General features: G+C 40.3%; 1 protein-coding gene across 1 annotated transcript; it reads right to left on the bottom strand.

Annotated features, from left to right (window-relative positions):
* Positions 1-30,321: 30,321 nt before the first annotated feature.
* Positions 30,322-55,507, bottom strand: LOC138066596 (hormonally up-regulated neu tumor-associated kinase homolog). The gene is made up of 9 exons (XM_068936472.1): positions 55,081-55,507; positions 53,813-54,105; positions 49,034-49,089; positions 46,630-46,768; positions 42,953-43,080; positions 40,638-40,773; positions 39,132-39,309; positions 32,863-33,082; positions 30,322-30,398 (listed from the first exon to the last, which is right to left on the bottom strand). The coding sequence occupies exons 1-9, from the start codon at positions 55,330-55,332 to the stop codon at positions 30,322-30,324; spliced, it is 1,479 nt and encodes a 492-aa protein (XP_068792573.1). The 5' UTR covers positions 55,333-55,507.
* Between the last annotated feature and the right edge of the window lie 16,582 nt (positions 55,508-72,089).

The raw sequence follows: 72,089 nt of genomic DNA, 5'->3' as shown, positions 1-72,089 counted from the left end.
TTAATGCTTTTGTCTTGATCAACAGCCTGCGTCCACAGGCCGTTTAAAAGTGTGTGCATAACTTGTATTAGTTATGGTATTGCTTGGACAGCACAAGCTTGAGATAAATAAAATGTGGGCAGTTTTACAGATTAAAAACATGTGATTTGAAACAAACATGCTTTTAAGAAAAGGAAACATTTGGAACTTGTTAGCTTTGTGAGCACTTCTTTCAAATAGATGTGATTCTAGTGATCTTCAGAATCTCTTCAAGGAAAAGAAAGACTTTATCTTCCTTGAGCCCCAAAACAGAATGATTAGCAAGTATTAGTATGTAATTTATTGGGAAACAAGTGATCTCATGGTTTAAATGGCTCTGTCAGTATAGCAAGAATTATGAAGATGCAAATCACAGAGAACGAAAGAAATTTGGTCCCACATCATTTTATTATTGATTGTTTTCAGTAGTATATTTACTCTAGTGTCCTCTCTATCGATGTACAGTAACATCTGTTTGTCAGAGAAGTCTAATTTTAAATAATTGTCTTGACAAGGCAAAAGAAGATCAAGTAGCTTGCTCAAGGTCACACAGAGAGTGAGATTTAGTCTGTATTTGCAAAGAAGTATTGCCTGGATCCCAACCTTTTATTTAGCCAATAGAGTTCATATTCTCCTTAATAACTAGAACTTGTTCCATATAGCACATGATTAAAGTGCTCGTGGCAACAGCTTTAAGACTTACTGTTATTTGAATTGGAACCTAAAGCATTTCTACTCAGAGAGCCAATTAAAGGTATTAGATAAAAAAGTCAACAAAGTCTGATTTTGTAATATATAGCTCTAATCATGTGGAAAAACTAAGCTTGCACATGGTAGTGCAGCTGCTGGTGGCATAATAACTTATAAGCAATACTTTAGTCTAGCTATTTAAAAACTTTTTTACCTTAATTTTATACACCCAGGAACAGAAGAATAAATATTATTGTATTATATATTTATTTAACACACTGAGCTGTTTTTCAAAAACACATGTGATCCTTCTCACCTCTTCCTGTTATTCTACCTGAAGAAGGATATTTCACTTTGAGTTCTTTTTTTAATTTAAAAAAGCTCTCTAAAAGGAATTTTTGGAAATAAATAAAAAAATAAGTTTGTTTTTAATCTGGAATCTGTAACTATGGGAATATTAGCAATTTGTGTCTTTTTATAAAAAATAAGGTGCATGACACCAGAGAATCTAAAATTTGTAGGCTATTCATTCTGGTTAAAAGTCATTTGTCCAAGTCACTGCAGTGGATTTCTTACAGGTCCAGCAGGTTGATACAGACATAAATACCTGGATTCAAGTCATGAAAATATAACGACGACCTTAGCAGTTCAGACCAAGGGTACCTGTTACCCGTTGCCCTATCTCCAGCAGGGGCCGTAGACAGATGTTAGGAATGAGGAAGAGCAGGGCAAGTCTGTGTTGATGCTCCTCCCATAGCCTCTGTGCTCTCCCAGTTCCAGCTGCTGTAAGCTCAGGAGATTTCCTGGATCTGTAGTAGTTTGTCTATTCAATCATCTTTGGTGGATCTCTCCACTAAGTACATATTGTATCTTCTGTTGTAATGAAGGACCCTTTCCTCATCTGCTACATTCCTTGTCAAGGAGTTGCATGAACTTACAACCTACTACTACCCTCTCTTGTTTGCTTTGAATGTGACTCTTATGTGGTCCACTTGATGGCTCCTAGTTCTTAGTAACAGAAGAGAGCATGACTCGTTGAGCCTTTCCTCATGCTACTCAAAAATTATTGACTTCTTACTTCCTACTGTTCCCTCACCTAAGTTTTCACCTTCCCTGTAAACCTCTGCAATGATTCCTAGTTTTCTTCAGGATGCAGTTTAAAGAGTTATTTACAGACTTTGTCAGAGAGACCACTTACTGCTTTCTGGTTTGCACTGTCTCAAAATCCAACTTTCCACACACCTAAGGTCTGTCTAGAGTCATTTTCAACTGAAAATCCTGGAACACTCTTGAGTTTGCTGCCCTTGTACTAATCTATATGATAGATTGATAGAACAAAGACGCACTTTGAACTATATTTGTTTAGCTATTTTCCCTGTTCTTGCTTCCTTGTTTTTAATGTCCTTAATTTGATCTTATTTTCAGTCTCCTTAATTAAAAGCTAGTATGCTGTGACTATAAAATCTTGGGTTCTCAGATATTATAGTGACAGGACCAAATAAAGTGAAATAAAATCCAAATGAAAACAGCGCTGGTACCTTGCTGTAGTACTTTGCATCAGAACAAGTCCTGCTCCCTACAAGACAGCAGATATTCTGAAAAAATAGAGTGCAGTGGAAATGCTAGTTAAAAAAAGTCTTTTACAATCATAAAGCTTGTGTTGCATAAATGAGTTACTTATCTCAGACTCAGAAAATTAAAAATAACATTTAAGGGATTTTTTTAATTTTAAGGGCAGTGTTAGCAACCGTCCATAATGCAACAGTGACATATTCTCGAAAACATTCGGTTTCATTATATCTCAGGCGGTGGTGAAATATTTGGCATATGGCTGAATAAGCTGGCAAAAACAAGCTCTAATTGTCCTTGAGCATTCATTGCTGCATTTGTACCTGATTGCCCAGTTTGCTGATGCATTACCCTAGAAGTGCACACAGATAGCGTCAATACAAGAGGGAGCATGCAAGAGAAGATGAGCGATAGAGGCTACTTACTTCAGCGTTGACACTGAAGAAATCCATGTGTAAATATGACTTTAGGATTGCAGAATATGTTTTAAAAGCAGGTTGCCTGCCCCACTTTATCCACATCTACACTTAAATGCTAAAAAATAGATCTGCAAGTACTGGGAAAACTATGTAAGACTCTTACATCAGAAAAGAAGAGGAAATAAATGTATAGTATTAAGTAAGTAGTGCTAGGGAAAGTGATTGGCTCAGCTAGTAAAAAGCAAGATGACTCTCGTCCACAACTCTCCTGAGAAAGTCAGCTGGCCAGAAGGAAAATTTGTTGTACTTTTGGTAACAAATAGTACTGCCGTTCTTAAGCATTCCAAAATCATGGATCAGACCCCAGAAATCACAAGATTAAAAATCACTAGGAAGACTTCAGAACAATTAAGCGGCCTCTCTTAGTGAGTTGACTAGTGCTATTACTGAAATTAACCTGAGGCTGGCCAGACAAGAAGAGACTGCAAAGATTTTATTGATTAACCTTTTGCAGGGAACACACATCTCATTTTTCCTGGTAAAACAGAACAGACCGCAAAGAGCAAAATGTGGTGATTTAGAAAACGCTCAAAGGAGAAGCACTGACAGGATTTATGGCATTCCCGAAAATGCAGAAAATAACAAAAATGTGGGAATGTTGACTCTGTCACTTACATAATCCTTGCATTTTGGTAGTGTCATATAAAAAGTTTATATAGCAAAAGCACAAAAATCCAAAGATCCAGCTAAGATATGCAATTTTCTTTTTCCAGAATTATCAAACTCAGCAATAATTTTGTACTGACAGCCTGGAAGAACAATGAAGGGCTGTGTAAGAACAAAATTATCTATTTTGTTGACAATTACTACCCTGAAGTTCAGAAAATTTGGAGGCACGTTGGAACTAAGCAAAACCAGGGATAAGGTCCTTCATTTCGTAACTGTCACAACTAAGATGAGTATTATTATATAAGAACAAAAGCTCTCAGAGAAGCATTGCCAAAACTTGACACTTCAGACATTGTGATCCTTAAAGAGAGGCAGCAGAAGGTTTAAACATTTGATCCACAGTAATTAGACCAACTCCTAGCTTTAAAGCAACCTCAATCGGATTTTACAAAGAGCAGGAGGCCTGAGATATATCAGGGCTGCAGAAAGGGCAAGGCAAAGAGAAAGAATGAAATACAAAGTCCAGATACTCTACTTTATCTGAGGGGCAAAAAAGGACACCTAGGGGAGCAAGTGTGAAGACACCTTTTTCCTAGGACGTAGTGTTCCTGCATCCAAGCTTAAGGATGCTTGTGATTATGCATTATCTGGCGGTGGATTCAAGGGGCCAATAAAGCAGCTGGGGATCAGCACAGAGAAATACTATCTCCTGTGGAAGCATAAGAAGAAGAGGTGATTCTGACGCTAAATTCTCATTTTCTAGTGAGCATAAAAGCATTTTGCTATAACAGTATCACTTCCTTGCAGGCTGGGTATGTCAGGCTTAAGAACAAAACCTTCAGGCCGTCAAAAAAGGCTACCGGCTTTATGAACACCATATTCTGCATATTGTGCTACCACAGTAGGTTTAATAGCTGGGGGAGGGATGATGTTATGGATACCAAAAAGGAAAATAAATGACATGATGAAGTTATTAAAAAAGTAAGATTGTACACTGTGTAAAACATGCAAGGAGTTACTGCTAGAAGTAGGGGCAAACAGGCTAATCCAGTTCAACTCCAATTATTTCAGACTTGTCTTCTTCCTCTTCTTTTCATTCTTATTCCGAAAAAAAAGGAGACCTTAGTAAAAATTACAGAATATATTACAACATTCTGAACCGTTTCATTTTTCGTTCATATTATTTTTACTACAAAGTGTGTTTTAAAGGCTGTTAATGTCAAGTGGATTTAATAGGAAATGTTATCAATTAATATTTGCAAGAATTAAAAAATACCTTTGTGCTTGTTATGGGTCTAAAAATTTTACTCTGAAGTGTTGAATTAAAAAGTAAAAAAAAATTCTTATCAAAAAATTAAACTGTAGATTCTTGGAATAATAGCAATAGCCCAAAGTAAATTGGGGTAGTCTCAGGCAGATTTTTGTCAGCTCTTTAACCTTACTGGTGAAAGAACTGAATACATTGTGGTAATGGGTGAGCTGAGGGCTGTTGATGTATTACTGACTCAGTAATTAATATGTCATTCAGACTTCTATGTTGGGGAAATTTGCAGGAGAATCCTTCCAAGTGATATATTTCCTGAGTTCAGTTCCAGAAATGAATATCAGTAATTGATTGTGATTGATAAAAGAATGAAAAGAACTGGAGGAATTTAGGGCCTGTATTTGGCTAAGACATTATATGTCGAGGAAAGATGTACTAAATTGAGAATTGATTAGTTAATTAGAAAACAAAAAAATCTGAATGCCAGCCTACTGACATAGTGATGCGTATACTTGCTCTAACTTAAAGCTATTGCTTTTTCAGCTTGGACTTTTATATCTCTGCCTCTGTCTATCCATTAATATTGCTGGAAAGGAAAACCGCACTTTCAGCATTTCAGCATTTCAAACTTTCAATAGAAGTTGCTTTAAAACCCTCTACGACTGACAGATAATACTATCCGTACTTTTGACCAGAAATGATGACTAAAGAGTGCCAATGAATTTTACCATAAAATCTCTTTTTGGATAGCAATTGATATTTAGTTGTTTTTGAAGGGGCGTGGCGTGGTGTGTCCTTCACTCGTTAAGGACTGTGGCTCAAATTTTATCACTTAACTAAATTTTGCCATGTAAGAATTGGGAGTCTATCCTAAAACAGTTGTCTAATCTCCTTTTACACTTGACAGAGGAAAAATGGACAGTTCCAAAGGCTGATTTATCCCATCCGAAAGCAGGCGTTAAAATTTCTGTTACCCTCACCAAATACCTACCTCTCTCTCAATTAGAGAAGAATCCTACACATACCACCTTTAGCTGGTTGCCTCACTTGTACACAGCTGATGTTAGATGAGATGAACCACATTCTGGATGCTGGTGGATAAAATTCCCCTCAAGGGATGTATAGTAGGGCATCTGTGTGCCCCATTCAGAGGAACGATATTTGAATTATGGCTGGGAGACTCTTAAGTGTCCACCAAGCAAGTGATGCTCAGAGAACATTATGGGAAGGCAACTCTTTGGCCATAAAGACAAGACATGACTTTGGCTGTAAAAAGTAGCAGTTGTAGCTCTCATTCTGCTAATCTCTCTGAAGGGAGACACATTTTCTGCCAAATGAACTAGAGTTCACGGACAACTGGTTTAAATGATTTGTTGATCCTCGTCAAGACAGGTCAGGATGGCTTTTTATCCAGAAAAAAAATGTAATAATAGCTATGTTCTTTATTGCATTGTCTGCTAGATACATTTCTATTGTTATATCAGTAAGTTAAGCCTGGAACCAAGGAGTTGCCTCTTTTTCCCTCCAGTTTCCTCTTTCTTACCACCTTTAACTCCAGAGGAAGGTTCATACCTACTCATTAGTAATCCCCACACACCATGTCTCTTTCAAGTGAGATGACAGTTATGCTTTTTTATCTTCTTTACATTGGTTTCCTTTTAGTGATAATGACTATACAGATCTGTAAAAGATCTGTGATTCGCATACGAACAATTTACAGGACTAAACATCACAAATCAGCTACAGTATTAGTTGCTGATTAACCTCTCAACGGGCGGACTCCTAAAACGCAGGTGCCAGGAAAGAAAGAAATGAATAAGGTTTAGGCAGCAGGTTGTGAGCTAAATCTTCTGAAAATCCTAAGCCATGCTGTAATTAGTTACAGTGGTATGAGCACCAAATTAGCTATGCATTGAGCTCAAGACACAGCCAAGTAGCCATGGGGACTTTAGGACTGAATAGATTCTGCTTTGTTCAACTATAGCAAGTACAAGCAACACATCTGCTGATGGTTAAAGAACCCTCAGTATGACTAGAAGACAATATATTGTAAATTGTACGAGCAAATTATTGTTGGCTTTGTTCAGTCACTATGACAGTAATGGTGTGTAAAATATGAAGATATAGCCAAGGTCAGGATGGATGTTGTCTCACTAAGATACTGAGAATAACTTTTGTGTCGTTTTGTCCAAAGAGAAATTCACGTTTGCTGTGTTGCTTAGTGTGGCCCAGTTTAGGCCTCTGAGGACAGAGCAGAACGCCGTGCCTGGTTTAACTCCCAGCTGATTTATCTGAACATAAGAATAGATACAAGTAACCCTGTATAGATAGCTGTGCTACGTGGAGTATTTACCCTGTTCTATAAATCTTGTCATAATAGTGCAAAAGGTACAGAGGCGTTCTGCTTCTGTGAATTTAACAGATGACATATATAACTTATTGGTGCTAAGAATTGCTTGTATCTGAACTGTCAGGAAGATGAGATCACTCTTCTTTTTTACTTAAGCTGACCTTTTTCTGTAGAAAATATTTTAACCATAATTTCCATTGCAGTCCTGCTTTAGGCATTACATACATGCACAAAAAAGAACATTTTAAAAACAGAACATTTTCATCCCGTCTCCAAAGTTGAAAACACTACATATCCTTGGACACATCAGGTAGAAAAGTAAATAAAGACGAGAGAACGAGGTAAGCTATGAACTGGTTGTGGATAGTGTAATAAATAATAGTCTTAGCACCCCAACTGAGAATTATCAAGCATACTTGACCTAACTTGTGCCATAAATTATTGACAGTACTGTGGAAGATATGCTCAGTTGCTTTTAATTTCACTGCCATAGCCTAACAATCGTTTCAGTTTATTTTCAGTCGTAGTATGTTTCATAACACATCCAAGGAAATCAGAGAAGAAGGGTGAAAGCTGAAACAACCTGATCACATAAATATGTTTTCATTCTGAAGCTATTATTTTTGGAAATCTAGGGAACTTTCTGGGTGCCATAGTCACCCTTCATAGGACTTGCCTGAAGTCAATGGAGTTACATTAGATGGGGATTAATTTGGCAGTAGGTTTATGCAGGGGCTCTCATTACAGGCTATCGTTAGCCTCCTCCACGAGAAGGGGCACAGGAATAATAAAAAAAAGTCAAATAATTTAATAGAACTATGGTCCATAGAAAGAGCAGTTACTGTGATAGATATGTTCAGGGTGGGCTCTTCTAGTCTTGGGAAGAACTCAGTTCTGAGAGGCATTACCAGCTAGTGAAAAACCACTTGTAAAGAGGGTTGGGATACTTTGGGGTAGGAGATATTAAGGCACTTTGAATTACTAATTGCTGATCTTGTATTTGAATTCTGGAATGGTGATTTAAAACAATCTGCAGCTTACCTATACCTGCACTAACCAAAATATCTTTGGAGCAGCTTTGTCAGCACTTAGTACACAAAGGCTAAACAGGGCCCTGAAAAACACAGGCTTCACAATACCATGATAGGAGGAATCACTACCTGATTTGTCCAGGTAGTCTTACAATAATTCCTTTTCCAGGTTGAGCGGCTTACTGTGTTGAAATTCTGCATTCTAGTTTAGCAGTGCATATTTTTGAGAAACAGAGCGATAAACGCCAAGCGCGTTTGTTCTCCGCCTTTATTTCTTGAATTAGACTTATTGTCTGAGGCCAGACACCAAAGAACAAGGAGTGTTGCAATACTGGAGAGCTGACTGGCTTAACAAAATGTCATGTTACTGTTTTCTGTACACGTGGATGAGGCTGAGTTCTTTCTTCACATCATCTGGCTCACTGACTTTCCTTGGTCTGGAATTCTCCTTCATAGCTGGCCTTCTAGCGGTCTAGCTCTTTCGTGCGTGTCCCTGAAGTGTCTGAGTCCCTGGATGTCTGCTGCCTATGTTGGAATCTCTTAGAGGTGGCTAGAAATCCTGCAGGACCCCCAAGATATATGTTGTCTCCCACCCTCTTTTCTAGGCTCAGAGCCTCTCAGAAAGACAGGTGACTTTGTAGCTAAGTAAATGAGCGTTACTTGGGGGAGACCAGAGGCGGACTCTAATCCAGCCTTTTAGGACTGTTTAAGCTATTTTGCCCAAAGTTAAAATCTGAAATGGGTGGGGTATGAAATGCTGTTTGTAGCGTTTTCTGTTGACTTCCCAGTACGGTCCCCATTGTGAATCTAACCTTCACGTACCTAATTGCCCTATGCATAGTATGGAGAGCATCAGTGACTGTTTAGGGCTGTGGATTTGAGACGGATGACCCCTGTACCTTACAAATCTGTATCATCATTTGCCTGAGTCCCTTTGCAGGTTAAGCCCTGGGTCTCTTATTAAAATTCTGAGATAAGAAGTGGTAAGGAAGGTAATCAGTCTCCGGGCCTCAGAAAGAGGTGTATTCCTGGTCGTGGTCCCAGCTACTCTTCAGAAATGGAAGATGCCCTTCTCTTTACCTTTCAAGCTCTTAAAGTTTGCCTGCCCTGTGAGCAGCACCTGACCTTGCTTTTCTTTGATTCAAATGCTCTCAGTAGCCAGCTGGTTCTTCCGTCCCAATGACTGAGTCAAAGTGCATGCTAGGGCTGCATATGATGTACTGGATGGTATCTCAAGAAGTAGTAAATAAAGGCTTGTGTATTCAAGGGAAATGAAATACAAGATAATAAAATTCATTGATTTTCACTTAAGAAAATAAGTATGGTGAGATTTATTTGAAGACTAGATTTTTGTCTGTGTTTATGTTTTAAAAAAGTGCATGGATGCCAGAGTTCCAGGTATTTTTTTAGGATAAGTTCGTGAATTCTTCAGATGCGACTTTGAAGCTTTTCCCAAGCTTTTGAAAGTATAAGTAATAAAATTGGGTGGGTTCAGTGCCTCGGATGGAATCTCCTAGAACTAAAATCCATCTACCAAGGTGTTTCATATTTTCTAAAAGCCAAAATCATGCAAACTGCAGCCCAAACTATGAGGTGCTTGTTAAGTGTAGGCAGAAAACAGTGTCAAATGTTCTTTAGGCTGCCTTTCATAATCACTTATTGGCTCCACTCCTGCAGGACCTCCTTCAAGGAGGTCTTGGCCATGTTCTAAAATAATACATTTATCCATAGGCAGCAAAGAGTACAGCTGCAGCTTGCTGTTTGTGTGAGATTTAAATACCAACGGAAAGGTCTTTTAACTTCCCTGAATTCCTCATTAAAATACTGGTGTGATTTTCTGCAGACACCTCAGATGAGTGTAGCAGTTCAACAAAGAAGTGCTGGAAGAGATTGGCATTGTAGGTTTCTCTATGAAATGTGGCAAACTTAGGAATAAACTGGCATCCCCTCAAAAAGAAAAGGTTGGAGAAGGAGAAGTATTTTCATCTCTAGCCACTGTGGTAGGGATTCTGTGGAGGGGGCTCTCCAGCAAGTAGCTGGCTATGAGAAGCTCAAGGAAAGACTATGTCCTCAAAAGACTGCACATCTTTGTGGAAGTTGTTATCTTAAAAATATTTGTTTATATTGCAATCTCTTCTTTAGTTTGACTTTTCTCTTTTTAATACACAATAGCTAGTCTGCTGTTCTGTCTATTCAGCTCTGTGGGACCTCAGAGAAGACAGAATAGGAAGGTCAGGCTTGGATATCTGTATGTATGCTTATGAACAGGTTTATTTATCCAAGGAATAATGAAAACCAAGCCTGAAACTACAGCCAGCCAAAGTCATATTGGAAATAAGACACAAGTTTTAACAGGGAAAAGATTAGCCTTTGGAAAATATTATTAAGGGGAATGTTAGAGTCTCCATCTCTGGACATCTTTAAATCAGACCAGACCCCAGACACCAGAACTGTATAGTGTATTTCATTATTGGACTCATCAGCACCAGGTGCAGATGTCTTAACCAACCATAACTTACTGGACTCAACACAAGAGCAGGAGTAACTGAATGAAATTTAAAGACCCAGGAAGTCAGACTACATGATCTAATTCTAATACGTTGTCCTAGCCTTTTAAATAAGAGAAACTTTGTAAGAAAAATGAGAGTCCTGAAGTTCAGCCTAACCTGAGATCGACAAGCTAAACTCTATTACATCTGCTTGTTTTTACTAGATATGTAATGACATAGTCAAAAATTTCAGTAAATGGTTTTATTTAAAGTCTCCTGAGGTGTGAGCTTTAGAAAACAGTTTCTCAAGGCTAGCATATACCTGTTTTATAGACATTTTCTAAGGCAAATATAGAGTGAATTTTGTCATATTTTTAATCTCTTCTGCTAGACAATAAAAGATTTTCTACCTGTTCCTTGTGAAGTGATAGTGTGTTAACTAAGTAGCTGAGGCCTGAATCTGCTGTCCTTGGATGTATAGTGTAGTACTTTGTGACACTACAGTTGCACTGAAATAGATGAGATTGTGTGATGAATATTAATTATGATGAAGGTTCCAGAGTCAGACTCACGTGTTACTCATATATGACCTGAAATATTTTACATTTGAAAGATATTGTCTGTTCTCAGAAGCCTAAAATCACAATATCTGACTTTACCCTTCTTACAATGATTATTCCAAGACAAGCCCCAAGGTGACTCCAAATGGACCAGCATTTCATGTAGTATGAGTGACAGCTGGATCAGCTGGACAGTGAGTTGGAATGCTACCCTCAGCTGAAGTAGCTGCAGAAAATAACACCAACATTTTAATGAGGAATTCAGGGAAGTTAAAAGACCTTTGCATTGGTGTTTAAATCTCTCACAAGTCAGCCCTGCTACCAGAGAAGATAATTATGGAGACAGGAAAAAGAGACATATGTGTTGAAAGCAGCTGAAATTGGAAAGCAACTCTTTCCTACCTTCTCTTACAGAAGGTAGGAATTTCACCTCCTATCTTAGAGGTGAAATTTAAAAGCGGGCTTGTTTTTATTTATTGGTATGTCTTGTCTCTGCCACTTCATTATTTCCACAGTGCTAGTACGTAAAACATTGAAGTATCTTCAACCGTTTTCTTCTGTTCATGTTGATGACGTTATTCAGAATCATAACGGTCAGGATCTATAGCATTCTGGTAATGTTTTGAAAATGGTTGCTGCAGACAATATTGCATGAGCTGATGACGGCTTCATATCTGAAAATTTTTATTAGGAACATTGTTGTGCTTTTAATGTAAAACTCACAGTCTCCATGTATACCTGCACAAATTTGTTCAGCTGTAATTTTTTTTTTTTTAGTGATTCTCATCTGGTGTTCTACTGATCTTGGAAAGACCATTAGAGTTATGTGACTTAATACAGATTTTAGAGTCAACATGACCACTTTGTTGTAGAGTTAGGAAAGGGAAGTGAATTGTGGCTGAGACGCAGTGATTTGTGGCTGTGGACCAGTGGCTGCTGAGCCTGAAGCGTTCTTGCTGCTAATGAAATGTTTTCCTGTGGAGGAGAGAGTTAAAAACCAGCATTGGTTACCTGTTTCAGAAAACAAATGAAAGTATTGCATGTGGAAAATTGTCACTGTACAGCAAATAACTGAAAGGGGAGACACCTGCAAGATTTTATTCAGAGTTTTGCTGGCCTTCATATATTGTTCTTTTCCAAAAAAAGTTAGGTCTTGTTGGAAAACTGTGGTGAAACACCTACTCAGAGGAGGTATCGGTGTGGTTTTTGGTAGATGCACCAGTCAGAAAGCAAGAAGTATTATACCACATAGCCAAGGACACTACTGCAGAAGGTTTTGGAAGACAAACTTTGTAACCAAGCTGTAATATTTAAAGGCACTGTGGTAAGAGTTTAAGTGTAGGTGTAGAGTTGAAGGAGTAGGACTTAAAGTGTTGCGTGTGATTGAATTTTTGCTGGCATAATTATGTTCCATCTTCTCATTCAGATTCAGTAGCATAAAGCATTCATCACATTGTAGTCTAAAATACTGTAGAGAGCTTCTGTGTGCTGCTAAGCATTTATCACAGGTTGTCCTAGAGGCTGAGTGCATTTCAGTGGTGGATGAAGAGGTCCCTGTGTACGTTGGCCATGTGTCAGTTTAAGTTTGTAAAACGCTTTGCAATCCTCTGGGGCAAAAGGCCGTATAATGTAAGGCCATTATCATGCTTGCTAAGAAAGCTGGGTTTGCTGCCAAAAATGACAAAATTTCCTTTAAGCTTTGAAAGCCTATAGCTAGAATCTGTATTAAAACAATGCAAGAACAAAGGAAAATGGAACTTACCGGTAATTTCAGTGCTGTCTTGGCACCGTCTGTTCCTGATGTGGGCAATGTTGATCCTATTCCCTTTCACCTTCTTCCTCTGGGTTCTCCAAAGTCCATGGCTATAATCATGGGGTGGACTTGGCAGCTGAGTGTAGGACCTGGAATGTGTTTTTCCACCAGCCGTGTCTGGATTTGTGGCTGACTTCTTTGGCTGACGCCACTGCTGGCTCTACTGGCAGACAGATCTTCTTGCGGCCTGTTTTGGGTTCACAATGCTGTCAGCTCACACTGTGTTTTGCCCTGGATGCCATTTTCCTTGAGTCACACTTTTTTTTTTTGAAGACTGCGTTTGTGGACAAGCTTCCTATTATGAAAACATATGACATGACAAGGATCTTTCCACATCTCTGGGTTCTTGTAAATGTTTCCCTGTGAACCAAGAGTAAATGTGCACATTTGGTCAGAAAAGTTACTCCTGCTGTGAACGTGATCATTTCCAAATGAAACTCTTTGGCCTTGGGACTTCTGTGGGAATTTCTACAGCTTCTGTTGTGGTGAATCCTCATTCCTGTGACATAAATTGCTCTGTAATGTCCTTCACTGAAATAAAACCTCAATCTGCAAAGGTATTTAGGTGACTAGCCATTATGTAGGTGCCTCATTTCCACTAACTCATATTAAGCACACTAACTATTTTTAAGGATGTGGGCTTAAACTTTGAATATAGCCAAAGCCAGCAGGCATATGTTGCTGATGCCAGATCTACTGGAAGGACTCTAATTCACAGTCTTGAATTTCTACCTGATTGCTCCTTTGCTGGCTAATTGCTGGAGTTTTGGTAGATTGCTGTAAGTGGTTTCACTGGGAAACGAGATATATCCATTCATAGTAAGCTGAAACTTACTGGATCCTGATGAGAGCTAATCAAGGTTTTTTTGCTTTCTGCAAAATTTTGAAACAAATTTTCAGTAATTAATCTTCTTTTTTTTGTTCCTTGTAGGGTTTTTTCTTCCTCACATTTTTCTTTCGTTTCCTCATTTCTTCCTTCCCACCCTTCCTTCTTTCTTTGACTTTCCAGACTCCTTCCTTGAGGGAAGAAAAGGAACAGAAATAAAGTGGGAAAGAAGACAAAATGCTAAAAATGTGGAAGACTCTGAAAATCCCAAATTTTTCAATTTGGAGAAAAAGTCTCTTGTTTTTAGAAATGTTTTGAATGGAAAATGTTGGGAATTCTAATCTTGATAACTGTTTTGAGGCAACAGTTCTTCTCAACATATCTTAAAATTGTGTTTAGGAATAAAGAGTTTCTTTTTTTTGTTGGATAAAGCTGTAAACATACACTCTAGGCCGTAGTGGCTGTGTTTGCAAAGTTCATAGGACTTTCTCCCTGTTTTGATTGCGGGCCCTGGCTTCGCAGTCATCCGTTCGTTAGAAACACTGGTTTACTCCTAGGCTTTCTTCTCAAATGAGCCAGCTGTCTCTGTCTCCATGTAAGCTCCTTTCTTACACTGTTGACTAGCTAATTGACTTGCATTGAAGTTAACACCCCTATGCCCTTTGTGTGGCTGAGCCTGAGTGTAATTATTTCCAAGATGATATATGCTTAGAATATGTTTTTTGCAGGGAACTTTCCCTGGAGTCCACCTTGAGTCCATTTTTATATTTTGCACCTTCTAATCCATCTCGAAAACACAGAAGCAAGACTAAGAGGGAATTAGTAAATAATAGTATGGCTTTGTGCAAGAGTACTGGGAATATCAAGTTCCTCTTTTGAAAATAAATGTGAATTCCAGCTTTTTAACAAGGAACAAACTTTTCTTGTTATAACAGGAAGGCTGAGTAGCAAAGGAGAAGTACAAAATAGCATTTATAGAAGCTGCAGAGGAAAACGGTAATCCCTGAGCTCCTGAATAAAAAATACACTGATACGTACTTTCATTCAGAGATAGAGACATGAAAATAGCATAGCAAAATGTGGTGGTTTTCTGATAGCTAATTCCAGTTTCTATGCTTCCTAAACAATGTTTTTTTAAATACGTAGTACAGTGCAGTTTTATTAGTGTTAAAAATATCTGACAGAAAATGCCTTCAGGACTATGAGGAAAGTATGCATAAGGGTAGTATGTTGTTTGCTTTAGCATTTTAGACAAGTTAGGCTAAGTGAGGTAAACGGTAAATTCAGCTGATTGAGCCGTTACTTGTCTTTTGCATTTTGATTTACAAAAATCATAAGAGAAAGAATTATTGAACAATGGATCGTCCTGCCAGCCAGCCAAAGATAGATACCTACTTTTTTTCCCCAGTGATTTGTCCAGTGTCAAATTTACTAGGAGCAACAGTCTTCCCCCGATTTCCTTCAGATGCTTCTCTACAGTTTAACAAAGCTTACTGTTAGGAATTTCTGCCAGTATTTTCTTCTCCTGTATTTTTAGTTACACCTTCTTGTGCCACCTTCTGCTCATTTATTCCCTCCCTCGGTGTTTACGCTCTTCAGTTACTTGAAGCAGTTAGTATATGGCTATTGGACATTGTTTAGACAATCAAACATCATTCCTTTAATCTCTCCTTATAAATCAGCCGTTCCAGCTGTTTAGTCATTTTTATTGCTCTTTTTTGCATACCCTTCACTCTGCTGCTCTCTTTCTGGTACTGAAGTGCCCGGAACTGTGCATAGATTCCTACACAACAGCTCCTCAGAAGGAGACTGAGTCATTTACTCTGTGATACAATATCTGTGACCACATGAACAGCTAACACTGTATCATGAATTCTGCTTTGTATTGTTGTCTCGCATCTGATAAATTTGTTGCTTTCTGGTCCTTCTCTCATTCCGGTTGGTGGTGAACAATACTTCGGACTGCTTGAAAACTTGAATTAATAAATCTATGGTATTTTGAAATTATACGAAAGATATTACAAATCAGTGATCACAGATGTGGGTAAATTAATGACTGACAATACGTAAGGGCTAGATGTGATACTGCAACGCGAGGAAGAGATGCAAAAAGAACAAGTGTTTTGACGTGGCATGTAGGAAGGAGATGCAGTATCAGCATGTGCTGGAGGATAACTAGGAATATTACTGAATCAGATGACGTCTCAAGAGCCTTTCCAGCTTATTTTTCTGAATCAGAAAAATTAAGCCGGAAAGACTCTTAAGACATCAGCTACTCTATTACCTGCCCAGAGGTATGATTCACTGTAGCTGCTTTGCTTCTGATGGGGATTTTCTTTCCTGTTATTAAGGACCTCCAGCAAGGAGGCTCTGTAATCTGTACGGGGAGTCCATTCCAGTATTTCCATAGCCATCCTGCTAGAAAGCTTTTCCTATTTTCCAACTTGCATAATTTTGATTTTCAGGCTTCTCAGGAGGATTAAGAATTGCCTTTTTTGCTACTTAAAAGGAGAAGACGGGTGAAACATGGGACTGGGGCATGGGTGCACCTGTTCCTTGCAGCAAAAAGAAGACATAAATGATGAAAGAAATAAGGTGACTGTGCGGCCTGTCGTTGTTAATCTAGCTCTGCAGTCACAAAATATTTGAGTAGCCATCACCAGTGCTCTTGAGAATGACTGCCTGGGAAGGAGATGTTGGCAAGAAGTATTATTAATTCAAGAAAAAAACCTTTATCCATGCCAGAGTCCCAGCTGCTGGTAAAGATGATTGCAGTAGTGCTGCACTGATTTGCACCAGCTGAAGATCTACAATTTATATAAACTGAGTTTGTTTGAAAAATACAGAGTTGCAGTACAAATTTATGCCCAGCTTCTTACATGTGTGCCCAAAGCTTCTTCTGAACGGACAAAACTTAACATGTAAAATGTTACCAATTCAAAACTGTCCTATTAGATAAAAACAGAAATATAGGATGCAAAGCCTGCAAAACTGCACTGCAAATACTATAAGAACAGTTATTTCTTTTCAAGTTGTTTTTAGAATATTTCTTTTTTTTAGGCCTAAGTACCTTGCAAATGACTTGTGTTTTTTGATACTTCAATCATATATTCTAGCTAGTGTCAGAGAAACGCAGGGAGAGATCACGGAGAAAATGCTACCCAAGTCTAGAAAGTGTTTAGTGGTCTGGGCAATGGTCCAGACTGGATATTCAAAGCAAAACATAGCACATCTCTTGAAAGTGTTAGAAGTATTCCAGTTCCCATGTAAGTAGTAGCACTTACTGAAAATGTAATACAAACATGCACATGGTTCATTCAATCCCAGAAAAGATTCATTTGATGAGCAAGTAAAGATACTTCTAAAAATATGTGTTCATCAATTATGAGCAATTAGTTATGGTAGAAATCAGGTTTCTAAACAATTACATGACGTACTTTCTGCCGTTTCCTGCTCATAAATGAACTAATTGTAGTATCCTCCATGCAGATGAGCCTGGTAACAAGAAGAAAACGTCTCTTCAGATTATGTACCTAGAAAACATAAAAGAAATGCTTGATACCACAGACAAAGGTGCCACAGGTAAGAGTAGTTCTTTGGAATATGCACCTGTCGTGTGGGAATGAGGCCATCAAATATGTCAGGAGCGGGCACCAACATCCTCCCCGATGTTCCTTTCAAAAATAACAAAGTAAATGCAGTAAAATGGCATGCACAGCTTACAAAGGATAATAGATATTGAGCATCAAACATTTTTCTAGCCATTCATAGTTGTTCTTTGTAGGATATTTGCTGCTGCACTTAACCTGATGCAATCATCTCCACCCTGTGTAACAACTCTGTAGCTCAGAAATCACAATACACTTCCACAAAACCTCATAGGGCTTGGTTTACCCTACCTAGCTTTCAGCACTTGGTTGAAACCCCTAAATAACAAGCAAAGGCATTCAAGAAACTCTCTACAGTTAATGGAAAGCAATAGACGCTACCAGAAGGCAATATAGATCTTAAGAAAGCCTCTTAAAGTCTAAACCACATTGGTGGTACAAAACAGTTCTCCTTCCTTCCCCAAATCAAACCTGAATATATGTTTTAATCAGAAAACAACCCATGCAATTTACCAACTAAACTAAAATCCAAACCTTAATAGTCTGCTCAAACCACACAGACTGAATATCTCCCACAACCCTCTCCCAGTTAGCCAGTCTCACCACAGAGTTCTTTGGGGAAAAGGATACTGATTTACAACTGACCTCAAAATCAGTAAAATCAGACACCAGGGAGCAACAAGAGGAATGAAAACTTCAGAATCAAGGTCTTCTCAGTTAAAATGTCCCGTATTCGATAGGATCCTTTCTTATTTAAACTGGGACCCAGTCATGTGAGTCACGGAATTCCTGTTTCTTAAAGATGTTACTTTTACAGGAACTGTGCAGAATATTGTTTTGTACTATTCAGATTGTTTTGTTAAGCACACAACTGAAAGTGTATGTTTCTGTATGCTGTGAATTGTATATGTAGCATAGATATATGTATATATAATTATCTGTTATATATTTCAAATATATTTCTGTTTTTGTTAAGCCCCTGCCACCACTGCATTCTCCTATCTCGAGACAGGAGATTAGAAAGAGTTAAAACATCTACTTCTAACAAAATAGGAACTTTTTCAAGAATAATGAGATCTAGGGGTCTTATCCTACTAAACACTAATTTTCTACTAGCAGTTAATGTACAATATTGTGCTCACTGTGCTTATATGTTATGGAAGTTTTCTATCCTATTCTAAAAGTTAGATTTCTCTTCTTAAATTAGCATCTAAAAATGAGTTGTCCATGTCTAAGCTAGTCAGCTTCGTCTCCGTATATTTTTAATGGAAAGAAATGGGCACCCCACTGGGAGTCCCAGAGCAGCTATATCTGAGGATGCTGAGGAAGCTGTCTGATATCATCGCAAGAGAGCCGTATATCGTCTTTGAAAGGTCGCAGCAATCAGAAGAGGTTCCTGATGACTGAAAAAAGGCAAAAGTCACATTGTAAACAGTACTGGCCTTGCTGAAGTCAAGGTGTGCAACACCTTCTGCTTTTCCCTTTTCCATGGAGCTGGTCATGTCATCATGAAAACCAGTTAGGTTGGTGAGGCATGATTTGCCGTTGCTAAATCCCAGTTACCTTTTTGCATTTTATGTACTCAAAAATGGCTTCCCAGAGGATTTGCTCCATAATCTTCCCAGCGACCGAGGCGCGACTGACCAGCCGGTAGTTACTTGGATCCTCCTTTTTGCCCTTCTCGAAAATGGGTGTGACATTTGCCTTTTTTCAGCGAAGAGAGCTCTCTTGCAATGACATCAGCCAGCTGTCTCACCATCCTCAGATATAGCTGGTCTGGTCCCATGGACTTGCGTATGTTAAATTTGCTTAAGTAGTCCCTAACCCTGTCTTCCTCTATTGCAGTTACTGTGTCATTCCCACAGACTCTGCTAGCAGGCTTAAGGGCCATGCAGGACTGAGGGCTAACTTTGCTAGTCAAAGCTAAGACAGTCTTTTCATGTCTCTTGTCGTTATGTCCCCTGCCCCATTGAACTGTGGGCCCACATTCTTCTTAATCTTCTCCCCAGAGAACATATTTAACTTCAGTGAGTAAAAAGACAGAGAAGGCCAATTACCTTGGTCTTAACTAATTTTCAGATGGCTAGAGAAAGATGACTTGAATCTCCCTTCAGACTCAGATAAACCTTTTGCTTTGTGATTTACTGTTGCCATGAACAACCTGTATCGTGCCATGTGCTTACACAGGGATGTGATACTGGGTGGAACCTGGGCCAGTGATATTTTTGCACTGGTTGATAGCTGACTTCAGTAACCCAGCAGGTTAGTGCCACTGCATTCCAGAACGAGCAAAGGCTTTGATTAAACATTAATAGCATGGTTTCCTGGCTTATATTCTATGCCATGTACTGACTTGTTTGCTGGTTTTAATTACTTTCAACAGTGATTCATGGCAGAGAAACATGGCTCTATGATCCAGCTGGTCACAAACAGTTATTTAGTCTCTAATGTAGAATACTGACAGTTTCTCTTTTCTTTGAAGATTCCTACAGGTGTGCAGAATGACATACACTTTGCTTACTTGTCATGGACAGCGGTTTGGTAGGACCATGACTTTTGACATAAAGTGGAAGTAAATCAGATAAAAATGGGAAAGATTACTTTCACTTTATGAACTAACACTAAAAATAGGGAAGGAAGCTGGTACAGATACCTGTAAAGTGTTTAAAAGCACCTAAGAGAAGAATTATCTACTTGGAGAAGTTCTTTTCATGCTATTGTTCTGCAATGCTTTTCTTCTAGGGGCAGTTGCACTCACAGGAGACACACTGTCAAGACAGATGTTGCCTGTAGTGGGATCTTCCAGCACTCAGTATCTCTTAAATGTTAAAATATGTTGTTGGATGGCTGATTTATCACAGATTTTATACATCCAGTTTACAGGAAAAGTCAAAACACATGATTTAATCTAATAGAAAAAAACAAAGTAGGAAAGCATTTTCTATCCTAAAACTGCTAAACAGAATGCTCTTTGTATTATGTTTGGTGGTTTGCACAATACTACTGAAAGTAATGAGAAGAGGCATTTACGAAAATAGAAAAATGAAGCAGTGAAAGAGAAGAAATGGTTTATCTCATGAACCTCTCTGCCAGGGCACGATCCTTCCTATACCGTAGATCGTAATAAGTATTCCAGAAGATTTTTGCATGCCAAGAAAAGAGGCGGTTCGGTGGAATACATAACACACTGAGGGCTTGACTGGCTCCTAGTGAGGGTGAGGGATGAATTCCAGTTGACTTTAATGCCTTTTCAATCCAGGCCTAAAGACTACAGTTAGCCCAAGACTACAGTTCAATAAGACTTTCCTGTGCTTAAAGACCCAGAACCTCTTCAGAAAGTAGTGCCAGACTAGCAAGGCAAAAGTGAGTTTATAGATCTTTAGGCTGTTGTAAAAACATTATAAATTAATCTTGGCTACCTGTGAGCTCAAAGAGTACATCTGGTTCTGAAGGAGGAACACAGTATCAGTACTGCTCCCTCTAGCTGGAAAAGGGAAGGTGGCACACAGCCACAATTGCTGCTTTGAATTACCCAATATTCCCCCTCTATGGAGAACCATCAGGAGAGCAAGACTGCTGAGTTTCTGGCTCTTATGCACCGCTGCAGTGGCAAAAAAGCAGATGGAGCAGACCTGAGAATGAAGCTGTATAGCTCATTTCATTTAGGCTGCTAATATATTTTTTTCTTGCTTCTGAGCTGCACAGCAAATAGTAAAACTTTCAATTGGCTTTAACTACACGATATGTATAACTAACCCCTCATCATGCATTAATTACCAATAGATTTTTAAAGACGTTTTAAAGGCATTTATTGACACTGCATGATCGCACAGAAGATTTGTCTCTCTTATAAAATGGATATTCCTCAATAAGTTTATTTCTTGCAATCATTCTATAATTATTTTGCACTAACTATATTTAGATTTGGTAGCATAAATCATAAAATATCAAATTATTATTTAAAGCAATATTTTAAAAGTTTAAGCTACGTACATTAATCTTACAGAAATATGTCTTCAATAATCAACTGGTGTTTTTTTTAAAATGCAATTAGAATCCTATTAAATCTAAATTAAAAGCTTATATGAAAAACAATTTAAAAATAGATATTGAAACCTAAGAATTCACACTCTTCAGTGTTTGCTCCTATTACAATGCACACTTAAGAATTTGATAATTTTTTCCAGGTGAACAAAAACAAAAAGTGTTTAAATTTGTAGCTAGTTTCAAATTTTAAAGTAAACAGGCTATTTAAATGGAAGGACGTGGTTTGCCCTGTTGTACCCATCTGGGAACATTTAATTTTAAGCACATCATAAAAATCAGGCAGATTAACATTTTTAAGCAACTTTGTGCCATTTGAAGGGAGGTTTTACTCTCCTTTCAGACATCGAGCTTGGCATTTCCAATGCACAAAATTCTGGGTCAGTGATAGGCACAGGGAAGCAAAGCCGGGGATGTAGGGGGCAGGCATTCATTTTCACAAGAAGAAATAAAGTGAAAAAAAATCTGCAGAAACCTTAGGGTACGAGGGCATAAAGTGTAGTGAATGTGCTCAGCAGTTTGTCACTGGAAGGATGCTGAGCTTGATATAACTGGTTAAGCATAAAGTCATGATTTGCTCTCCCTGCTTGAATGGAAGGGCAGAAATCCCAGCTCATATTTATTGCTAAGCTGGTTTTTGGTCAGTACTTGCAAATTAGACTATTATGAGGTTCTCTTACCATGTCGTTATGTTTTTACATTGAAATCTGTGCATGGCATTTTTCTTCTGTCCACAGGGCAAAAGCAGAGTAAGACACGGAAGCAGAAAGACTCCTGCAGAGAAAGCAGCAGGAAGGGCAGCTTATGAATTCTTTCCAAGAGTGCATAGAAATGTGTAATATATGATTTGTAGTCACATGCTATGCCTTCTGAGTTCAGATGTTCTTCAGCTGACACTGTCTCATATTGATAGATATCTCTCAGGGTAACACAATAGTGATATGATAGGCATGATTTTACCGACTTTCATTGACTGCTCAGTATTTTTCAGGCTTTATGGAAAATTTTGCCATATTTGTTATATTCCATGAGCACAGAAGCCTCTCAAATGTCCATTGTTCCCTAAGAATTTTCTTTGGGAACTCAAGCGGTGGTTGCTTCCTTCTGTATGGAAGGGAGATGATGAGCTTAATGGAAGAAAATCAGGCTCAGAAGCAGAAGTATACTCTACAACTTTGCAGATGAGTTGAGATAGGTTTTCCCGAAACATGAATTTTCCTCAAAGCTGCAAGATTGGGTCATTCTCCTATTTTCCTCTGACTAAAGCAGTGAAGTGACTGGAACATGATTTTCTTCCTCTAAACGGTTATCATAACAAAAAAGCTTGAGCTGATAATATACCATTCATCTGCATGACTCATCTGTCTCACTGGATGTCCGAAAGGGGTGGGTAGTCTAGCTGCAGGAAAAGGGAGGCGTTGTAGACCAACAGTTTGTGCCATTTGGCCTTTCCACACCTATCACATAACAGCATATCCTCCACAGCTCTCTTAAGTTATCCTCATTAGCCAATATATAAATGTCCGTAAATGTATGTGGCTTATATGTCAATGGTGCTGGGGAGTTATTTTTTGGTTTAGTTGTGGCAGAGGAATGACTGGAGGTGCAGACCTACCAAAGCATACGAGCAGCAGCAAATAGAAATGCCTAGAAGGAGCAGGATCTCTCTAAGAGGCTGATTCAGGAGAAACGCGGGAATTCATGGTCATGCTAGGAAAGGGTGGAAGCTGGCTAACAGTGGCTGTCTGCCAAACACATAGCCCGCGTTTGTGAAAGAGATCTCTTGGTAGTTTGAAACACTGCCATACCCACAAGGACTTACGTGCAGAACTTCGCTGGGAACACACCCATGTAGGTCTGAACCAAACGGCTCCTCACTTGCTTTCCTTACTGGTCCCACTGAAGCATACTACAGAAACTACTGATATGAGTAAGTATCTATCACCATAGAGAAGACCTGTGTAACATAGTTCCTAATGCTTTCCATTGCCTGCTCTGGCTCCTGCAATTGATAGGCATGACATTTAAATCCTTCTTCTGTCTAAATACTGGAGTCCTCCCTTTCTGTTTTGCAGATGACTTACATTCTAAGAAAGGATTTGTGAAAAGTGGCTTTCAATCTTCTTGCTGGTCTCAGAAGGCTGTTATGGTTACTAAACACAGATGTCCTGTGTAAAATATCTGCTTGCCTAGAAGCAGCTGATTAGGTTTAAATATCCTTTTGATCCTCCCTGCCACCTTTCTGAGTCTTTGGTATATGCTCCAGATAAGGACATAAAAATCTTATTGTTGTGCTCATGTGGACGTCAGCAGAGAGTTCTGCTGCCTATAACCTTCACGAGATGTGACAAACACCGTGTCCTTATTCCCCAGTCTGTGGAAGCTCAAAGCCCCAAATATGCAATAAAGTCATTCTTATGGCAGTGCAGTTGGGCAGACCTTAAAGAGTCTGTTCAAGAGGCTGCACAACTAATTTACTCTCGTCTCTTTTCCAGAAGTGCACGTCTCCATGGACTGAAAAGGGAGTCCTAGGCAACCAGCTAGGACAGAGGTGCCTATGTGGTAGATGTTTAAAGTCAGGTGAGGGAAATCCCACTGCAGGATCCTATTACTCTTTAAAATCTCTACCTGAGTATGCCTCATGATGTATGAACTCTTTATTCTCTTTGCCTCTCTTCCTTCTCTTCTGAATATTGTGGTGGTAGAAAACTTAAGCTTTATGATACATCCTCCCTAGCTGGGAGTAAGTTTTTCCTGAAAATCTCCTCTCACTTTCTCTCTAATTAATCAGCTGCGAAATATGACTGTAGGAGGGACTTTAGTGCAAACACTACAGCCAGGAAAATGGTGATCTTGCTCAGAAAGTCCTGAGCAAGAAAAGAATGGAATTTTTTATGCCGGGAGTCCTAGCAGAAATCTCAAATATTTATTCCTAAGAAGGAATTCATTTCACAACCTCACATTTTTCTATGGTATCTTTCTATATCATTTTAACCCAAAAACAACCACTAGAACTGAAAAAGTGGTGAAAGAGGAAGGGATTAATTCATCATCATCATCATCATCATCATTATTACTACTACTACTACTATTATTATTATTATATTATATTTCATTATATTATTATATATATATAATATATATTATCATATGATTATATTATTATATTATATTATCATTATGATTCCAAAATATTTAATTTCAGATGTATGGATGAGGCAAATGTATGTTACGCGTATGGCACATAAAAATTGTTTCTGCACACATATGTAATTGTTGTTTTATAGAAGAAAATGTATTTATCTCACAGATTCAGTTTTAGTTTTGTAAGCACTGATCTACTTTTATAATGGCTTTTGCATTGTAACTATATTTTCACCTTCTTAAACTTTTCATATATCCTATGATCAAAGTCTGGGGAAACTGAAGGAGTTGGTTTCTGTGGGCTCCAGATCAGGTGTTGCAGTGGTAACAGTGTGTTTGTAAGGCATGAGCAAAATGCTCCTGTTTCCCTTTTCGCAACATCTTGCTGGTGTAAACAGGTGAACATGAGCTGCTTTCTCCATTTTGGTGAGCTTCTGATTGGCAGAGCTTCATTGCTCATAAGCTGCAATGCGAGAGGACTGAGAGAGAATGGGTCAGTCATTTCAATCCCTCTTCAGCATTTTACCCGGGGTGGATGTGTTAGCATTACAAAGGTTATCCAATGTCAGAACATCTGAATTATTCAGGGATGTTTCTGAGGCTAAGCAGAAATTCTTTTGCTGGCTAAATTATTAATCTTGTTCATTTGTATCTTTAAAGAATGATGAAATTGGGAGTGTAGTATGAAAACCAGTGACTTTAAAAAAAAAAAAAACCAACAAAAATTTGATTCTGCTTCCTGATAGTTCTAAGTGAATATTTGTACTTCATCCCCAGAATTTCCTGTGGTTTGAAATTTTTTTGCTGACATGAAAATAGTTGTGATTTAAAAAGCAGAACAGGGCTGAAATTGGTAATATATAAAGCAGTTGAACTTACTAATATGGCTCAGAAACAGGATAGTAGTAAAAGGTGCCATTTCCTATGTATAAATGGAAAACCTATGAAATGGAGGGCTGGGAATCTCTTCTAATTGCATTGACAGACCATGCAAATACCAGGATCCACTTACAGAAGCTCACCTGAAGGACCTGAAGGTCCAGTTTTGGCCCCTGTAGAGTTTCTGTAAAGTTTGTTAGTAAAATAGACTGCTGCAGGTGTGATAAAGTAGGCTAAATGCTTCTTCAGAAGCTGGGTCTTTTGGAGCCCATTGTTAAATTTCTGCTACTAGGCTAAAGAGAGGAGCTCTGAGAGCCTTGCTGCCCAATTTCTCCTCGCCTTGATTCCTGTAATTGACCTTTTGTCAGAGAGTCATCGTCAAGTATGAAGTGTTTTCCATTACCCTTCCTGAAGCAGGAGGCCATGGGACTCCTGCGCAAGGCATTCAGCTCACTTCCCTCCCCCCACATAACTTACAGTGGTCGAACACTGCTCTGCATGACTCAGTGCATTTCTGGCCAAGTGCATCTTAATGTAAGTTTTCCTGCCAAGCGGTGATGTCCCTTTCCTTAGTTAGGAGCTTATTTTTTCTTTACTTTGTTAAATAAAAGGATGGATTCCAAACTCCCTCACTTTTTCCTGCAGACATCGCATCCCCAAAGCATGAATTTATCACCTGCTGAAGGGAAGCATTTTTGTGGGAGCCACTTGTTCAAATATTGCCGAGATCTCCCTGCCCAGGCCACCCATGCAGCCTGGCTGCCTGGAGGTGTTTCCATAGTCATGTGCTACATTATCAGCTATAATACACTCTACTTCCTGCTCCTTCCAAACTCAACACATGATGTGTGACCCGTGTTTATGGCACTGACCCATTAACCACGCTCGTCCATTCTCCCATTCAGGGACAAGATGACTTTTTTCCCAAAATGTTAATATACATGATAGATGAGAATTTCTGTTTAAACATGGCAGCTCTGTGCTAGCTACAGATATATTTTTTCAGCGATGTTGGAACAACGTGTGAAAGGCCAGGTTGAAGCTAGCCATTAAACGTATGCATGGAAAGGAAAGGTAGGAAATCTCTTTTCTTTCTGCATGATATGCATAAAGCAGTACTCAGCTGTGGCATGTTTGAATAAACATTTGTTTCTGAACAGTGACCTTTAAAGGGCCAGGCAAGGCAGAAGAAAGGGTATTGCCTTGCTCTCTAGTAAACGAGTCCTAGAAATAAGACCATGCAGATGAGAAGAACAGGCAGGCGGCAAGGAACTGGAAAGATTTTGCTTTCTGTGAGTGCTGATAATTTTCTTATCGCTTGAAAACCACCATTCTCTGCTGCAGCCGTGGCAGAGGCTCAGCTGCACCGATACAGCTGAGGCCACAGGGTGGTCAAGGGTTTGGGATAAAGGTGTCAGAATTCAGAGCTCTGTGAGGAAAAGCTGATTTTTCCGTGCTGTAGTTATGGATCTTGGTCACTTAACACAGATCTTTCTGGGTTTCATTTTAAGTAGGTGTTGGAAAGGGAAATGGATTTTCTCCTGTGGCTATAGTCTGCCTTGCACTTACGTAGACATGCCTGTAGTAAGTTGATGAAGGACAAGCATAAGCTCCTCTTGCACTCTTTTATCTGAGGGCTCATGGAGGAGCTAGAAGATGGTGGTAGAGCCGTTTGGGAAATGGAATTTCAGCTCAGTGAAAAAGTTATAGTATTTTGATGTTATTGTCAATCTGGAATTAGGGGATAAAGACAAAATATTAAAAAGTGTCAAGGAAAGAAATTTTTCTTGGAAAAAATGATGTGGAAGAAAAAGCTTTCAGGCATTTATGGTCAGAATGAAGCATTTCAATATTTTGAAAGGAAATAGAAAATTGAAACGTCAACTTACAGCTGAAACCATTTGTTTCAAACTGCATATTCAAACAAAAAGCATTTTGTAAGGTTGATTCAAAGCTAAAAATGTACTTGATACATAAACAATCTCTACATTCTAAGGAAATCAGATTTTCTGAGGAAAGCTTTATCTGAAAATCTTTCAGCTACCTACAGGTTTTATATTTTATAATATTGGAACCGTAAGTACTGTGAATGGCTTCTGTGCTGCTCATTAGCTCAGATATGCATAAGAGATATTGCTAGATATGCAATAGAGATATTTCTGCTTCTAAACTTACACCACTGGCCAGTGTTGAGATTGTTTTATTTTTTTCCATTGGCTCTGCAATTTCTATTTTGCACTTAATTCTTCCTTGTATGTTTTTGCTACTGTCTAAACACATCATATTACAAAGAAGGCACTTCTTGGACCCGCAACACAGGCTACCTGTACTCAGATGAGGAGCGGGCAATGAACAGGGGACCCTATTCACTGGGTAAGGAGATAAAGAGCTGATGGCCCCTTTATATTCTGTTCTTTGTTAATGTCCAAAGTGTTTCATAGTAATTTTGAAATTCAATAATTTCCTCAGCTGCCCATAAAATTTTTGTTTTATTTGCATAAAACCAAGTTTTCTTCTAAAGCTGGATGCTTTAAAAATAGCTGCAGACAAAACGCTGCCGTGGTGCAAGTAGCAAAGACTCATGTTTCTCTGTGCCACCACATTAAGCATGCAGCTGCAGCCCGCAAAACCCGGTCAGCTTCCCACAGTGTGCCCCGTTTCAACCTCACCCTATCATCTCCAAAATAAACAAAGTGCACAAAGAGATCTGTAAAATTAATGTGCTTCATAGCACCTCTGTGCATTTCCATTACTAATTGCTTTTGATCGTATTTAGATGGGTTCTATCTGAAGCCGAATCCCTTCACGTCTCAGTGTTTTATAAGAGTGAACCAGCACTTGCAGCATTGATATAGGTTGAAATCCTTGCTATCAAAGTTTCTTTCAGTGCCCAAAGCACCTACATCATTCAACCTCTCAAAGTAGAAATATGTACTGATAAATGACTGCTTTGTCTGTGCTTAATTCTGAATTAAATCACTACTATAGCTGTTCATTCCTCTTTAAAGGACCCTGATAAGTTTATTTAGGTTTTGCACCAACACACTCAAGGGTTCATTTTTAAGGGTGATATAATCAGTATGAATATAAGTACATGACCCCATGAATGGCACCAATGGGGTTACATGTGGAATAGGAGGTTACTCTCAGTCAGCAAATGCATCATGCAATAGCCTTAAGGAACTAGGGGAACACTTGCAGATATAGGCCCACTGATTTGGAGGGTGCTGCTTTTATGGATAGCACTCAGTCTGCATGAGTATCTTTCAAGTATTGTCGTTTGTAACAAGCTACATGATTGCACTCTGTCTCCTTAAGCGCACATTTCAGAGATTTTATTTTCAGAGGAGAAAGAAAGATGCATGCCAGTTACATTACAGATCCCCTTAGCAAAGCTGTCTACCAGTAAAGCCATGAGGCTGTGGCCTTATATTAAAAAGGGTGATGAACACAATGCATCTGATCAAAAAATGAATTCAACTGCCTCCAGATGGATGGACATATTGTTCACAAAACATCTTTTCTTCCCTTTTCCTTTCCCATTTCTTTTCTTGTCTTTCCTTTTCCATATCTTTCCTGGGCTTGCCTTTCCTTGCCTTACCTTACCTTCTTTGCTTTTTCTTTCGTTATCTTTTCTTTAAGTTGCAAAGTTAGTTTATCCTGGGCATGCCTGTGACTGGAGGTAGTCACGTCTGCTCTTCTGGCTGCCGCTAAACCCAATGAGAAGCCTCACAATCCCAGTCACTCATCATCCTTGCTCTCTTCCCCTGCTCAGAGATCAGTGCTCCTTCTTCCACTCTAAATGGAGGGAAGTTACATGCAGCATCTGTATCTGCTTCTTGCGCAGGGTGTGCCAAATTCAGGGGTCACCAAGCACTTTTAAGAGTAGGGTTTTTCCAACCTGGATCATTTTGACTGAGTATATTTTGGAGTGAATACACATGGTGTTGTGCCCATAGATGTGAGGAGACTTCAACCTTTGAAGAAAGCAGTGGGCAGAGGCAATAACCTTTTCACCTAGCTCAGCTGCATATGTGACTTGTGGCCGTACTCACAGGACAAAGTTACACATTGTGTTTTCTTTGGTGGTGAAGCTGGCACAACAAATTTCTGCCCACACACCCCCTGCTCCAACTTTCCTCTCCAGCTGCTTAGCTGTGCCACACAGTTGGGGCCTTGCCCTATAAACCTGGTCAGTAAAAATACTCTGAATTGAAAACAAGTCTATTATTCAGAGGTTGTTCCAGGGATGCCTAAGGGCACATCTCCACAGTAGCTGTTTCAACACAGCTGAGGCAACGGCAAACCAGCTGGCTAGCAGCATGGAAGTGCCTAAGCTGGCTTCACCAAAGCCACATGCTTGTAGAGGAACTGCGTGGAAAAGTTTACCCCATGGAGGTGGTCCTAGTGCAGTGAAGGAAAGTGAGGTGGTATAAAGTAGGACCAAGAGTTTGATTCTATTCGACGTCACTGTTTAGTCTTGCTGAGACTACAAGTCTTCATAAATGTGAAATTTTTGTTTATCACAATGTTTGTCAGACAAAAACATCAGCTTTAGCTCATAGAAATCTGCCTTTTTCTACTGCAGCTTTTTCTTGCTGCTGTTCTTTGTTTACACTAGTGGTTAGGAGGACAGCTATTCAGTACTTTCAGTAGACGAGAATTACTTTCTCCACCAATTAAAAAAATGAAGAGATAATGGAACAAAATATTCTGCCAATCTAAGCCATTACCACTACTTAAAATATATGAAAACAAAGAATTTGGGTTCATAAAAGTGGACAAATTGTGAAGAAAAGTAAGATGCGCTACTCATTAAAGTCTATGGCCATTTATGCAATAGCAATGCTGTGAAGCCAGTGGTAGGCATGACTGTCCACGTGGTACCTAAGACATGCTTAATATTACTTAGAAACCCTTTGCACATCTTTTACTTCTCTATTTGAGCTTACATGAATTCCAAAGCAGCAAAGATGAAAAGTCCCATTCTCTCCTCACCTATCTTGATGTCAATCAAGTTTAAACCTGTTGAAGTTAAGGGACTTAAACTGATAGGAAACTGGTTTGAGGACAGAATCAGGCTTGAAGCTTAGTACTACTAAAATCTAAATAAGAAGCATAAATCACTGAAATTGGAAGCCAATGCATGTTTTCAATAGTAAGGGACAAATGTTGCAAAGGCACACTGTTACAAGTGTGCAGTCCTGATTAAGCTGTTAAACTTACAGCCAAATGTGTTGATTTGTTCCTTTCAGGAGCTAAGAGGGATTAGGTTGCATGGTGTTCATGAGTTAAAATGCACACAGTTAAAAGAAACAAACAAACAAACAAGGATTGGTGCCATGACCATTTTGTTTATTAAGACAATTAAAAAGGATCTACTATTCCATCATTATTACTGTTTGTTTACCTTCTGCATTATGTTCACAGCTTAGTGAAAGTTGCCTGACCAGATTTATTTCCTGAATCACAGGCATAAGTGAAAGTGACACAAGTTTGGAGTAATACATACACTGACGCAAAGTTTTTAGAATCATATCTTCTACCTGCAGTGCACATTTTTCAGACTAAGTATGCTTCATGCTGTTCTATTACAGTAGTGTCTGTCCTTCGGTGTTTTTAGGTGCACGCTACAAAATTTGCGACTCAATGTGTGGTAGATAACACAGGATACACAGCTGAAATCTTATCATCCTTCTTTATTTTCAGAGATGTTTAAAGTTTGATTCATCTGTCCTGCCTTCTTTTTCTTTCCTTCTGTTTCTGTCCTTCTTTGTTTCTTTCCTGCCCCTTCCTCCTGTTTTGTTCTGATGATCTGTGAATGTTTCATTTATGCAAAATTTAACCTTAAAGTCTCTGCTTTTTTCTCTGACCTGTTTTGGAATGGTGGAGATAAAACCGGAAGATTTAGATCTGTAGCTTTATGTGCATGCGTGAGTTGGATCAAGCTTTTGTTAGTCTTGCTGTTGTTGAAAAAATGAGTTGGGTCTTCTTTAGACTGCCTCAAACTTCTGATCTTATGTGTTTGCTGTCGGGACATGGGGAAGGCTGGTGGTTTCGGACCACTGACTAAAAACAGAGGGAAGATACTTGTACGTTGCTGTGGTGTCCCCAGCCAGGAAATCTTTCTATTTATGGTTTCTCTCAGGATAACTTGTCGCAGCCTGGGCAAAGGGGAGAGCTGTGAAGAGTCAGTCACTAAGAATTTAGTGCCCTCTTGATCAGGGTGCCAACGTATTGGGACTGGAATATTGTCATCCATTGCCTTCAGGAGGTCTTTAAATCTCATGTCCTGATGAGGCAAAGGACTCCTGGCAATAATTCTGTTTTCCATCAGGGACCGGAGGGGCGCTTTGCTTGTCCATGCCATTGCAGAACACTGAGCATGGAGATTTGAAGAAGAAGGTTGGTTATTTGCTAGTGTGGATGGTGATTTCTCATGAAGATATGATTTTCTGGCTTCAGTCAAATCCTCAAAAGCATGCACATTCTCCTGAAAGTCCAAAAGGGGCCGAAATATGGGTTCACATGGCATACGTTTGCTTGCTGACTTAGGAGGTCTAAGATGAACCAATTCTCTGCTTGCAAACTTGGAAACTAAATAGCATGTGAAATAGTTAAGATCAGCTTCTGCTGGAATGGTAGTTTCAAGAAAAGTAACATGCTAATATCAGAACAGCTTCAGCCCAATTGTAGCCATACCACTTGTAAAGGCATAAATAAAAATAGGTCTTGACATAGAATGCCATTTTACACAGAGCATTTAAAGTAAATCGTGATCAGAAGGCAGACAATCAGCAATTTTTTGACTGGATGAGCAATCTCAAATTAGCATTTCAGCATAAAGCTGCCTGGCTTAATTTTAGTGACCATTATTCATTTATGCTTCTGGGGCTATTAATCAGAATGACTTAACCATGTCATATATGTGAAAAGACATTGGCATGCACTGAATGGAGAAATAGTCTAAATTCAGACCCGGAGTTTGATAATCTGCTACCTTGCATCCTCTGTATTTTTGTGACTACAGCTAAGCGCACAAAATGTTGCCTTTTCTAACTGGGTTTATGGCAATGTAAAATGATGCTATGGATGAGAGTGCAATTCCTTCTTGAATATAGCAAAAGTGTTACTCTTGGACCGTGAAATTCAAGCATTTCAAGTATTTATTCAAGTATTCTTGAAACTGCCTTAGTGACACTAGCACCATCCCAATGTGACTTGCAGAGGAACTAGCTCATGTAATGATATGGAACAGACAATTATTTATAATCAGTATCTGCCAAGTATAAACCGGATCAGATGTTCACCTCCTGCTCGTTCTTTCACTTGATCGATGTTAAATCAATCACCAAACTTGGGTCTGGGAAACAATTGCTCAAAATGCTTTGCATTTCAAAACAAAATATTTCTATAGCATTCTTTTCTGGCCAGATGTCCTAGAACCCTTTCAAACTAAGATACCAAGACTATTATTTCAGAACATTACCTTCTGGCAAGTTTTCTTCGTTTTCCAAAGTAACTGCAATTTCATCTTCTTGAATAGCATCTGGCACTGCCAGCATTAGTACAGAAGGAAATGCCTTATTGTCACAATTCCTGAAGTTTTCCAGGGGGTCCATTTCAGCCTTCTGGGAAATTTGAATTTCTGACTCCTTTTTCAGGTGTTTATCAGGATTGTCACTGTGTTTTTCTACTATATTTTCCCACTGCAGAATTATGAGACACTATTCAATGAGTATTGAACAAAAAAGCACCTTGAATTTTAAAGGAAATCAAAGTATAGCACATGCAACAGCAAAACTTATTTTCACAGAAGCGTTGTTAGTTCCACACACCAGCTTTTCACCTGGGCAGAAGCCATATCAGATGCTCTTCTTGAGATCCAGCTGGCACATGAGCTGGCAAAACTTTCCCTTAGCATACAGGCCACAGGCAGTAAGTTTTCATGAAAACCCACTGAAGACCAGAGTGCAATCTTTGAAGAGCCCTTAGCACTTCTTCCAGGCTTATGGCTCACAGAGTCTGCTAATAGATATCTAGGGGAAACCAGGGTACCACAAGGCTCATGCTGCAAAGCAAAAACATTACAGGATGTTGTGAGCCATCCTACAGGACAGGAGGAAGGTTATCATGGGACTGTTGCAGTTTGCTGCGAGGACACGCAGTCCCTACAGGGCTAGGCCAGTTCTGGGCTGATTTTGCAGTGGGATTCACATCAACAAGATGCCCAAAGACAACCTCCTAAAATACAGCACTGCAGCTCCCCTCCTGTCAAATGCACAGAATTCAGCTGTGTAATTTGATGTACCATATGCATGCTCCAGCACATGAGAAAGGCAGACCCATCAAATGTCTGGGAAACACCCATTCAGTGGAGGACCTCCTATCTGTTGGCAGCACCTGTATTTCACATATTCGCAGTGCTGCATTTGCCTGCTCTGTGGCCACTGGAATAGATGTGGCTTTACCAGATGACCTATTATCTGCTGACCACGTATGTGTAATGTGTGTATGGTTATGTGTAATGTGTAACATGTAGTGTAATGTATGATCATGGAGTAAGAATGATGCTGCGGTACTGTGGTGTGGAAACAGGACTGTGCTTCCTCACACAAGAATGAGCTATGGGATGAACTCCTGTTACAGTGCCATGACTCTTCCTCCCACATGCAATGGCACACTTTTTGGGGGAGTTTCTCATATGTAGGACACATGTCTATCTCATGAACCAAGTTCTCAGAGTCCCACCTCCTCCAAATGTAACCTCATGCACATGGAGTCTCACACATCAAAACTGTGAAGCCTTAAGATCTGCACAGTGAAATAAATTCCCTTCTACAGTCCACGATGAGCTATTTGCACCAGGTTCTGCTTTTGCCAAAAAGCCTCTTCCCTGAGGTCTGGTATTCCTGAAAATAAAATTGCTGAAATGCATTGAGCATCTGCATTAATATTCCAGTTTAGTACCAAAACTTTCTTGCATGGTTCTCTCTATCACCTTTGACAGACCCACTTTGTCACTATACAGTTACCACTCCAAGAACTGCCTGTAGTGAGTTTTGGTCTCTTCACTACCACTCCCATAAAATGCAAACCTCTTGCTTCCAGAACTAGAGAAGTCATTTGTTTTACTATGGTATATTTATCTTTGATGGTTTTCTTCTATTCTTTGCACAGCAAAATACTCCCCTTGTAAAAAACCTGTTTTTAATCTAAGATGCCATTAAAAAAAGTGGGTGTAATTTGTGGAGAGAAAGCACTTTTGAAAGCTTGCATGTATTTTGTGCGTTAGCAAAAATGTTTGGAAAAATTCAAAGGGCCCCAAACCTCAAACTCGTGGGGTTGCTCCATCCTTCCTACATATCTGCAGCACCCAATCACAATTAAGGAAATTATTTTAAAAGTATTTATAAAAAAAAAACACAATATGTTTGAGTTGACAACATATTGCTAAAACCACGCTAGATCAATTGGGAATTTGAGATGTCATAAGCATTTTGGGCAATGCAATCAAATAGTCTCCCAGGATTTTACACACTTCTAGTTAAGAAAACAAATTTTCATCTTACATTTTGCAAGCTGTCACCTTATATACAGTATATCAGAAAACTTGCCATGACTGGTTTTACTGCCAGACCTCTTAAGAGCTAATTGGTTAAGCACCTGGGCAGGAAGCTTTTTGGCAGGAACGCTATTTTCTGCAAAGGCTAGCTATAAAGTTCTGGATGGCAAATTGTAATCATTAAGGCTCCCTCTTCTACAACAGCACACATAAAATGTAAATACATTGCTTGGAGAAATTACGGTGCATAAAAGGACAGGCTGTGTTTTAAGTTTATCCAATGACTTATGGCTCAAATTTGAACATGGAAAGGATCTTATACTTTTTTCAGGGTCAAGCTTTCAGTAAACTTCCCTAATTGCACCCAGAAAAATGAGAATCCCATCTGTTTGCATCCACCAAAACTATTATTTCATGTACAAATGTTAACGTGTGTGTAAAAGTAGAAATTGCAAATACAATGACTCATGCTGATTATGCAAATACATAGGTTTTTGTACATGAAAAATAATTTGCATTCACTTTTTTGCAGCTGTAGATTAAAATCTCTGCTGCAAAGTTGTCTGCAAGACGTTATATGTTTCTTTAGTACTGCATTAAAAATTACCGTGCAGTCTACTCTACTGCCTGGAATGAGTTGCATGCAGTGGTTTGTGAATATGTATTTGAATTCCAAACAATGTTTTGGTTTGATCGTGTTGGAAGAATTTTTTACTGCATGTTATTCATGAGCGTGGCCATAAATGCAAATACTTTTTTGTTTGTGTTGACATTTGACATGTTTGGTTCTTTTCGGGCAGAATTTTCAGAGGAGTTAGATGCAAACTTTCTCTACAGTTCACTGACGGGAGGTTTTTAATTTGCCCAAGCCCCTTTAAAGCATTAGCACTCTGTGAACGTCTCTTCATATGCAGACAAGAATATATGCTTTACGGTCCAAAACAGCAACCATTTAAATGAATGGCAATTTGTTTTCAGGATACTTTGTTTTACCTGCGACTTTGTTAATTGTTACTTATTTGTTTCACTCATTTTAGATGCTGATTCTGCAAAGGCTCATTTTTACACTTTAATTTTATGCACACAAATTGTCTTGTTGAGCTCAGTGAAACTATTCATTAACTTAAAGCAGATGCATATAGATCTGGAGAGCTGAAACAATATTATGTGATTTGATGACTGATCACACACTGCTAGTAATATATAGCAAATAGTTGGCATTATACAGAAAAGAAAGCGCATCTACATATGCATTCCGAAATATCCTTGGCATAATTCATAACACAAATATCAAATACCCATGCTCTTGTAATTAAACTCCAGCAACATTATCATGGTCTCAACAGGAAAAAAGGGGAAATTTCCCCCTCGCACACTGTTAACAATCTTTACACTTCTTGCTCAGTTTCAGCTCTCTGTGGCCGGGAGGTCAGAGCAGCTCATTGCAGCATGCCAAAGAGGTGGTTGAATTTGGCCTCTTTGAGACCAAAGCTGAGAATCCTCCCCCACAGATGCTGCCCTGGCAGCAGCCTTCTGAGAGTGCTGGGCCAGCGTGGCATGGGCTGGACGCTGGGGGAGTTGGACTCTGCTCTTGGCTCTGCCTCTGCCCCGAGACATTATGCCACCCATGTGGGGCTTCGCCTCAGCATCCCAGAGATGCATTCTTTTGTTTTTCCTATATATTTTGCATATGCTCAGGGCTACGTTTTGCCATTGTGTAAGTATGTGCATAAAGTAGCTTTTGCTGAAGAACATGGCAGAGATTACTGGAAAACTATGAGCATCAAGTAAGAAAATCCCACTTGATTTCTTTGCCAAATTTCCTTTCTTTCCCTCCTCTTCCACCCCAAACCCAAAAATTCTAGACAATAGAAACATTATTGAACATTAGAGAAATTGCCTAGAGGGTGGTAGCATAGTCATGATTTCAGAGAGCTCTTTGAGAGGAGTGATTACACAGGTTAATTGTGTATAAAGCTTGAATGTGAAGCAACCAAGAGGTGATTATGATTAACAATACATATTTGCAGACCCTAACTACCAGCTAGGGAGGAATTTTATTTTTCATAGAACATAAGCATATAACTAGGAAAGGGGGGGGGGGGGGCAAAATTAAGAAACTATTTAGATTGAATGTCTGGTGAAAAATATGCTTTGGGGAGATCTATCTGATAACAGAATATTCTCTAAATGGTACTAGTAGCAGACTTTGTGTTAATGATTTTAGACGTAGGCTTTACAAAATCTGTGATAATAAGAGGGAACAAGCATGTAGTGACAGGGAAAGATGGGATTAATTTGTCTTTTCTAATTTCTGTGATTTTCTTAGTTAACAGAAATTAGAAGGTATAATTTATGATAGGATCTAATCTGCCTAATTGAGGCATTTTTTAGCTTGTGCCTGCATTTCCAGTTCTTAGCAAAGCTGTCCTCTTGAAAGGGAGGGAGTTATTTCCCTGTAAAGCCTTCAAAGGGAGGTTCTGTCTGCCTGAGTGTAAATTTAAGAAGTCCCCACACCAAGCAGGTGAAGATCAGCATCATGCTGTGGTGCAGGAGGAAGCTGCACACCTGGAAGCTATGTGGAAAGGGAGAGAAGGAAGGTGAAGAAATGAGGAGCTGTGTCATGGCACAGCTGGACAAACCCCAGAGTGTGTAGCCAGTTCATGTGCTCAGCACCTCCCTGTTAGGATACTCTGGGTTTGAATGTTGTCACTGTTCTGTGCTGGTAGCTGCATAGATTATTTGGGCTCAGTCTGGTTTGGGTTTAAACATTCGAAAATCCCAGCCATTCCTTTGTTAAACTTCCCTTCTTTTCCCATTGTGCTGCCAAAACCTCCAACCTATCTGGGAAATATATGTATTCGGACTTCAAAATAATAGTCCATGCTCTTATTACATAGTGGTTGGAGCCTTTCTTTTGGTCTGGGTTTGAATTCATCTTGACTCTGCTTTAGGAGGGCATTTTGGGTGGCAGGAAGCAACATAACCCCTTATTCAGCTTGTAACTTACTTTATACACACAATCACTTCCTTATTCCACCCAGGTAAGATGTTGAGAAAGGTCAGAGAGGACATGAAATGCTACCACTTTCCTGGAAGGCTAGATCTTTAGGGGCTATAAATCAGCTTGATATCCAGAGTCAATAGTCTTCACAATATGGCTCTTTTTCAGTGCCTTATGATTTAGCAGTTAAAATCATAATTTGAAAAAAAATCACATATGTGAAGGAAAGCCTCTTCCCCCTGAACATGCACACACTCCCCAACTCATATTTTTGAGTTATGGCTCTGTGTGCAGACACTGTACAGGCTGTTGTGACCTTGGGGCTGTGTGCTGGATTGGAGATCTGGATCTGCTCAAGCTCATCTGAATAATTTCTGGAGGAATCAACTGGACCTTCTCAAAACACAGCTTCTCTGGGGTGAAAGCTTTGAGTGGGACTCTAATCGCCGACGTGTGTTGTTTTGTAGCTGAAACTTTTCCCATTGCACTTGTGTGTTGGAAGCTGGAATTTGGCTTCCTGTCTGCCTAGTTTCTGCCTGAAGCAAAATTTTTATGACTGAGCTGTGAACCTCTTAGTGGAGACGGTTGTAAAAGAAAAGCTTACAGCCTTTTTAACTAATTGTGGCGTTACCAGCTATTACCATATTTTTTTGAAATTATTGTTTAAATTTTTGTTCCCTATGATCTCACTCATCACTGAACAAAAGATGCAGTGATAAAAATCCGAAAAAGATACAGGGAAAAGACTGCATAACTTTCACAGCTTCCCACCGACCTCTCCAGACTTTGGATCAGGCCTTCATGGACCACTCAGAAAGGGAAGGGATGGCAAGGTCACTGAGATGCTAATCTCCCTTTCCCCATTGGAAAATCAATCTTTTATGTAAAGCGAAAAAATTTCATTCCCATTACACCAGCTGCCCAATTCTTGTTTAGTTCATTAGTCATTAAAAAAGGTTATACTTATCTCTGGGAAAAATCTCTTAAAATAATCACTTCTGAGAATGCCAGAATATAGGCTTCTCAGACCGTACACAGATCTGTAATTTTATTACCATTTTTTCATTAGTTTTGTCTCCATGACATGAACAACCACGCTTTTCATATGCAAAGTTTCCATGGCTTCAGCAATGTTCTTCATAAGAATCCAGGGAGCAAGTCTTACTTTTCATGAACTTAGATATCTTACCTGGGCTATTTTGTCTTTTCTCTGGTACCTGAGCAGTTTCTTCAGCAATAAGCAATAAGAAGCCATGACAGAAGATGGTCTGTTGTTTATTACTATTTTAATAACTTCTGAAAGACTGAACGCCATCGTTTCTGTCATGTAGTTTAGAACAACGGGATTTAATTCATTGGGGTGAAGTCTGAAAAATCAGTAAGAAGTATTTAAATGCAAATGATACATCCAGGCACAATGTCAGGCACAATTGCAAGAAGTGGGCAATACGCTTCCTGTGATGTAACTAAAGTAGGCTAAACTGACTGTATTTATAGGCAAAATACGATCCACAGTTGTGTAAAAATACTCTGTCTGGCTACAGTAACTTCACTGCTGGGCTGAGGCTCTGTTACTGCATTATTAAATATCCCATTGTTGATATAATTACTACTTTGAAAGGATGTCCACCAGGGGTTAAGCTTGAAAAATTAGAAGACAGAAAACCACATCTTCTCATTTTAATCAAGTATGTATGCTTTAGTTCTCAGTACAATAGTCTCAAATGGATTAATGGAGAGAGATAATGTGTGCCTGCGTGTAAGAAGACAGGAAGAGCCCCAAAGGCTGGAAAATCTCAAAGGATAAATAAAAAGCTGAGGAAAGCACAAGAGGATTTTTATTTTTATATAGATCAGATTGTGAAACAAAACTGGCTATGTTATAATGATAAATATTTTACAAACAGACTGCTTGAGTGAATCTAGTAAAGGCATTTTAGAACTATCACAGCACTGGATTCTGAGATTCCTAAGACATTTTTTCAGACTTTTCAAACTTCAATATTAATGGACACAGACGTATCTGAGGGGAGGGAAGAAGGGCAAACATAGGAATGGCGGACAGTTCTTCAGAGAAGTGAACAAATTGCACAAATTGCATATTTCTAACAGTCCTGACTCGGACTGGCAGGAGATCACACATGTTGTGGTAGGAAAAACTGCCGTGCTCCCTGTAGAAACCATTGCAGTTGGTGCAGATTACATAGGCCACATTATCCTCTTTTTCCATTGGTGTAAACCTCCTGACTTTTACAGAGTGATCTGGATGTAAAATATTTTACCCATGCCTTACCTACTGTCTAGCTATCTTTTAGCTGTTAGGAGTAAGTAAAAGATTCACTGAAGTTAGATATTTAGGAACATACAAAGCATACTTGGCAGCCTCCCAGGGAAGCATTAGAAGCAAACTCTGTAGAAATTAGCGGCACCAATGAAGCACATCAAGAACAAAATTATTGCTACAATGGATATAAACAGTTCTATAAAGATGCTTAGTCTTATCTAAAATTTATGTATGGTTAGAAAAGTTGGTGCGGTATTTTCTGAAGTAGAATTCTAGCATCGTGGAACAACCCTGAGCAGATAACAAAAAAAAAGCCTTAAAAAACAAACCACCCCTAGAAACTCGATCCCTTCCCCCCAAAAGACTCAAATACCCAAATCTATGCTAGAAAAGAGATGTGAAATTTGTTACCTGTTCTTATAGGTAGTAACATACTGTGGCTTCCTGGTGAAGCCTTCATTCAACCATTTGTCTTTCATTGCTTCTTTCACTTCAGGTCTCTTAGCAGGGTCAGGCTCAAGTAAGGACTGCATGAAGTTTACAGCTCCTGTGCAGCATCCAGATGGAGCAGTTTGTTTAATGGCAGTAATATCTGATTATTCAGAGAGTGCAAAGTTTTCCTTCTTCAGAAATGTTACATGTGCCCAACTTCTCCACTTCTTAAGAATCTAAGCTAAGATCTAATCTCTAGGGCTACCTCTGGACTGCTAAGTAAAACAGCTCTGGCTGTGCCCTAAGATCCCTATGGTGCACCCCCCAGGCACGCCTGAGCGGGTGGGTTGACATGACCCAAACCGTGCCAGGTTGTACATTGTGGACGAGGGATGCAGAGCTAGAGCTCGGTCCCCAAGTTCTCTGACTGACCCTCATGAATGTAGCCTATGGCAACATCAATAGCAATTGCAGCATTGTGCTTGCTAAGCATTCTATCAAGGCTCTGAGAGGGGGTACAAATCCTGTGCCACTTGGCTACCCCGAAGTAACTTTACTCACACAAAGAAACCAATCTCCTCGATAAATCTCTGTATCAAGGGAGGGAGATGCACCCTTATGCTCAGACGACATGTTGTACTTTAGCTTCCTGGAGTTGGGACACAGAAAGTTCAAACATTCCCATATGTCTGTCACTCAGTTCCAATACTGCATAAAATCCCTCTCTTTTTTCTTGGGAAAACTTTACCAAATTCTTCCATATTCCTTGGCGATGTTTTGAAATGAGCAAACTGGCAACTAAGCATCATTAAAGTAGGAACATAATGCTCCTTTCACTTGTAATCTCCTTCAGAAGAACTTACATCTAAAGTATGCAAATCTTGTTTGCTACTGCTCTCTCATTAAATTCCCAATGGGCAAGGGAACAATGGAGTTATCCACAGTCTTCCACTAACTGTGTGGGCTTTGTAGAAAAACAGAGATAATGCATTCATTTGTTGAAGCTATAACAACAGCATAAATTAGAAAAATTAGAAATGTAATAACTGCAGCTACGAAGGGCTTGTAGAAAAATGGAGCTAATATCTGATAACCAATCTCCAGAAAAAGATAAATGAGAGACTACTGTACAAACATTCTGGACAGTTATGGTAGATATTCTCATACCATTTGGGGGGCAGGGGAAGAAATTACATCATCACACTTTCTTAATATTGTAGCTCCAAACTAGATCCAGCTAGCACAATGTGGAATTCTCTGCAACTTCCCAGTGCTTGACTGCAGGCAGCCCCTGAAGCTAATCTTGGTTCCTGGGCTCATTCTCATCTGACAACAGAGCAAAACTGTTCAGAAAATGGGGAGAACTGAACTCATGCTGGTAGACAGCAGGGCAAATATGTCATTCTGCTCTGTTTTCTGACTTTGTCAGTGAAGTGGTATGCTTTAAAACAGCTATGAGAAGAGGCTAAAGCCTGTCATGCTAGCTAGAGACGATGCTAGTCCACGTGAATGGCAAATAGAGAATAAACCCAGAGATTTATATAAATCATTATAAAAAGCAACATTTTGAGCTTTGTGAAAGCAACTTTCGGACTACTAGCCCAGAATTTATATACACCGATATTATTTCTGGGCTTTAGAGGCATGGGATGTAATTCAGGCTAGAGGTCAGGCTAGGGCTTCCGAGAACTGGCTTTGCCAGTTGTCCAGAAAGACTCCATAGGCTGCACCTCACTAAAGATTTCAGTAAAATTGAGTGAAAAATGTTGAATTTCATTTTTTCTCATGAAAAATATGAACACACTTCAAAAAAACCCTCCCACTTCTTTAATTATCTAGACTTTATGGGATTCTGTTTGTAGCGAAAAGACAAAAAAATCTCTTCAAGAAAAACGACCTAAGGTTTTTAATAAAGGATTTTTTGGAAAGACACAAAAGTACGCCTGCCGAAACCCGCATACTCACACTAAATGTGGCAGTGTTCTCACTTGATTCATGACTGCTCTGCTCGTGTAAAAGTAACGTACATTTTATGTATGTACATTTTTGCCCACTATAAATAAGATCTAAGAACTGTGGTCTTTTAAAAAGAGACAACAATGTTATCTTCCTAGTAGCCTGTGAGATAAAGAGATCTTGCCTCATGTACACAAAAGCTATTTCTAAGTGAAACCAAAGGCAACTATAAAAGGTATTTGCCACACAACAAGATTGCGTTATTGCTAAATTCACTTCATCACATGGGTTAGACATTTTATACGTCAGTATTCTTTATAAAAATTGGAGTGCATTACCAGGGGAGATATCTGATGGAATAGGGCTGATTTCTCCAATTACTATCTTTTGATGTAGTTGCTTGATATTTAAAGGTTCCACTATGAAGGGTAACGTGCCGGTTAGCATAGCAAACATACTAACACCTCTGTCAAAGAAAAAGACAAACATCAGAGCTCGAGATAAAGGTTAATGAATAAAAATAAAAAGTCCCAGAAAGCTATGAGTCAGGTTTCAGATATTTGCCTTCAATATCAAGAGGAAGGTTACAAATTATCTCTAAGCAGCCATTTGCACTGAATAAACATCTTAGACTTTTTTCTTTGTGTAAATGCTGTTTTACCCTAGAACAGAGTTTTATGGCAAGTATGTATAAAAAAAACCATCTAGTGAGTGAGTGGAAAACGTGCAGTGTTGAAACTGGAAACCTGCTATTTATTTTTAAAATAAGCTCACTGGAGTGTTAGTGTAGTGTACCAAGCCCACTAGAATAAAGTATTTCAGCTTAGAGGTTGAGTGACAACACAGAGCTGGGACTGGTGTGACAGATCCTGTTCCAAATACTAATTCAGTTCTTCTTGCTTTGTATAGATTGCTAAATTAGGTGTGACTTATGCCTAGAAGGCATTTGTTCGCTAACATTTTGCTGTTGGTTAAGGACTTAAAGCTCTAACTATTGTGAAAGACTAGCATTTTGTTAAAAGCAATTAGCAAACTTCACAAACGTTCGTCATTCAGTTTGGAGAACTAACAATATCTGGAAAGCTTTACTCGGCTATCCCGAGTTTGCATACTGGGAGGTTTCCTTGAACACTCTCCATGGTACTTCCTTGTTCCAGCTGCCCCAGAACACCAGAACAGCAGTTGCTTTCAAGTCCTTTGTCATTTCTGTATTGAATTCAGTAGATATATTTATTTTAGGATTTCAGGCAGTTCCTAATTTAACTGATCTGGTTCACATATTAGTGCAGATGATGATGATAACATTACTTGTGAAACAGAGATCTGCTCATGGCATGCACTACTACAGCCTTTTTAAATGTTTTCAAACAGTTGAAAAACCATGAGAAGATGGTGGCACCTTTTTCTAATTGTTGACTTGGACTATATTTAAACCAGAAACCTATGGGCAAACACTTTTTATTACTCTCAGCCAGGACTTACCCTGCTGACTTTAACCAGCTAAAATCTAGGTTTTGAGAGTTATCAGTTGGAAGAGACTCAGCCTCTGCTAACAGTGATTCATCACAGCTGTGTTAGGCAGCTATTTTAGGCCACAGTTAATCATGTCAGGAGATGAGCTATCTCCCTCCATTGACAATAGCAGTTCACTAACTGCCTGCTATAACCAAAATGCCTAATTGTTGGATGGTTAAAATTGGGTTAGATAAATCTCATCTTAATTTACCAAACCTTCTGATAAATCTAGTTCTTGAACATAGTTTTCCAGAAGTTTATTGATGAATCTTTTGAGCAAAAAGGTGCAGAGATTCAAAGGAAGCATATTGCAGTGAAACAGCATTGGTATTCCAGTTGACTGAAGTAGCAAGGTTTGTATTTCTATAATGTGTAATATCATGTGGTTAAATTTAGCTGGAGTTAATGTGAGGGGAGGGTCCCTGAATATTCTCTGAGGAGTCAGAGTAACATGCAATGAAATGGATCTCTAAAGTCATTACCACATTAAACACATTTGTCTTTTCTACTTTACAAACACTACCATACATTTTAAATTGCTGGTGATGATATACATGATTGGTGCTTTAAAATGGCAATAGTTCTTTTCATCAGTCTACTCAATGGTGAAACTCCCAAGGTATGGGAATTTGGGGAATGGATGGAGCTGTAGTCCTAACATTTCTTCAAAAATCTAATGCACAAAATGCAGCTAGCCAACAGCAAGGTGCTTAATAGTTAATTGTAGCTGGAATCTGATGGTATGTTAAACTTGAAAATTTGTTAGCTGTAACAAACTGCTTCTTTATCCTGCTGAACTGTCTGGCTTTGTTTGAATACAGCAGCTGTTTTCTTAATTCAGCTGGTGTGTGTGAAAGCTAATCACTTTCTAGTGCTCCAAAGAATCTTTAAAATCTTATGCACTAAAACCACGAATAGACAAAACAGGCACTGCTGTTTCCTCAGCAGAGCCTTAATTGTATAACAGTTGTACCTGGTTGGTTTTCTGAATGTCCTTCTGGCTGAATGTAGGTTTCTAATGCCGATTGTAACGATTCCTTGTCAGTCTCACCGCGTAAGGTCAGTCTTTCCCCACTATACTGGTTGACCTGGAATCCTTTACTTATTTTGTGACACTAGAAGCAACTTGTCTTTCTAATTAATATTTTAGTCCATCAGAATTCCTTTTTCTATGATGAGAATGGGAGCAATTCAGATTAAATTATCAATATGTTCTATGCCTAAGACACAGAACGTCTGTGCTAAGTACCAAGGGCCTTATATAAGTTTTATGTAGCCCTTGACCTGTTATGTGATGTTTATTAACAGAGTGAGCTCAATAAAATGTTCTAAGATTACTGCTTTGCCCTCATTCAGCCATCTGACATGTTAAATAAGTTTAATCCTATATAAGTGCTCACAGCATCTTCTGGGCATTATTCATGTGTGTTATGTCTAGATGAATTTAGAGTAGCACACTTGAAATCCAGATTTACAATGAAATAGTTTAGCACAATTTGTCCCTTCATACTTAACTTTCTGTACTACTCATATCCTGTAAATTCTGAGGAAACTGAGGCATAAGAATTGTGTTTAGGTCAAAACCCTAATATATAGAATGTCTGTCAGAAACAGATCTTTAGAAAAATAATGTAATGTATATATACTCATATGTGTATGTCTGCATACATATACTCACTTTTTTACCTGGGGGCCCTTGTAATGTCAGTTGAGAGAGGTACCTCATTAATTAGATGTTCTGAATCACTCTCTGGATAATATAATTTCTCTATCTCTTTTGAGCATATAAGAATGCTAGGCTTCTACTTTAGACATCCACGTGAGGTGCCTACACATAGATACCGACATTGCTGTAGATCTAGCTAAAACCCTTCTTCCACCCTAGATAAATAGTTTGGTGAGGACTGATGAGAATGCCTCAAGGAAATTGGGTATCCTGGCAGCCGGGTAAAGGGGTGGATTCCTAGTTCAGAGTAATTCTGAATGTCTGACATCCTGCAAGTCTTGTAATATGCAAGTGTCCAGAATGAAGTGCTGTGGGTTTGGGTTAAATGCACTATTACATGTTGAGCAGGAACAAAACATTACATTCCCTTTGGGTCAATCTGGTTGTGAGGTGAGATGGGAGGGGCCACTTCTAAGCCAAAAAGTCCAATTACTCTCACACATCTTATGGGCTTTTTGAAATCCTTGCATCTTTATCATGGGCTTCAATAGTATCTTGAATTTTACCCTGTCACTTATTAGTTAAAATACTGCACAGAATGACGGTTGCATTAGTAAATAGGTAGCAGGAGTCTGACCAGATGCATGTGACTTGTCTGCTGCATCTTTGAATCTCAACGGTTTAGGTGAGGGTTTGTCTTGCTCTATATTACTCATACACACCTTCTCTGATATAGCTTTAAAGTAGAGTGCCACAAACCATTTATACCAGAATCTTGTCTAAATCGTTCAGTGCTGAGAGTGTTTCGATGAGTATATTTTTAGGTCTACTTACATGGACCAGACATCCACCTTTGGACCATATTTCCTATGAGCAAGGAGCTCAGGGGCAGCATAAGCTGGGCTTCCACACTGTGTATTTAACAGCTCCTGAGAGAGACCCTCAAACTTTGCAGTATTGCTTAATCCAAAATCTGATGGTCACAAAAACAAAGACAAAAATATTTCAGTCTCTTCTCAAAAGCCTTTACCTGTAGCAACTGGCCAAAGATAAGATAGAGGCATAGAAGCAACACACTACAGCAAACGATGTGAGTGCAAGTAACAGGCACTGTACTTTGTTTCTTTCCATAGCATTTATAGTATCACAGCCACCTTTGAATAAAATATATTTACAAATTATATAAATAGATATAAATAAATAAAAATAAAATAATAAAGCTTTGCAGTGATTGCTGACCAACACAGCAATCTTCTGCATCTGAAAAACATATCTGACGGCTACAGGAAGGTGGATTTCCTCAGGAGTCATTACTTGCAACAGTGTCAGAGGGGATATTATTTGAAATGTATGTGGTATAAAAGAGCGAAATACTTATATGGGTATTGAGGCAGATGGCTGAATCAAGGACTGCACTCACACTACTTCTGACGTGTCAGGCACTTGCACTTACACTGTGGCACCCCCGAAGCAGCAAGGCTAAGGGAATGGAGGAGACCTTCAGTGTGGAGACTGAATGGATGCTCTTCTGCTAGATAACTGCCAAGGGAGATTGACTGGAGGTTTCATTAAGAGACTTGGGGGCTGGAGGCTCACTCATTGCCTGTGTCTGCTTTAGCAGATACCGGGGGGAAATAGGAGTGGGTTTGTACAGTGATGCAGTTGGTGCGGAGGCCTAACATCTGCGCTATACACATTTTGGGGTCTTCAAATTAGTCTGGTCCCATAGTCTGCACACTTAGTGACAGCTGGGGCACAGAAAGAGCTGGAGCGGGCATCTCCCAGATGGTTTTACTTGAAAGGGTGCCAGCTGTCAACCTGTGAGGCAGCCTCACAAGGAGGACCACAGCATGGGCAGTGGGCACCGCTGGGGACCTGCTGCAACCTCCCTCCAGCTCCCAGCTAAGAAGCATCCACCATCTGTTTGTGGGCCAGAGAGCCAAGAACAGACATGGGATGAGGAGCAGCTTCCTAAGGCCCTGCTCATGGACACTGCTCTGAGAAAAGCAGAGCAGTCAAGTCACTGCTGCATCAGCCAGGTGGTTTTGATGTTCACTGCTGGTGGCCCAAACAAATCAGTATGATTTGCCCTGAGGAGGAGAAGGAGGAGGAGGGCTCCCATGAGCAGTTGCAACGAGGAGGCAAATAAAGTTAGTCAGAACCTCTCATCTTGGCTGTATTTTCTGACCAAAGCTTTGGCATGGGGTGACGTCTCAACTGTGGATGCCAGTTTGGGGCTGAATAAATGTGCCATGAGTGAGTGTAGGGGTAAGAGTGAAGTTACCCAGTAATGAGACCATGTTCCCAATTTAGTTTATTTTGGGTTAGCTTTTTTAGTTAGCTTCAGATGACTGCATGCTAGTACGAGAGCTCAGCTATACACTTGAATTAGCATGTCTTAATGAGTTACGGCATTTAGCTCAGCTGGGTGTGCTTTTAGCCTGTTGTAAATGTGAGGTAAAATGTGCTAACTTAAGCCTTTTTCTCTGCATGTGTGCATGTGTGGAAGGGGAGGGAATAGAAAGGTGTGATTGTAAGGGACTGACTGGCTATAAAACAGGGGTGAAGAGTTGGTTCCTTTTTTCTCAGAGGTGTTAAGCTTTTAAAAGTTTGGGAAACACTGGGTTAAACATGTGGCGTCTCTAAAAGTGAACTTCCCTTGCTGGGAATTTTTTGTGTGGTTTCTGTAGAATAAAATTAATGTTTCTTTGAGCTGTGTTAACTGCTTGGTGCAAATTCCTTCATTTTTATAAATGTTTACTTCCCTTTTCAGAACTGTAGCAAGGTTTCTGTTACTGACCGAAACTGTCTTTTTTTTCCTCCATATGCCAAATGATGAGGTATCTAGTTGGACTAATGACTCCACAGAAGCTCATGCATACATACCTGGGTTTCACCCCAGAAGATTTATTTCCTTGTCCACAAATCACTTCTGCTAGGAAAGCGTTCTACACATAAAAGCTGTAATTGTTTCTTGCTTCTCCAAGCGATACACAAGGGAAAACGGTAGATAAAATTGTTTTCCTTGTTCTCTTAAAAGTATGTGTTAGTTAAAGCTCAAATAAACAAGCTGTTAAGTTACACTTCATAACATTTATTCTAAAAATGAGAATATTTTTATTAAATAATCACAAATTCACTCATAAAAATGTATTTTATGAATAGTAGCTGAATTGTCACTGAAAGCTACACAAAGTGAGAAGGTGAAAATGAGCTTTACAGACAAATGTACACATACCTACAATTTTGATGTTGTTGTTCTCATCAAGAAGAAAATTTTCAATTTTTAGGTCCCTGAAATGAAGACAGAAAGCAAGCATTAAGATGTCTGATGTCCCAGCTAACGATTAGCAGATATTTTTTAGCAAAGTTTAATTGAAATAACAACAATAGTTCTGCATAGCTCTGCCTATAAGCGTAACAATATCTTCATTCTTTTCTGAAGTTTTCACTTTGGAGAATGGAAACTTTCCTTATTTAATGGAAAATTTTATGAGTATTTTTAAACAGACTGTTCCTTTCAGGAATCATCCGTTCTACTAACATATTTTTCTTAAATAGACAATATTTATTTATTCTTTTGACTACAGCTACTTATTTATTTTTAAGTTCGAGAAGACACCTAAAATATGCTTATATTGTATAGGTGTTGTTCTCTGCAAAAAAAAAGTTGCGGTGTATTTGGACATGGAGTGTTTCAGTCTTTGCTTGAGGTATTGAGAACAGTTGAGTATTTCTACTTCTTCTTGAATGAATAGTGCCTGAGAGGTATAAACGACAGGAGGCGAACCGAAAAGTGAGACCTGCCTTGCGTGTGAAGGAAGGGAAGTATAACACGAAAGCTAGGTCAAGGATGGATACGCTGAAGGTGGAGACATCTTCGCAGTGATGCTTCTGTGAATAGGGTCAACCAGGATCAGCCCTCGCCCCCCCCCCCCCCCCAGCTCCCCAAAGGAGGACGTAATTGAGAACTGAAGGAGAAATGCCGTTAGCTGGCTCATTGCTTACTTGCTTATTGTGGGAATGTTTATATCCTTCCAAATTAAAACCAAAAGCCGGAATATTGCTCCATTGTGGAGAGTGCCCAAAGAAGCAGCCGAAGTATTTCGCAGTGCAGGGGAATCCTCAGCCAGTGTAATTGGGTTGTGGGAGCACGGCCAGGTGCCCGCGATGCTGTGCTCACTCCCACGGCAGCCTCCTGCGTGCTGTCAGGAGCTGGCAAGCCGAGAGCAGTGCCGAGGCTTCCCTCGGCTCAACTGGTGATGCAGAGAGGAAACAGCCAGCTTCAGGAAGGGCTCAGGAAACTAACTTCCCAGGGAGTTCCCCTAAACCCCCTGTACCCCCCTCTGCAGTTACTCAGAGGTTTCACCAGCTGAAAGACCCCGGAGCATAAATGAGGACAAAATAGGAAGAGGGATGGGAATATGGGTAGGCAAAAGGAAGAAGGGCTGGGAGGACAAATTCCACATGAATAGCATTGCACTTCTGCACAGACTTACATTTTCAGGTGCATGCAATGTTACAGATGGGTGTTTTCACATGAGAGTATATTTATGTTAGTGGTTCAAGGGTGAGACAGAATCTTACTCTAGAATCTCTGCCACCCCAGGCTGAAAATTGGATGGGGATGGTTTCAATGAGAACTTTTAAGCATGTTTTAATTTAGATAGAATGCTTTCTAATGTTGCAAATAAGCTAGTGCTCTGAGATAAATTTAAGATAACTCTGTTTATAGCCTAATCCTGTGTAACTAAAACTGTGTGGTTTAAAACTGGTCATGCTTCAGGCCACTGAAAATCTGACATTTCGTTGGATTTAACACCCCACGGTGCACTCTGATGACTTTTACTGCGCTACAATTGAATAATGTTACTTTGGATCACCACAACTGCTGTTCTATAGACTGGGCTGAGTGTTCATGCAGTTAATAAAAATGTATGCTTTCTTGCCTGATAAACCTGATAATGATCACTATTAAAGTTTACATAGTGTCAAAAGTTATTTTGTATCAGAGATACAGCTTGTTCTTTTTTCCAAGGGAAACTTTCCCAGAAATGGTGTAAGTTTAAGCAACATCATGAAATTTTTCTCATTCCCATGGGGACTCTACAGAGAATGCCTACAGGGCAGCTTCTGATGTTTCTCCAGGTCTTTGCTCCGGTAGTGATTCCAAAAGACATATAAGGTTTTTGTACAGGAGAAGGGAAAACATCCAGGAAAAATATCCAGGAAAAATTAGGAATTGTGCATATAAGCAAGTTACTGTCACTTAGCAAGTTAGTGTGCGCCAGCTGTTAAGAGCTGGTAGCTGGCTGCGTGCATGTGCTGGACCAATCCAAATGGAAAGGTAACATGATTTAGCTTAAATGTCTTTATCTGAGATTTTTAAGATAAGTGGTGCCCCTCACCACTTGGGCATGCTTAGGGCAGACATAGGGATAGTTAGCAGAGCTCAGATGATGAGTGTTAGTTAGCTTGTGAAGCCGCTGAGCCTGATCTTGTGCCTTAGCCTTGAGTTGTCTGGGAGAGTAAAATGCTGTGAGTTGGATGAATAAGCAAGTAAAACAATTCTCCAGCTTCTAGCTGATTTTGGCAACTGTAGCATCAAAATAAAGTGTGATCTTGCATGGACAATGAAGATACTACCTTTATTGTGGGAAGCGGACTGAACCTTAATTTAAGCCATAAGCATTTGTTGGATCAGTGCTGATTTTAGTGCTGAATAGAAAAACTAAAGCTCAGGAAACAAAATAGCTGTCAAAACATGGTACAGGGTTTTCTGATGAGCAATATTATTTTAGGCTAAAAATGATTAAGGTAGGGACCAGTGTTTCATCAAATATATTATTAAGACAATAGAAAATATTGTTTTCCAAAGGTATGTCTCAGGATTAAAATCAAGAACACCCGTATGCCACTTCTGAGCAAAAGTAAAGTAAACTAGCAAATTCCTAAGCTTTTCACTTAGGAATGAGACTTTATAATCATCAGGCACCTCTGTTCTAGTAAAATAAAGAGGCCCTGGGCATAGACCCAAGCATTGGCATGCAATTTTCTATCTATCATCTCATTAAATTATTAGCACAATACCTGGTGTGATTTTGGATCAAGAGAACTAGCACCCTTCCCAGCAACGCCGTGACAACTATGGAGTGCTAGGGATAGCATGGACCAGCAACCATTCCCAATAGGCAGTTTGGATGTGCCCTAAGCCTCCCTTCCCTTGGTTAGAGCAATACAAAGAGTTGAGTTTGATTTAGTGCTTAGACGAGTAAATCAGATTGATCTTCTGAGGTAAATTTCCTATTTCTGTGCTCATCTTGCTGGAAACACCGATGCCTTCTTTTTACCTTCACAGTGAGTTACTGTAAATCACTGCAGCTGGAGCTGAGTGGGGAAGCACTTCCAAAGCCACGGGACGTGCTGAACACAGCAGTCTGTCGCCTCAGCGGGAAGAAAGCTTGCTAATGTGTTGTGCCTGCGATCCCCTCACCCTGTCTGTTCCCAGTCTGCTTCTGTTACAAGGTCAAGGCCTCAGCTCTGAATCTCAACGCTAGCAGCAGGTCAAGAGCTGATGTCTGACTGCACCTATACCTGTGACCTAGCAAGACATCTGTGCTCCTGCGAGGCAGTGCAACTTCATAAAGCCTGTGACAACGTGCCTGAGAGCCAGGGATGAATTTCCTTTGGTTAGAGGGATTTGACAGGGAACTAGGTCTCCAGAGAAGCTCAGACTATTTAATACCTGAGTGCTTTCATGGCATGCAGCAAAATTCTTCCATCTCACAAAACTTTCCCAGCAAAAGGATACCAACACAAAAAGAGTAAAGTAGGGCAAGAAGTCAGGCTACACTCCTGCTTACTGGGAAGAGTTGTTCCCAAGAAAAGAGGAGGGAAGAGGACTTGTGAAATTCATGGAGAATGTTGTCATGGGAAGAACTTAAATGCTATGTTTGTGGGCATCAAAAAAATACTGTAAAATAGATTAGCTAGGGAACCAGCAAGCCAGAGGTGTTAGCCTGGGCTAAATGGGGGAAACCCCTCGGGTTTCTTTTCTGTTTCCTTCTGTTTAAATTCTGTAGGTCAGCTACTGACTATTTCTTTCCTGTCCATTCCTTATTAATTAACAAACACACTAATTAAATACTGGATTGCAGGCATTTTAAGTTCACCACGCAAACCACTTGCTTGAAAATGCTGAGCCATCACGTTCACAGGTTATTTGTTCCATGGTTGCTGTAATGATACAGTGAACCGGATTGCTTGTTAGGTCCTGGGGGTTTTGTTAACGAGTGCATTTAGCATTTAAAATTAAGTATCTGATTGACTGTGAATTATTAAATAAAACAGAAAAAATGGAGGAAAAAACTGCTTCTTGGTTATTCTCCTTAAAATGGAAGCCCTTATTCTGCAGCTCTTGGCACATGCTCTAAGATTCCCAGTGTGGGGAGGAAGATCAGCTCTCCTTGAATGGGCTACTCAGTTCCTCTACCACTGGAAGTCATGATCTGTCCCTGTAATGCAAAATCTGATGTGGAAGGTGAGCGACCTGCTATGGACCCAGACTCACAGGCCAATTTCTTCCACATAGCCAGTGAGTTGTGACTGTTCAGGCACAACTTGCTTAGTGGCCTGCCGTGAGCTATGTCTGGTTATTTCAAGATGTTGTGGCTAACCAAATGAAATCAATATTTATAGGCATAGCCATACTGAAATATTTGATTTTGATACAAGTTTGTCACCAGCAAATTCTGAAATAATCAAGGCAAAATATTAAAATGTTATGCTCCTCAGCTTTTTCTCCTGAACTTTGTTGCTTCACTCCCCAAGGAATGCATAACAACTTATCTTCTACCACTGACAGCAAAACACTTTATTAAGATGGGCTGAGAAAATGCAGTCTTCTTTGGAATTCCTATTTTATGTGGGCAAATTAAAGACATGCTATCTGTGAAGAAAAGTGCTCTGCATTCTGGAACACTTGCTTTTGTTCTTTGGAAGGGGGGAAAAATCTTACCTGTGAACAATCCCATGGCAATGGAGGTGCTCTACGGCAGACAGAATTTGCCTGGTGTATCTCCTTACTTCTCTTTCTGACAGCCTCTTTCGGTCACCAATTCTGTCCATAAGGTCCCCACCAAGGCATAGTTCCATCACCATGTAATAGGAGTTGCTAGTCTCCAAGGTCTCGTATAGCTGAACAACGTTAGGGTGCTTAATCATCTGATGTATCCGTGGCTCCCGCTTCATATTTTTTAAAATGTAGGAATCCTGCTTGGCTTTTTTCTTGTCAATGACTTTCATGGCTACCTAAATTGTAGAATATATGCAACTTGGCAACACCTGCATCAACCTTTGCAAAACAGATTTATTTTCAAAAGGATGGGCAATGAATTGACACGTGTGAGAAGCTGATTTTGACATAGACATTGATAATTGATATTACAGAGGGATATGTTCCTGATGGAAGAATACACTTTTTATTTCTCTTGACAGCCAAAACAGGAAGCCTGAACTCTGTCATGTCTATCCCTCTGACTGCAGTCATAAATATGCATATATGAAGTGCTCTCAATTGTAAAAAAATACATGCTTGACTGTTAACTGCATCTGTACTGTACCATGTGTTTTTTCTGACATGCTCTCCTCTGACCTGGGCTAAAAAACATTCAAGACACTGGCTTTACTAGGTTGGGATCAGGCCCTTTGCAGTTTGGGAGCTTATCCAAATAGGAAAGCTAGTGAAGCCATAAGAAAAATAAAAAGTAAAAAACCAGTTCAAGTATGACAGTAATTCCCCTTTTGTACAGATACAGATTGTGGCTGATTATTTTACCCCAGCTGAACTAGACATAATAGACGGTATCTATGTCCTATCATGTTGCTACTGCTGCTGCAGTAGCTAGCTTTTCAGTAATTATTGTCCATAGCTTTAAAAGTCAGGTACATGTCACTAATTACTCAGTGAGGGTTACTGGAGAAAGCAGATGTGAAATTGTCTTTATGCTATTATGCTATCCTCTTTCAGTAGGAGGATATCTTTGTTGTCTATATTGTTTTATAATTGTGTAAACAGTTGCACTCAGTGCGTATTCGCACATGTGACTGATTATACATGAGCAATAAACTCAATTTATGAGATTGATTTATGAGGATAAGGTTCAGAGGATAATTCACTGAGTAGATTGTGGTTTATGGATTAAATGGTCTGAAATTCTCTGACATAAGTTACTGCGAAGTTGTTTGCAATTACTAGTGAGTGGCACCCTCTCATTAGGAGCTTACCTTCTCCCCTGTGGGAATGTGCAGCCCCTCCATCACCTTGGCAAAGGAGCCCTTGTTGATCATTTTGCCTACTAGGTAAGTCCCAACTTGTTTGGTGCGAGGGAAAGTCTTCCTAGTCCCTTTGGGCATCTTGTCAAAACAAGCAGGTATTTTCATATCCTTAATATTTTTCTCTGACTCTGGTAATATCCCGCCTGAGTTGTCAGTATCTGTCATTTTGCCATCCAAGGCTGCTTCGGTTGCTGTGGGCATTCCTGGAGAGTCAGACTGATGTTGCTACTTTCCAGATGTAGCTTCTGATTCACAGCAGATCCAGGCATGAGGTCTCTGCATCTTGTGGTGCAAGTGCCATCCTGCTGATCATGCAGCAGCTAATCCTTTCCCTCTGAGACTCCGTTTTTGTCACTGATCTCCTGGGCACACAGAGCTGCTCAAGCAGAACCAAAGGGTGGATTATTAACCTCACCTGATACATGATGGCAGCTAAGGCCCCAGAGCTACCAGGTCAGATGACACATAATCCGAGCAGCACCCCAGAATAAACTGCTCCTTTTCACCTACAATATTTCTCTAAACTCATCTTCAGCGCAAGTTGCACCAAACTAAAGGAAGGCACAGCTTTCTTTGCATGCATTTTGCTGATATGCAATGGCACGATTTTGTTATAAGAGCACTGTGGTAGCTAGTTTGAATGCTAAGCAGAATTACGTAGCTGATAGTGTGAAAGTGTGTAAGTATATATTCACACGTAGCATCACATTAACATCCCAGAATCTTAGCCTGAACAGAGGTCTTACAAGGGCCTCTTGCATTTTCTGAGACTTTATTCCATTTTTTATAAAATCTAGCGGGGAGCTTTCCCTCCTTACAGCAATGACTGATAAACACAAGAAGAGTTTCTTTTGATATTATCTATCTATGTCTGTCTTCATTACCTGGGATTTTTCCAAAGCCATGGAGAGAAAAGAGCCTTTCCAGAGAGCACTTTCACGTACCTGCAATTTGATCCAGGAGTTGCCATCTCTCTCAACTGACTGCAGCGAAATCTTAGGAAACCAAAGCTCTTCTCATAACATGCCTGGCGATGAAACCTTTCTCCGCCCTTAGTCACTTGGAGATGAACGATAAGCAACGTTCTGCTTGCCTCATTTGACTCAAGAAGCTCAGGAAGGGCAAAAATTCCCCAGGATGAGTTGAAAATGGGACGGAATGAAAAAAATGTTTAAAATCCAGAATGGATTTACTGTTTGTTTACAGTTTAAACCATTGTGGGTAAGTTTAATGCGTCACCATCTGTATGCAGCTGCTTGCAGCCACAGGACAACTCCTTGTCTTTTAGTCTCTAACTGAAAGATAAAGTCTCACTAAGCTGAGCAGGCTGTCTATTCATAACATATTCAATTGCCATTCTTTCAGCTATATCAATGGCTCTGCTGGAAGGGCCCTTTGCTTGCTAAACTAGGAGGCTTTATTTCTATTCCGTGCAGCAATTTGGAGACAAAGAGATACGGTTTTCTGAAGAGAGAATTGGGAAATTCTCCTTGATTTGTGCTTACTATTTGCTCTGCCTCTTTCCTGTCTTCCTAAACCGCTGTTCATTGACTCTCCCACTAAAAACTAGAAAAAAAAAAGTGAGGGGAACCACTGCATGGAGCAAAAAGCCCATATTTCTGGCGCATTTTGGAAGAAAGGAAAAAACCTCTTTAAAAATATAGCAAACCTTAAACATGATAGCTGGCTAAGTTAACTATTGCTATTGTTGGGGAAAGGCCCAGCCTGACACCTTGAAAAATGCTGAAGTCGAAAAGCTTGCAAATACCTTTCAAAGTAATTTTTTTGGCACAGTGGCGGATTAAAAAGGGGAGGCAGGTTAGAGGGAGCAAAAAAGAGTGTATCTGTGTGCGAGGGAGTCCACTGCTATTACTGATCACAAGCCAAATGAAGCTGAAATCCTGCATGAGAAGGGAACCGTCACCCTGTGCTCGTTGTTTCTACACGTTGTGATATAGCTGTTTTGCTGTATTGCAATGTGAAAAAAGTGTGTGAGAAAAGACCACATAAGGCAGATCTCTAATAGAAAGACATGCCATGAGAAATAAGTTCCAGCAAGGAGGCAGGTTCGGCATAGTAAGAACGACCACCTTACTGACTTCAAAAAACAAACCACCCTCCTCCTCTAAAAAGCCCCAAGGCAAACGCTCTCGTGTTTTTATTGTCTTGCGTTCGTCCGGGGCCAAAGTGATGCAGCCTTGAGGAGTTAAAAAATAAACCAGCAGACCTCCAGATCTGAAGGAGGTGTTCAGTTTTCCTATAGGAAGTGAAGAAAAAGTTTTTGTATGAATTGGAAACTAATTCCAGCTCTGAGGAAACAAAATTTGCTTTATCACTGCATATTCTCAATAGCCCCTTAGAGAAACTGAAATGAAAAGGTTTATGTAAGTGTTTTTCATGGTATCTGTGCTACTGATCCAGAAAAATATAAGGCCATGTGTGTGAGGGAGTTGCTTTCTGCCGTGGGTTAGGCTAGTTAAACAACCTAATTGCGTTCAGCAGAAATAAAACAGCATGAACAGGAATTTGTCACTTCACAGCCACCATCTTGGATTTCCTCCCGTGACGCAAAAACGCGTCTGTGGCTGTATCCCAAGCTTTTCTTGTCTCGGCTTAGAGGTTAGGCAACATGGCCCTAGCTTCTGCGTTTGGCCATTTGCAGCATGAAGCCTCGGCTTAATGAAAGGCTGGCTCTTACTTCTTAAAGTATTTCTTTCTGAAGCCCTAATTTATACTCCTGTGAATATTGCCAGTTTTCAAAGGCCTAGCGCGAGTTTCTTCAAAAGGGCCCAAGAGCCAGACGGCTGGAGCTCTGTAGGCCCACTCACTGCAGTCAAGGGTCCGTCCCCCCTCCTTGACCGGCACGTCGTGCGCTCGCAGACGCCCTGCCTGAAGCTGCGCTGCCGCCGGGGCGCCGAGGGCACGCCGCCGCGCGAGGCCTGCGGCGGGCTCCGCGCCGGCCACGCTGCGCCCCACTGGCAGCGTCGCCCCGAAGACGCCAGCCTGCTCCCCCCGCAAAAGGCAGCGCTTCCTCGTGCCTCTGCGCTGCCGTGGGGATGTACCAGCCTGCCCGGAGTTAGGGCAGAGGTCCCTCTCCCATGCACACGTATTCTTGGATACTGTGGAAAATTTCCCCGCTCCCTTTGCCCTCTGTGTACGTTTCCCGCTCCCCGCTGCCGTCTGCTGCTTGGGGCACTCACGGTGCTTGCTTAAGGCCGGCCGTTGGCCTGCTTTTGAGGAATTCAAGGTTGTGAACGGTTCGTATTTCCACGTGGCTTATTTTAGCTGGTTGTAGGGCAGAGGCTCAGCACTTCTTTTTAAGTCTAAAAGCTTTTAAAGTTTCACACTGCGAAGTGGGGATTTCCGCTTCAGAGAAGGAAATCCAAGATGGTGGCATCTTAATGTGGTAAATGGAGCAAATAAGGGGGGAAAAAGTGGTTTAAAGACACAGTAGGAGGAATTTTGTCTAAATAGCAACCTCATGGTCGGTATTGTAACAATTTTCAGATCTTGGAACCACTTCAGTCTGTGTTTTGTAACCTACCTAAGGCATGCCCTTATTGCACTGTAACACCTGCCATCTTGTAAGTTATTTCTGACTTCTTATACGCTTTTTGGCAGCCATGGAGTTTACTTTAGAAGTTACTGTGTGTGCAAGTTCAGCAGCTTTTCTGCAGGATTTACTTGCTGCCACGTGTTAAGGGGTTAAGAAGGCACGTACTGCAGGGCAGGCCAGACTCCTGCTCCCACCGTGGTGTGCAGCAGGGCTTACCAGAGCCGGCACTCCTGTTACACTCTTGTGAGAGTCATAGTACTCCTTTAGTCAAATAGGTAACTGTTCCTCACCACCGAGAGACGAGCGAAATCAGAAACACATGGGGTGTTATTTTCTCGGCATTGATCTGGTCCCGCGCGCACACAACAGTGAATGGGGATGTTTCTGTTGTCTTCACAAGGAGCTGGATCAAGCTGTAAGACAGCAAAAGACCTTGTTCTCCATAATATTATATTGCATTTTAATTTGTGTGAGTATGTTTCCAGGATATCACTCATGAACGTAAGTTTTTCTCACACAGTCCGTATCATCACTAGACTTACATCTGATTCTATACTGATTCCTTAGGCTAGCTGTTAAATTAAAAGAAAGATTTTTTTTTAGAAATAGTCTTTGTCTTTTTGCCATACACTACATGCTTACCAGATCTGTAAAAAATTTCTCATGCTTGTGGATATTAATTTTCAGATTATTTTACATTTCTAGGGGAAAAAATTGCACCTTTTACTAATTGTACAGGAGTATTGAGTCATGATATATTTTAGATGGAATATTTATGTCTGACCTGTATTTTCTCTATAGGAGAGTCTTTACTGCTCAAACATATTGGTGAGTTTGGTCTTGTACCACTTAATCTACTCCTTGAGGTAGGCTTTATATAGCTTCTCTCATGTTTCAGCGTTTTGTCTTGTATTTGAATGTACATAAGAACATCAAACCAAAGAGTATTCATACGGGTTTGACTAAAACGCTGAGTAGTAAGTAAGTGCTCAGTTTTTGAATGTGGTCAAAAGCAGTCACTTGGACTGGAGCATGTCAGGTGAAGCCTATATGATACCTCGCAATAATACATCCCAACTCAATGGCTTTCTAAGTCAGAAGTGGCTTCTATGTACTTAATACATGTACACTATTTACAGCAGAGTCTCTTTCAAACCCTAAAGATACTCACAACTTTTGTCTTTAAATTCAATACAATCTTAAGATTCATCTTATACTGAGAGGTAACAGCCCTTCAGGTATTTGTGGACTAGCTACAGGAATGGGAGAAGCATTTTAGTAACTTGCTTCCAGTTTGCCTTGAAGGAAATAGTGATGGAGAAAGTAACAGAGTGTCGTTTCCAAACTGAAATCATATTTGGCATCTGTTACCAAAAGTGCCCCCAAATGATGTTTACAGTTATCTTTTGGAAAGTGAACTGAAATGTTCCACTCATTTCACAAAGGCATAGAGGAGTTATGGTCAGAGGCGCAAGCTAGATTCAGATACCTGATAGAAGTGAAGAGTTTCAAAACTTTCTACTGGAACTTGAGTCCTTTCTCTGTTGCATTAATTTACTCCTTTCTGTTTAAAAATTATTTTTAACATTTTGCATTAAAAAAAACCAAATATGCCAGGCAGCAAATCTGTAAATGTCTAAACTTGCCTTGTCATGACAAGACTGAGAAAGCTGATCTGTTACAACAGTGTTAAAACAAAACAACTGCAATTTGAAAAATTACGAATCCACAGTGGATAGAAAAAGTTATTTCCGAAGAGGATAAAAATGGAGTAGCTGTATATAATATTATAGTTTAAGAGAGTAAAGAAATGAGCTGGTGAGTAGCATATAGATAGCAGTGGAGAACAGATAGCCAAAAATAAACAATGTAGTAAAAAAAAAATTTGCATTGCCACGTATGGAAAATGTGGATAGACAAAAAGTGTTGTGCCACTATCACCCCAAGAGTGGATGAGTGGCTGCAATTAGAGGGAAAGAAGGGAAGTGGATGTTTAGGAATGCATCATTAGACAATATCTTGCTGATTTCCAAAGTTACCTGACTTTGACCAGCTTAACTTTCAGGGCCAAAAATAACACTTTTAGCTTCATTCTAAAAACTGTAAGCATCTAGGACAGATTATAAAAGTTATTTTTTTGTGTTTCAGACAAGATATTCACCAGGAAGACCACAAATACCACAGTGTCTGGATGGTTTTACCATTTTACCTATAGCCTGATGAAAAACCAAAAAGTCATGCCGTCATAATAGGGGCCACTGCTAAGGGTTATTATTCACTTTTTAAACTCTATGGCATCTTTAGCTGTCTTTAGTAGGGTTCAGTTCGAGAATAAAATGCCTTAACTTGAGTGTTTACAAGTAGGTATCCACATGGGGACTGGTGACAGGGTTCAGTTGCCTAAACTTAGGCACCTAGTGGCATTTGAATGTCCCACAGGTAACCCGTCAGCTTTCAGCTTCTGCTCAAGACAGACATGGGTATCCCAGAGGTCTCATGTGAGATCTGCCAGCCCCATGAGGATGTCTTGGATACTATGGAGCATCTCAACTGACACAAGGCATCTATATTTAGTCAACTGAACCGAGCTCTCAATGTGTACTTAAGGGTGCAATAAGTCACCCCCAAGGTTTCCCTGATTGTACTGAGATCTCCAGCAAGTACAGCGGGAGCTTTCACCCTTCTTTGGCCCAGAGATACGATGTGTAGGTGCTTCCATTTAGGAGTTTTGATCTCAAACAGCAACCACCTCTCAGTGTGCAGTACACGTGTGTGAAAATAATTCCTTGCATTTGATATCCTGTTTATCTAAAAATTGCTTTCGTCACTGCAGCATCTGAAAGTGTTACATGTAACCCTAGGATTCTCAGCAGCTTGAATGACTTCAGGAGATAAAGTTGTATTACTGAGGCTATTCATTGATTAGATAAAGTCAGATCTCGTTATTACCTTTAAAGAAACGTTTCTTCATTAATGCCTTTTGGAAAGGGAGAAAAATGTTCATTTTTTTGGTGAGTTTCTCTTTACCGAACTTGTGGGAAATCAGCAGTATCAAACTGTAATGCTTAATGGATGAACTTAGAATGAACTCACTTTTTTGTCTATTTTTTGTTGTTTGTTTTACATTTGCTTTACTGCCCTCAGTGTAAGAAAGAGATATTATTGTGTGGAGCCAGTTGTAATGGGCAATTTTTTTCTTCCCTAAAACTCTTAATATAGGTCTAACGTTGTCCTAGCTCAAGTCAACGAAAAACTACCTCTCTTGGAAATGGGAGCAGAATCATGCCGATAAATAGCCTTCAAATCCCACTGAAGATGGGTGGAGGCCACACCATTTCCTAATTCTCTTTAATGCAAACATATGTTGGACATTCAATTAATAATGAGCACTGGAGACCAAGAGAAGGGTGGACAATTACAAAAACTAGTTTTTTGGACATTTCTCTTGTATTCAGAGGTTTAATATACTGCTGGCAGCAAAGAGCCAAATGGGAGCCATTAGTTTGTGTGGTTGTGAGATTTCTCCGTATTTTCCCCTCTCTCTTTTTTTCAGTCCTCACCTCACCATCCACAGTTTCCAAGTATGCAGTGCAGTGTACAGGGTAGGAGTGGTACCATCTGTCCAGTGCCCAAGATCACAAACATCCTGAACTTATAAAGATCACAAGTTGTACAAGTCCAACGCGGCTTTTTGTGATATCAGGAATATACAGTATCCCTGATCTTGATTGTCTATCTACCAGCTGAAATAATAGAGTTCTGCATTGAATTACATCTTCTGCTTGCCAAATCATCTTTTGCAAGCCATGTACTGCGCTGTTTACAGGTTGCTTTTTTCAGGTGGCATTGATTTGTAGATAGCTGGCCACCATGTGCGTGATCACTGGCCAAAGAGAAAAATTAAGGCTGCAGAGACCTTTACCTTTGCAAGCCCACAGTTCCTGAATTTGTAAATTCCTTGTTGCAAATCCAGCACGTTGATAGGCAATGCTTTCTTGTCCAAGCTTCTCCAGTGGCACAGTTTTTCGGGCAGACTGGGGCCCAGCCAGTTGTACCAGGCCAAAGTGTAGGAAGATAGGGGAAAGCATGAGTCCTTGATCTTACTGAGACCTGACTTCTATAGCAGGAAAGCAGTGTTCATCTTTCATCTTTCCTTTTCACCGAAAGGTTAATCTGTATTTTGGAGTAGACAGCACTCACTGATCGTGACTTTTGTCCTACTTCCTAGCTGAGGAAAGTAGCAATGTCAATACAGCCTAAGTGGTTTAATGAAAACATAATATCCCAAGTGAGCAGTATGCAACTTTCATATCTTTAACAGGTAAAGGACAATATCAACTCATATATCCACCCGCTCTTTTTTTTCCTCACACCAAGGAACAAAGACACTAAGTGTGTTGTGCAGATTATAATAGCAGCCCCGGCTTTGGGGCCATCCACCACTATGCTAACAGGTCATCAAAGATTAGAGATTCACAGTAACTCCCATTAGGACATTTTTTTCTTTTAAAACAGAAATTCTGCGCGTGGACTGAGGTCTCTAAAAGTTGTGGAGGAATTTATATAACATGTTTTTTTCCACCCTCAAAAACCAGAGTTTAATAATCTGCTTTTGAACATCTCCATTTTGCAAAGCTTTCCTGATGACAAGTTTGTGGATGTGAGAGAATCTTTGACACAGCCCTGTCCCACTGCCTTCCTTCCCTTGGGAAGCTCAGCATGGCTTGCTGAAGGCTGCAATGTCATCTGTCACAGGATCACACCATCAATGAGTTTGGAAGGCACCTCTGGAGATCATCTAGTCCAAGCCCCTGCTCAAAGCAGGGTCAGCTAGAGCAGGTTGCCCAGGATTCTCTGCAGTGAGGTTTTGAATATCTCCCAGGATGGAGACTCCACAGCCTCTCTGGGCAGCCTGTTTCAGTGTTCAAATACAGTAAAGAAGTTCACAGTAGAAAAGCATCTTCTTATAACTAAATAGATTTTCCTGTATTTCAGTTTGTGCCCATTGCCTCTTGCCCTGTCCCTGGGCACCACTGAAAAAAGTCTAGCTCTATCTCCTTTACATCCTCCCATCAGATATTTATACAGATTGATCAAATACCCCCTCAGTCTTCTCTTCTCTGGCCTAAACGGTCTTAGCTGTCTCAGGCTCTGCTCTTATGAGAGATGCTCCAGTCTCTTAATCATCTTCATGGCCCTTTGCGGGACTTGCTCCAGGATGTCCATGTCTCCCTTGTACTGGAGAGCTCAGACCTGGACCCAACACTCCAGATGTGGCCTCACCAGTGCTCGGCAGGGGAGGAGCATCACCTCCCTCCACCTACTGGCAACAGTCTGCCTCATGCAGCCTAGGATGCTGTTGGCCTTCTCTGCTGCAAGGACATACTGCTGTTTCATGTTCAAATACATATCATGACTGCCTTGAGGGCAGGATCAAGGGGTCCCATTCCAGTTTTGTCGTCATTGCTTTTGTAAATACTTTTCCAGAGTCCTAAGAAGGGATGAGGCAGGCAAAGAGGATGAGAACAAGACCAAAGGAGTATACGTGCAACCCCAGTTTACTCTGGGCTGTAGGAACGCAAGAGTAACTTGGAAGTTTTGCAATTCTGAGTGCTGGCAAAGGCACCCACTGCCAACTCTTCTCTCATTTGCCAGTAAACACAAATAATAAGGACGTTTCAGTGGGTAGTAGCTTTCAAGTAGTATGTCTACTTTTTAAGTAACTAGCCCACTTTATTGATAAAGGGTTCAGGTTTTGAGTAGTAGTGCAGAAAGAAATTCTAGACCTATCAGAACCGCAAGTGCTTGGCATAATTTCTTCAGCCTACCTATGTTTATTAGTTTCTCAGCAGCTGCTAAGACAAGCATATTTAGAGGGCCTCTAGAAAATGTGAGGGCCCACATGCTGCCAGGTTTACCTGGCTTTTGGAATTTTTTGTACCATAACAATACAGTGAGACAATGGCAGAGGTGCCCATTTTCATAAATAAATAGTCAAGAGAATGAAAAGGAGATAAAACCTTTTTTTCTCCCTCTCTCTCTTTAAGAACCTATGCAGAACACAGTTTATACTGCCTTTGGATTCTCATTCCTCTGTGGATCAATAAATTAAGTAACACATCAGTACCAGATAGCAAATGAATCTCTGCAAAGGAGAGCTCCTCCATGTGGGTTTTTCTCTTGGCATGAAAAGTGTTTGATCTAGGTGTTGTGTCCTAAAAGATAAGATCTACTTCATCATCTTTGCGGATTTTGATTTACTGGCTAGAACTGATGGGGTACCAGTTCCTCAGCCTTAATCTGAGATGGTATGTTCATATTCATTTATTCCTTCATTAAAAGGTTTGCTTTTTGGTGAAGAATAACAAACTAAGATGTATATAGTCTGAGCGTTTTTAGTGACTGGCTTTTGAACAGCTGCTGTGCGACAGCCCAGTGGTATGCTGGTAGCCAAAAGGAAAACGAAGGTAGAACAATCACTCTTGAAAGCATTCTCTGTATTAATAGTGTTTGCCAGGGCCAGACATTGTTAAATCAATGCCGGATGCAGGATTTTGCAAATGGTTAATATTTCTCATGCCTCATCAAACAGACCCCTTTGCCTGGCCTCAAGAGTGAGCTCTGGCGGGTGCGTACTGGGCTGTCTATGGAGCGATGGGCAGCAGTGTCTCCTCCATTAAACCAAAGCATGAGATTTCTCACACTCAGCAAGGTAATTCCATGCTGATTTATAGCAGGAATATAGTCTGGGAAATATCTGCTTCGGGGGCGGGGGGCGGGGTTGGGTTTTTTTGTTTTTTTTTTTTTTGGTGTGTGTACGCATGTGGTTTTGTCTCCTAAAGCGCCCTTCTTCAGTATATCTGGAGTTGCTTTTTATTCCCAGCCTTTTGCTACCCATGTGTTTTGGGATTTCCTTGGAAGATGCCGGGGTCAACGTGTTGCCACAAGAGGGAGCGCCTCTGCTCGGGAGGACGAGGTGGCCGCCCTGGAGCCGCCTGCAAAGCCGGGCAGTCCGCCCCGCGCCGCGGGCTGGCTGCAGAAGATAGCGCAGAGCTTGGGAACCTCCTTAGGAGGACTCCTTTAAAAACCAGTGCAGCTAAGGCGAGTAGCTTGTCATGTTTATTAGAAATGAACCTTTATTTGAGAAGAGGATGAAGCAGGACTATGTTATGTGTTTAGAGTGGAATAGAAATTCTTGCCGTTATTCACTGAGTCGAGGGTGAGGTTAAGCCCACAGCCCGTTCTGAGAAGGATAATTTTGCACACTACATCTGCTGGTAGTCTGCCACCTAAACAGCATAATACGTGCAATAGGGCTGGTGATTTGCTTAGAAAGCAGATAATTAAAGATGTAGTTGACTATAACGTCTTTAAAGAGGCACAGAATTGGGCAGTGACTTTTATTTACAATTTAACAGTTAAACATATTATACTGCATAAATCTTGAAATGGCTTGATTATAAAATGTGTTTTGGAAAGTCCGTGCGCCTTCCCCACAGAGTGCTAAACCTGGTGAAAAATGGGTAGCATCAATAAACACCAAACCTTGTACCAATAAATGTGTTCCCTTCATTACTCAAAGAGCCCAGAGCTATGGAGGTATAAAAGGCCCCATTCTCCCCTACAGAGGAATAACACATGTAGGATAGAGGAAACTCAATGAATTTCAGCATGCAGTTTCCTGCTTATTTCTCCATGGGGGGGTAGGTGGGTCCAGAGTTGAGGGCTTGCTTTCTCCACAGGACCAAAAAAAAAAAAAAAAAAAGCGCTACCTCTAACTAACAAATGCTGTGAAACCCAGAATCAGGAATATCTTTGCTATTCAATGGACCTACAAACTCTCTTTCGCTTTTGCAGTTGTCCTTAGATACCCCTCATAAGTGGGTTGCTCTACAGCATATTTCAAAAAGCCATGCAAAAAAGTTGCATGTTCCAGTCCTGTCATTTGCACTAAAGAGGTGGGAGCTCTGTGTCCGTGCAGCGCTCCAGGCACCCTGACAGACCATCATGCTGAAACAATGTTTTGCCTGTAAATTACAGCCTTTGAGTTCCTGCGGCCCTAATAGGCAGTGGAAGTTCAGCTGTATTTTTAGCATCAATTAAATTGCATTGCTACCACGAAATGCTGCAGTAGAGTTATAATGCTCCCTATATTGCACATATGCTATATGAATATAGGAATTTTTTATATATATAATATATAAAGAGGAGTTTATAACTTCTGTTAAGTTTCTGAAGAAGCCCATCAGCTTAACTCCGATGAAGTTCAATAGCATTTATAAATTCACGTCACTACAGCTGCAGCTCTCTTCATCAACTTGAGCCGGACTTGTGGACTGCCCCAGACCTGACTGTGCATGCATGCAAAGCTGTCTGATGGGAGGCAGATGCTGGCGCTGTGGGGTACACAGAGCAGACTCTGACAAGCTGGTCCACTGTTTTCTATCACAGTTGAGGGGTCCAGGTCTTTTCCGTTTTCTCCTTTCTGTAATCTGCAAAGCTGGATTCCAGCCACTCCTTTATTTGTCAGGCCAGGGTAAAACTGGGGTATCTTGTAGAGGTGGAGTTCCCAAAATTTCATTTCTTGGGGCAATGTTTCTTCCCTCAGTAGGCGCAGATCTCATTTTGAGCCCAAATGAAGTGTTTTCCTAGATTTGAATCAGTTCTAGAGATGGGCCTATAATTGTCTGTTTATGTGCATGCATATTTTTGAATATCTGTAAAATTATTACACTATTAGTCTTTTTAGAAGATTATTCTTATTGTGTTAAGTGACTTTTTTGCTTGATCTGTAACTTGCATAAGGATTCTCTTGTGCAGCTTTATCTACGGTCTGGGAAAATCTGTTGAATTTTAGTTCCACTCTTTGTAGCTGGGTGTCAGGGGAGACTCTACCCCCAAGGTGATTCCTCCAAGGTCAGAAAAGAAGCTCGAGGAGGAAAGTACCCATGCTGGGTCTGCCGACAGACTTACACCTCCAGGGCTCTGAATCTGCTGCAGTTTTTCTTGTCATTGCCATTGAATTTGCTTAGTTTATTTTCAAATAAGCTTTTCCTTTTTCACCTTACTTTCTCTAAAATAAATTCCAAGTGAAATGTGTTGGCAGAAGTTCCCCCTACCATGCCTCTATGCAATCTCTCTGAAAAAGCAAAACAGAATCCTCCCTAGACGTGACAGTTGCAGATGCATTGCCCCTGTGTGGCAGATGAGAGAATAAGCAACATATGGCAGCTGCTAAATGCTGCTCAAATGCTATAGCAATGAGCACAGGATAAGAGCCCCTGTAAAATAAAGTAGACTTTTTGCCTTAATCTGTTTAAAAGTGCCATAAAATTGCATTTATTTCAGGCACATTTTCTTATCCCTTGTTTTCACTATGTTGTTCTCAAAGATACTTTCAGTCAATGTATCTGAGTGTAGATCCCATGCAGTCCCTCAGATAATCAGAAAGATGCTTATCCTGAAAATTCAGTTGATCTGCTGAATTTCATGAATCAGCTTTTCCTTTCGCGTTCTAGGAGCCCCTTTGCCTGTACCGCAGCAGCGGCCTCGGTCTCACAAGAGCTCGTGTTTGCTGCCAAAGGCTGCGTGGATCACTTTGCAGAGCCACGCACTGCCAGCGCACCTGAACGCCGGCAGCCGGGCCGGGAGGCTGCCAGGGCTGAGGCAGACCGTGGTAACTGTTTTATCAGAGCAGGGGAGACCATCTCCTCTAAACACTCCAGCACATAAGCGGCTTTGTTACCTTCAGGAGAGCTGCTCGTGTTTTTAAATATCTGACAGAGATTGTTTTAAGAACTTATTCTGGTCTCTTAACCCGCTCTGGTAGTGAAAGCATGAGTCAGGTAGCAGGGTTTATTTGCTGTTTGCTGTAGACAGCTGCAACAGTTACAACAGCGTTCATCTTTTGTTTTCACCACTTGGAGAAATGCTTGTTACCAAAACATCAGCGCTGACCTTCTTTTATATTTTCAGCATGCATTTTATTAACTCCTTTTTCATATGGGACATGTGGTGTCTGCCACTTGGTAAAAAGGAGACAAAGTTTGCACTTCTGATGCAAAGAACAGCAGTGAGGAATATGACTCCTTGCCAATAGTTTATACAAAAAATATATTACCAGAGTGGAGACAGTGAATTAAATCTGTGCATGTAGAGTTAGACTTTCTTTGAGCTCACAGCGGGGACAAGCCTATTGCACTTAATGGGATTCAGCTAGAGAAAACAGAATGCATCTTTGTCCCCACCTGTGCATGCACTTTACGCAGACATGATAATTTTCAGTCAGTTGCCTGAGGAATTTATCTTCACAGCAGCCCTTTACTTCCCAGGGTAAGAAACAAGGCATCTGGCCCTTCCCTGCCAGTAACACTGGAGGTTTTACACTTACTATGCACTCTGTGAAACAGTATGTGACAGTGAAAATTTACTCTATGTTGCAAAAAGAAACAAGGGAAAGGTAAGGCACAGACTAGAAAAATAAAATAAAAGTGCTGTTTTCACATTCTTTTATTGATTTCTGGCAACCATGTTATTTTCAGGGACAACAGAAGGGAAAATAATTTCTGTCTTTGAATGGATGAGTGATATACTACCCCCATTTTTCTAACTAGTCTTCTATTTTTTTTTTTTTGTCCTGGTGTGTGCATGTGCAGAAGGGTGTCTACCTAATTGGCCTCAAGAGGGGATTAAACTAAATAAAATCACAGTCCACAGGGGGCCTCTAAATATGGCTTTTTAATTTGAAAATTTTTGTGGGTTACAGTGTAATTCAAGCTTTTCAAGCTTTATTAGTGCATGGTAGTTCGTGCAGCTTGCAAAGCTCCCATCTCGACCGGTTTGATATGCCCGCCACTGCTAAAGTAAAGACAGAGCGTTCCCTTCAGCTGCGGAGCACGCTCTGTGATATTACAAAAGGCCTACTGTAAATAAAACATATGTTCATAACAGTGATGGGAGGCAGCAGAAACCAGCAATGCACATCCAGGCAGAGGTGCCGGTTGAAAGTGGTACGAAGCAGAGGTAACGACAGTCGGCAACCATCTCTCTGCTCTGCCTATGACACAGACGCTGGGAGCAGATATGAGTAAATACCAGCAATTTTACATGTTCACTTGTAATAAAAGTCAAAATATGCAGCTTGGTGTAACTAATTGCTGTGGAAGGAGAAAGAACCAATAGTGCTTGTTGCTGTGAAACTGTTAATGGAGAACTTATGGAGAGAAAGTCCAAGTTCTCTCGTCCAAATTGGAATGTGAAAGAAATCTGTTGGAAGGTGATGACAGAAATGAAGTAAAACAGTTGTTTCCTGATCCATGTGCCAGATGTGTCACATACTGTGATAAATAAGATCTGCATCTTACACTCCAGAAATTGGGGAATATTACAAGCGTTTATTATAGTGAGGTACAAAAAATGTACTTGAAATGCTTTGTTTCTCCTGGCACCAAGCAGTGAAAAGTTATTGCACAATGCCTGGAGCTGCTAATTCTTTTGTTTAGGTTCAATCCAACACAGCCTATTAAAAGCTTAAATTCAATTTTATTGTTAAGGTATTTATTAACTGATTATGAAAAGACATTAAAGGGCTCATAATTAAACTACTAAATTGTTCCTTACCTTGACGAATCCCCCCATTTTCCAGGACTGACGGCCATAGTATAAAATATCAGGGTTTTAATTTAGAGAAGAATGCTGGTCACAGACAAACCCTAGCTTTTGCTTCAGCTCTCCACTTGATCCCAGAGTGCCTTGCTGCTGTTCATAAGCCCAAAATATCATGGCAGAAAGCCTAATGCATTGGTGGCATTTCTTGGGAAGACTGTTTTGCAGGTTTGTGGCATGTTGTCACACATTTGCAGAAATAGCCGTGTGTTGATGTTGGATAACCCAGTCTTATTACTCAGGAAAAAAGTCTCATTGACTTTTGGCCCGTGTGCTTTTTAAAATGTGTATTACAAACAGCCTGCTAGCCCTGCTGAGATTGAAGGCACATGCTTCTAGGCAAAGCAATTCCCATAGTAAGATGCAGTTCCTGAAAAACCGCTATCTAAATACTCTCTCAAATCCAAAGCCTGGGAAGCCAGAGGGAGCTGAGTGACTGGATCTCACACGCTAGGTCAGCGACAGGGCCTCAAAGAGACGGCCAACCCACCAAGCCAGTGATTTTATACAGGGAACTGCATAACACCTTCATCCAGATCACTGGTGTTTGGGTGGGGTGGCTGCGGTGCAGGAGGCAGTCAAGAAGGACTGAAATCTTCTTATGTTTTCTCTCTGCAATTTCTCAGGTCACCAAACAGGTAGTGCGTCCAGTGCATGCACCAAGGTTAACCAGGAGACTGGGTCATCTGCCTGGAGGCGTTATAGCTCCCTGCTAGCTCTGATTGCCAGCGTCCTTACAGCAGCACTGCTGACAGGGACTCATTCCCTCTTCTAGGAAGTCATCTGAATAACGGTCGACACTGTGTTATCCTGTGATTCAGCGCAGGGGACCAGGCTAGCATATCTCCAATGGCAGATCAAGTTTCAGTCACATTAGATTGAACTGACTTTCCAGTTAGTTCCTGGTGGACTCAGGCTAGGTGGACACAATACCTTGATACTTGTGTGCTCAGCAAATTAGAGCACATGATCTGCAGAGCAGTGGAGGGTCACAAGCCATCCGCCCCCCAACTCTGGGGACAAGTAACAGAGAAATAATGAGACAGTAATAACAGCAATAATCCAAATGTGAGCTCTCTTTAAAAGAGAAAACCAGTCTAGCGGTTGTTAAAACTGTGATGACCCAGGAAAGCTTGAAGCATTTTGCTTCTGGGTCCTTGCACTTGGCAGTACTGATGTTCCCATAACATAACCATGTGTCTGAGATAAATGGGGCAGGTCAAACCTCTCCTGCCTAATCGTTCAGGCTCTCTACAGGCTCGGGGTATCTGACATACTAGTGGGGGTGCATCTGATTGAACCGGCTGAGCTTAGCAAGGATGTATCAAAGCGTTAATAAGGTGAAGGAGACCCAGGTTGAGTACTGGCTGATGCAGAACATGTTCCAGCATCTCATCATAGAGTAACAGCCATGCAGCTGCTACTAATTTAAATCAGGCAGTCCTGCAGGGGCTAGAGTCAGTAGGTAGGTCCCTGTTACTGTGGTGCTCTGCCCAGCAGTTCAAGAAGCCTTCCCAAAGATATTTGCCTGACTGGAGCATTAGGCCACTGTCATATTCATTCTGCATGCTTGCATGCTCAGAGCTGGTGTGGGTGTATCCACACGGTGCTGTACGGTACTGTGGAGACATCCAGGTCAGGATTCATCTCATCTGACCTAACGCATCTGATGTAGGTTGAGGTGAACTGCACCCTCCAAGTGCCTCTGTCTCCTGAAAATGAAGGGAGCTTTGTGCCT

The sequence above is a fragment of the Struthio camelus genome, chromosome 3 (assembly GCF_040807025.1).
Source record: "Struthio camelus isolate bStrCam1 chromosome 3, bStrCam1.hap1, whole genome shotgun sequence".
Classification (NCBI taxonomy): Eukaryota; Metazoa; Chordata; class Aves; order Struthioniformes; family Struthionidae; genus Struthio; species Struthio camelus.
This window is presented reverse-complemented; position numbering and strand designations above follow the sequence as displayed.

Excerpts from the sequence above, each read along its gene's own strand:
- LOC138066596 (XM_068936472.1), bottom strand. The coding sequence starts at position 55,332 with ATGCCCACAGCAACCGAAGCAGCCTTGGATGGCAAAATGACAGATACT. Across the intron at positions 49,090-53,812 it reads TGCCATGGGATTGTTCACAG|GGACCTAAAAATTGAAAATT; the intron begins GTAAGATTTTTC and ends TCTTCATTTCAG. Across the intron at positions 30,399-32,862 it reads CGAAGAAAACTTGCCAGAAG|GTTTAAACTTGATTGACATC; the intron begins GTAATGTTCTGA and ends TAACTTCAACAG.